The sequence below is a fragment of the Lytechinus pictus genome, chromosome 1 (genome assembly GCF_037042905.1).
Source record: "Lytechinus pictus isolate F3 Inbred chromosome 1, Lp3.0, whole genome shotgun sequence".
Taxonomy (NCBI): Eukaryota; Metazoa; Echinodermata; class Echinoidea; order Temnopleuroida; family Toxopneustidae; genus Lytechinus; species Lytechinus pictus.
This window is the reverse complement of record NC_087245.1, coordinates 5,031,649-5,103,737: the sequence shown is the minus strand read 5'-3', so window position 1 is coordinate 5,103,737 and position 72,089 is coordinate 5,031,649. Positions and strand designations below refer to the sequence as shown.

Sequence of the window (72,089 nt, the reverse complement as noted above, 5' to 3'; positions counted from 1 at the left end):
TTCCCTTCAGCAAACCTCTAGCTCTAGTTCAATCGATTGCTCTTCTCCAGTGACTCCAAGAGCTGAGTACTCGTGTAAGCTGATAATGATTGGTGAAGAAGTGTCGAAGGTGAAATTGGAATCTATTACTGGATGTTCAGAACAAACATGATTACGTACAAAAGAGGCAGCATGTATAAGGGGATGAAAGTTGCAAAAGAATGAGCGGCGGGTTAGAAGAGAGTGTCAGATCTATTACAGCATCATGGAAAACAAGTTGGAGCAACCACTTAAAGCAGAAACAACAGTCTGTGTGACAAAAAAAAATAATTAGTGGCGAATGAGCGATGGCTGAAAGGTGAAATTGAAATCTATCACTAGATGTTGGGAAACCCAAACTAATTGATAGAAAGGACGAGGTTGGTAAGATAATAATTTGATACGATAGTCTACCTGAAACAGTATCTTAAATGAACGTTCTTGGAATTCGTTAATCTGAGAAGGTTGAAGATACATATTGATAACAATGATAGTGATATGTGATGATTCAGGATAAGGATGCATTCAGAGCAGAATAAATACATGCTGAAATCTGTTTACACCGTCAAACGAAAAATACGACACCAATTTACTTGATTTAAAATTTACATATTCTATTATTGAATTAAGCTTAAACATCTTAGTATACTATTTATGTACAAATATGTTTCTCTTGGTTTGTGTTCTTGTTGCTTGGGGGAAGAAAGAAAAGGACCCATGTGTTAGTATTGAAAGTTCATGAAACTGAAAATGATCTATTACACAATACCGTTAAAAGTCCATTCATTATCATTTTAATCAAGTAATTAATACACGTATTTCTTTGAAATGCCAAAATGACGTGACATGGTAATTCCAAGCTCATGAAAATCTTCAATGTTTATAGATTGAGGCTCAATGAGTCTATACAACAACATTAATCATTGTAACATTACACATTATACGTATGTCATAAGAGTAGTTATTCTCTAAAGGAGGTGTATTTAACGAAAACGTGTTGGATAGTAGGGTATGGTCACGTCCATTCCCTCATTCTATCAGGTATGGTACGTAAAGATCATAAGAGTTATAAAATACTTTATACTTTATAATGACATTTTACTTTCCTATACGTTGTTCATGAAAAAAGGGTCTCCTTACAAATTATAGTTTACATTCGAAATTAAATTTTCAAAACCGCGGTTATATCTTGCACAAATATTCAAACCATTAATGCAAAATGTCAACCCACCCACCCATTTAAACATGTATTGTTTGGGTTGTAGATTTGACCGATATACATGTTTATATTGCATCATTCACAACTGCTTTATTACTTGTCTTCTCATATGGAGAAAGTAATTTTCCTTCAAACTCTCTGCCCATGTGCATCCTACATTTTGATGTCTCTTTTAAAAACTTTCCAGAAGAAAAAAAATGGGCGTTCATCTCCTTAAATTACATTCAGCTCGGCTAAGGAGAGTGCAATTCGATTGTTCCGGACTTGTGAGACTTGAATGATATTTTCTCAAGTGTTCCTCCATGACAGAAAAGGATTTAAAACAGATATCACATTTCTTTGTCTTTGTTTAGCTTGAATGTCTCTACGCAAAAATCCAACTGGATCAATGAATAAAGCTCGCATTTTATAAATGGCATTTTATATTTACAAAATTTGAAGAACTGATATTATTGGAGACACATAAGTGATCCCCTATACCAACGATCTGATGATCAGAAGGACTGTGTCGTGATTGAATGCTATAAAAAGTCCTTGAATGTCTACGTCACTTCCCAGAAAAAAGATTCTTCATTTGACATGTTCGAAACGTATACTCTCTGTGAAGAATGATTTAAAGTAGTGAATGGACAATGAAGAAGTTATAGGTTTAAGGAAACAAAGACGGTATACATTGAATTGAATTTTTGAATCTATTTGGTTTATTTCATTTCTATATCATTTTTTTCAACATACAAATCAGAGATACATAAATACAAATTAATTACATGAATCAATAAAAAATCAATCATAAACAAAAAATAAACAAAAATGATGAGCTTAAACTTGCAAATTGAAAATAGCAATACAAATAAATAACAAATATCATAGATGAATCAAACATCTTTAAAAGTATGTGAATAGTTGTATGTATGCTTAGAAGGGAAAAGAAAAAAAAGACCAGTTAAGCAGCGAGGCTTGTATAACGCCCATCTCTCGAACAGAACTCAAATATCAAAGGAATGTAAATAGGAGATTAGGGGAGTGTATTAAGCAGAGAGTGGAATTCAGGGATGATTAATGAATGGTCATCAAAGATCAAAATGACCGAACAAAGATATATGCATTGGGGATGGGGGCACCACGAAGAAAGAATAAGATACAAATAACAAAAAGAGAATAGAAAAAAACCGGGAGAGTGGGGGAAAGGGAACAGTCGGGGGAGGGATATATAATTGTCAAAGAATCAAGGGAGTTTCTGGGAGTATAAGAGGCAAAAAGTGGATTTTTAACTTTAAGTTTAAATGTACTTAAGCTTAAACTCTATCTTATATTCAGAGGAAGGGAATTACAAAATAATGAATATGAAAGTATTCTAAGTAAGTACTGTACGCATGGTACGAGTCCTTGGCAGCTGATATAAATTAATTTGTCTAGTCGGGTAATGGTGAATTTCATTATTTATCCGAAACGATAAAAATGGAGGGTAATTCGTGGTTGTTGAGTATCATAATTACGGTACCAGTCTAAAACAATGCCTCTGATACAATAATGTGACAGTTTATATACAAAAAATTGTGTGGTCTATCGTATCGTCTGCTATAGAGAAATCTAAGAACATTCCTATCGTATGAGAGCAATAGCGCTTGCTATACTTTGTTGATGAGAGACAAGACAGCATATGAAGACTTCGTTATGAGAGCGATTATGATGTGGAACTTTCCGTGAATGGCTGGCTGAGCTCCTGAATATAATAGGTTCACATCTACTTTAGATCATAACATATTTTGCTATGAAGATGGTGGTAATATTAAAGTCCACCCCAACAAAAAGTTGATGTGAATTAGAAGAGAAAGTCCAACAAGCATTTTACAAAACAGTTATATATGTACATTCTGGTCGGTATGCAAATGAGGGGACTGATGTCGTCACTCACTCACTTTTTCTTTTGAATTTTATTATCTGAAATTTGAAATGTTCAATTTTTTCCTCATTGTCACGTGAAACCAAATCTGATTCCTCTCTTACTATGTGGATTTGCATTTTTTTAAAAACTTTATGGTTCAGTCAAGTAGGTCCTTATTGTTAAATCAGTAAAAATGGAAATATTCTATAATTCAAAAAATAAACAAGTGGAGCGCCCCTGGAAGTCTAACCTGCATTACGCGATTCAATACAGCAGCAGTGCTGACTTTGAAAACTATTGTAAAATAATTATTCACAAAAACACTATTCATATATTGATACAATACTACGTTCATTGACCCTAAATGATATTTGACCTTGATCATGTCACCTAAGACTTGTCAGTGATACTTGATTACCCCTATGTCCACATTTCATAAACTATATCCATAAATTTTGAAAGGTATGACAGCAATTTAATGATTACCTCCAACATGGCAAAAGTTCATTGACCCTAAATGACCTTTGACTTTGGTCATGTGACCTGAAACACGCACGAGATGTTCAGTGATACTTGATTACTCTTGTGTCCAAGATTTATGAACAAGATTCATACACTTTCAGAGTTAGGATGGTTATTCAACAAATACCCCCAACTTGGTCAAAGTTCATTGACCATAAATGGCCCAAGTTCATTGACCTTTGACCTTGGTCATGTGACCTGAAACTCGCACAGGATGTTCAGTGATGCTTGATTACTCTTATGTACAAGTTTTATGAATCAGATCCATAAACTTTCAAAGTTAGTGTCAGTGATACTTGATTACCCCTATGTCCACATTTCATAAACTATATCCATAAACTTTGAAAGTTATGACAGCAATTTAGTGATTACCTCCAACATAGCCAAAGTTCATTGAACTAAAATGACCTTTGACCTTGGTCATGTGACCTGAAACTCGTACAGGGTTTTCAGTAATACTTGATTACTCTTCTGTCCAAGTTATATGATTCAGATCCATAAACTTTCAAAGTTATGGTAATTCAACAAATACCCCCAACTTGGTCAAAGTTCATTGACCATAAATGACCTTTGACCTTGGTCATGTGACTTAATACTCAGACAGGTAGTTCAGTAATACCTGATCAACCTTTATGTCTAAGTTTCATGCACTAGGTCCATATACTTTCTAAGTTATGCTGTCATTTCAAAAACTTAACCTTCGGTTAAGATTTGATGTTGACGCCGTCGCCGTCGGAAAAGCGGCGCCTAAAGTCTCACTCTGCTATGAAGGTGAGACAAAAATAAAAGAAATAGTAAGTGGGGGACATAATCGACCCTCTCATTTGCATGTCACTAAATTGTGCATATAACTGTTTACTGAAAAAAAATTAGCAAGACTTTCAAATGTCACAATATTCTTATTTTACATCCGATTTTGATTAAATTTTCAGCCTTTTGCTTGATGGATTTTACTCTATTGATTCAAATAAAAAATGTTCTGGGTGGACTTGACATTTGATAATTTTCATATTCAAATTTCGAGGCCTGTAGAGGAAAAGGTGGCCAAGAGCTCTGTGAACGGCCGGTAAAGGTACAGGCAGAGATTCTCAGATATTTTTTTATTAGGGGGATCCTTTAGCCCAGGAAACTGGGATATTGGGTGGAGCCACTATCCTCCTAGCTGACCACGTGACTCATGGTCCGTTCTCCCAAAGTGGTTTCTTAGCCTTACTCTTCCCTTCCTCTACAGTCATTAAAGTGATACATATGTTATTGTACATTGTTGGTATATTGATATTCGTGTGCTACGGTTCTTGAATATTGAGCACGCAATATTCTAGGACAGAAATTATGAGTTGGAAGAATGGCAACTTCTGTATTATCGTGCCGTATTTTTTCTCACAATATTATGTTACACTCTTAAAAATGTTGGGCAACATACGGTCCACACAACAATTGGTTAAAACTTTATCCAATTCTGGGTAGTTTTACACCAATACTGTGTAGTTTTCACCCAAAGCACACATTATTGGTGTAAAACTACCCAGAATTGGATAAAGTTTTAACCAATTGTTGTGTGGACCGTATGTTGCCCAACATTTTTAAGAGTGTATGGAGATGGTGGTAAAATTGATATAGATTAATGGCTACAAATCTAATCCAGGTAATTATGGTCGGCTGGCGGGGGCGTCTTAGTGATGATTGTGGAGGTAAAGTGGCGGCCTGGAGGCAAAACAAAGTCATTGTATTCGGAATTCAAACATATCAAACTGTGTCGATAACTTTCTGCGCTACTTTTAAGAAGGAAAAAAAATCTCCTCATAGAATTCATATTCTTTGGAAAAATTCTTCCTTCATTTGACTATCGATCTTTACATGATCTCTGATATTGGTACAGAAGGAACAAGTTAAACTTTCAAAGAAGCAAAGGCTTTATTATTCATAATGTTCCTTAATCATGTCATTTTTTTCTGACGTTTCGAACAAAACACCTACAAAGAGGTGGACGATTAACCAGAGCCTTCTTTGGGGGCAAGACAGTCACCGCCTTCTGATTGTGGTCGTCTTAATGAGAACATTCAGGTGTTTCTACAATAGTGACTACCAAGGCGTATATTATCATTCACAAAGGAACAGTTTTCCTTGTCTTGGCCTTTGCTGTCTGATGTCCTGTATGAGAATATGACTTTCAATCCACAAACTTCAGGAGGCCGTTTCATAAAGCTGATCGTAAGTTAAGAGCGACTTTAAGAACGACTGGTTATCCTTTCTTGTGGTAAGTGACGGTTCACCATTATGTTCATTAGTGATTATTTAGCGCGTAAGAAAGGTTCACCAGTCGTTCTTAAAGTCGCTCTTAACTTACGAACAGCTTTATGAAACACCCACCTGATATAGAGCAGCAGAATTGAAAAACAATTTTTGTGACATAAAATGTGTTTTTATTCGATTTGCAATAATGACCTCAATAACATTGAGATATACACGATCTCTACATGCTATGTGTCATGTATCTCTTGAATATTACCAAGAAACTTGGAAATGGGATAATATTAGTGATGAGCAATCAATCTATTGAAATATCCATACATTTTCCAAAATGAACCCACATGGAACTGCAGTCCAGGGGAGTGTTTCATGAAGGACTTGTCAGACGTTTTATCCGACCAGTCCTGTTTTATCCAACAGTTACCATAGTAACAGCGGCTCTCGGCCAATCAGAATCAAAGAAAGATGTCAGATCTGACAACTTGTCGGGCAAAAATGTTGATGAAACGCTCCCCAGAACTGCACATTGGTTTCCTAGGATTGAAGTGTTTTTTACTTTTATTTAATCTTCTGCCCATGCAGCTTGTGCAATATAAATGTCTTATCACGAACTGCTTCTTTCAACCCATGGCCTACTTGACGGCGACCATTATATGATCAAGGTAGACAAATTTAGATGAAACAGACAGTCACAGGGTATAGTCTGATAGTTATGAATATCAAAATCGATCTGGATCGTGATGATAATCACAAATATCTCAACATGAATAAGGATACCGTTTTCTAAAACTTGTAATAAATTGCTTGTTATAATTTGATTTTTACCAATAAAGTGATAAGATATGAAATAATATCAACATGATAACACGAGTTTGAACTGTAGAGCTGGCACGGTAGTTCGGTCGTATGAAGGTTCTATAGGTGTTTGGTAATGGTGCCGATGGTACGAACGATTCCAGGTTTGATATGGCCCAATTGTGATGATGGTGGTGGTACGGAATTGGAGGTTGGTCAATGTTAGTGGTAGTCATGAAGTCATATTATTCACGATGGGGTAAAAAGGGGTATTTGATATTATATTATTTGGTATTATGATGGGATTAATCTTTTATTTCATTTTTCATTCAGTTGAGAACACAAGTTTCGCTTGTTCTATGTACAAAGGTTTACTTATCATATGTCTATCTTTCGGGTAAAATAACCTCGCTAACCTGAACATGAAAAACACAACGACCTACCCATTTACATGTATGTCTCATTTCAAATGAACTGAAAGTTGTGTATCAAACACTAACATGAGCACTATTGATCGCGCTAATCCATCTAATTAATCAGAAATCAAACTGTTCTTTATACGCATCTAACTCTGCTTCACTAATCACTACCATCAAATTTTCAAAAGGGCAAAAAGAAAGTCTACACAGGAAGTATAATGTCAAGGCCAAATGGAACGGTGACCGGAAAGAGTGCAGGTAAAGTTTTTGTCCCGCGACAAATTTGGCATGAATCGCCATGAATATCTGAGAAGACAATTAAATGTGCTATCCTGTCTAAAGCATGGCTGATTACCTCAACACATCCTCCGTGAATAGTCCTCTCGATTGGAAGTTTATTGGAAGGAAACGTAGCGTCAGTAACGGCTGAATACACACGTCACGTGATCAACTGAGTAGAATCATTATGGTATCTTTAGCAGATCAGTTAGAAAGGAGAAGTTGAGATGCTACTGGTATACACCTTTAGTGTTTTGGTCCCTAAAGTACATGATACCATTGGAGATCTGACAGCAATCGGTTTAGAAAAAAAATTCAAGAAAGTACATTATGACCTAAGAGCTATCTCTGCACGCTGTATAATACCATGTCACTAAAGGAATTAATCTCAGACATTGTTATAATCACAGAAATCTATAGTCAGAAAATGATATTGACATTAAATTTACAAGAATTTCCAAAAAATGCCGTAAATGATGTTGAGTTGGGTAAATCAAAATAGTGCAAAATGATTTGAATTGAGCACTTTTAAACTCTAACTTTAAACCATGCATTTTTGAACCATTTAATTACCTCACATTTATTTACAAATTAGCAATTACTATGATACAGGTACTATTAATCATGATACAGACAACCTAACTTGGGGCCATTCATTTATTTTGCTAAATGATTATCTTGACGCCTCCACCTTGCAAGATAGAAGGGACAATTCAGACCTACCACATTTATAATAATACATGTGGAAAATCAAGCCCGAATAAGAGACAACATCGGGATAATCCAAAAGAAAGCAAAAGGACATCCGTCCCATGTGCTTTAAAAAAAAGGTACATGTAAAAGCCTCACTTGCTTATGAAATAACGAACCATTACACAAGTCTTAATTCAGCTATTAAATCTTATTTACCAGTGTAATTAACATGATGATGATACACCACATGTAGCTACATGTAGCCCCAATACATCTGTATCTTGATAAATATACCCTCTATCTAAACTTTACTTGCTATACCATAATCTCATAATACATTGAGGATCGATCATTTTACTGGGCCAGTCCTGTGGTCCAGAATAAACTTCCACAAGTATTCATGGTATTTCTGGTCTTGGAACCCTAAAAAAAAATCACTAAAATAAGACAAGCTCTCCAGCCAATGTAACTCTTTACCTCTCTTCAATTATGACTGTTCCTATTTCCTTTCTTTTCTTGACTGCCCCATGAGCATCTTCTCATGATAGACATGCACGTGGTATTCATGTCCATAATTGATATCAATATCCTTATAATTATGAATGTGTTAAAACATGGATAAATTCTTAGAATGTTACCAATTATGTCCAGTCGCCGATCTTGTCAAAACGATTCCCTATACCGCGCTTACTTTGTTCCAATCACAGAATAAAATACTCTGCAAAATAAATTATGGGATGAACTGGCTTACCTTTCTTATTCGGCGCTTGTTGGCTGACACTGGCACCTAGACAATAATGAGGAAAATACAGAATCGTCACCCTAAGATTCGTTCGAAATATTGCGATTTAAAATGGCAATAGACTAATTTCTTCCCCGGGATGCTACATGTACATAGTTATCATTAATTTTGAGATGTTGTATAACTGAGAAAGGACATTATATTCAATGCCCATATATTTGGGAAAATTGTAAATAATGTAGATTTAACGTTTAACGCACATACAACCGTCGACAATGTCTAATTTCGTTCGACATATTGCGATTTAAAATGGCAATAGACTAATTTCTTCCCCGGGATGCTACATGTACATAGTTATCATTAATTTTGAGATGTTGTATAACTGAGAAAGGACATTATATTCAATGCCCATGTATTTGGGAAAATTGTAAATAATGTAGATTTAACGTTTAACGCACATACAACCGTCGACAATGTCTAATTTCGTTCGACATATTGCGATTTAAAATGGCAATAGACTAATTTCTTCCCCGGGATGCTACATGTACATAGTTATCATTAATTGTGAGATGTTGTATAACTGAGAAAGGACATTATATTCAATGCCCATGTATTTGGGAAAATTGTAAATAATGTAGATTTAACGTTTAACGCACATACAACCGTCGACAATTTCTAAAATGAGTTTCTTTAACATAAATATTAAAAAAATACCCGAATGGAAGTCGACACTTTTATCAACTTCTGTGGTATTCACCCTTTTCCTCATTAAAAAAATGTACACGTAATCATTAAAATATAGAATAGTGTTCTAAATGATAAATCTTTTCGCTCACTCACTATTGTGTGAATGAGTGTATTTGGTACGCACACATAGTGCAATCGTCACATAATATTTTTTTTTATTATCTAAGTGAGATAATTTTCAAAGTAATCTCGTAAATTGAACAAGAAACGGTATCTATTCAAATGTTAAACTCATCAATATGCCCCAATATAACAATTTCTTTACGTCGATACATTAGGAAATGTCACACAAGTCATTGTACATACTGTATTCACAGTGGTGGTACTGCTGGGGGCAAGGGAAATCGCCTCCCCTTATGTCTTTTTTTCCATCAAATAATGGCGAAACGGAAGAAAGAGGAAGAAAAAATATATATCAAAGAGAGAGGGCTTGCTCCGTGTAATTCCACCAATAATTCAAGTGAGATATGATAAGGTTGTCCCCCTTCCCCTATCAAAACATTGGGGCTGTAAATGCATATTCATGCACATTTTTAGAACACAGTGCCTTTTACTAAAAAAATAATAATTTCGATGTGGAAATCAAGAAATTCATATTTTCCTATATTTCAAGCCAATATACGATTGAAACTGTTGTAAAATCAGTCGGATAATATCCTTTATGTAACGAGATACCTGTGTATATATATATTATTCACTTAATATTTCATTTACAAGTGAACCGTACGGTGGCATTTTTAAAGTTGATAATGAAGCCCAATTGCTAATGCAGGCCTTCTATAGAAGAAATAAACCCAGTATTTATCAATAATGCATAAGTTAATAAAGCGCAACTTCAATACGGTAATTGTGCCAGTCAAGGACAATGGTAATATCGACTTCTAAACTCAAAATGTAATTTACCTCATCTGTAATTTGTTTTCATACATATTTTAAATCAATTTCGGTCTAGGCATCAATTATGACTACAAAGCTGTGGTGAATGAAATAATGATTAAAAACAAATATAGTCACTATTTTGATGATATTATTCTTGTTTATATTACAGTATCTTTTCAGAACTGAATATCTCTGCAGGGGGGGGGGTTACTTCTCCCGAAAAATGCATTAAATTGATTTACAAAGAGGCCGGGGAAAACAATGCAATAAGTAAATCAAGTATTTATGAAATCAGTATTAATGATAATAAATTTGGTAGATTAAGCCTACAGACTAAACTCAGCAATTCTTTCGTGCACTGCACTGTTAATTTTCAAAAACTGTGTAGCAATCATATACCGATAAATAAAGCCTGCCAGTATAAATTTTCACATCCAGAGAGACAACGCCAAAAAATGAACTCGAAATACAATAAAACCCGCAAATAAAATAAAAATCTATTTGACACATTCCAAGAGTGGACGTTAAATTTCATACATGAAAATAATGAATGACAAATTATTTTGTGTTTATACTACGAATCATATTTTCTTACAGGAATATCTTGCTTTGATAAAAATGTTTCCTGATTATGATGGCAAGTAATCTTTAAGCTTGGATGTGGAAATTGAGTAAAATTGTAAAGATAATTATGATCTGTGTTTACTGTTATTGTATTGCTTTATCTGACATTAAGCCATACAGTGTAATTTGGTACCTACTCTGCATCTTACTCCTTATCTTTCAGACAGGGGAGCTCCATTAAAGGTGCATCTTTGTATCCTAATTGGGAAAAGCTGCAAAGTTGCACCTTTAATTGGTGCGCCCAGTGTGACATTGATAAAGGTGCAAAGTTGAACCAATTGTTCTAATCGTGTAGATTATACGGAGACGATGTTTAGTGGTAAAGAACATGATAATATTCAGAGGATGCATTTACTTTTATGCATGTTGTGTAAAAGTACATCACTACTTTTCTTTGCTAATTACATTGAAAATTTTGTCAAAAATAATGAGCTGTTGAAGGATTAGTGTGGCGTTCAGGCGACTTAGAGGACATGTCCAAGAAAAGACAACTTTATTCATCAATCAACCTTCAAGTTACGCTTGAACGTATCAAATGAATTTCATGAAATTGTGATGAGAAGTTATTAGCAAATATTGACCTTGTATAAATTATAAACGGAAATTCATTTTTTATATTACAATTTTACCATTTGGAAGGTCACTTCAGCTTTATATTAAATGTTTTCGGGGGCACAGTTTATTTATTGCTAAATTTTAAAACCCATTTTTATTTCATTTTATCCATAGATGCAGGACAATTTAACATTTGAAATCATTCAATCAAGCAAGACAGGAATTGAATCATATGAATGTCATCAAAAGCCGATAAACATAATTCAATGAAATAGTGACAACGTGGCAAATGTCAATTTAGTCGAGCACTGATCACAAAAAAGGACTGATGAGAAAATTCTACCATTTTTGTGGGGGTGTATAATAACATTAGCTCAAAGGTTTAAGGGTATAAATTATTAACCATATACTAATCATCAATCAACTGGACAATTATAATCCTATAGCTTCGCTGGTCTCAAAACTAATTTCATAGATGTCACAGGAAATATGGTTCTTTGCTCTTCATTATTTATTCATGCAATTAGAATTATGAACAGGCAGAAACACAAAGGGAAGGACAAGCTAGGAGTTCTGGAAAGTACATTTTTAGTGCGCATATCCTGATGGCAACGAATAGTAGAAAATTTCATTGATAGGCCGCTGGATTACTGAAGGTCAACATATCAGTACCAATTTTAATGATTGGTTGCTTTTATTAATGAATTATTGCAACATGAATATTTACTTCAATTTGGAAATTGAAAATACATAATCCAAAGAAAAAGAATACAGTGGTAATATAATAATTACAACATGTACATTATTTAGTTACTCTTTAGATCACAAGGCTCAAATTAATTGAACATTTCACTTTCAATTGCTGAATGTAAGCAATTGTCAAGGAGTTTCAAGTATCCTTATCTTTGCCCTCAGAGGCCTGTTGAATGAACTCAATAATCACTTTGAATATTCTTTGGGATAGGTATGCATTTATCAAACTTTACTTCACCTATTTCAATAGTAATAATTATTACACAAATGGTACTGCCAACTTAGGGACTCTTTGCCAATTTAGATTAATCAATCGCAATGGTACTGTAAATTATATACATTTCTTTATATGATTATACCAAGATGCCAAGACAAAGTTTAACTATATTTTCAAAAATATGATATTCATACCACCAATATTTATCTTAGGATAATGGACCATTCCCCTAATTTCTATGTTGAAAGTGTGAGGTTGTCTAATGACTAACTATGTAACAAATATGTATAAGAAATAAGTGACTTTTGTGAAACTTGCCTTTAAAGAAAATAAGGAGCCAGCAGTATACAAAAAGTCCTAAAAGAGATAAAATAAAAAGAAGTTAAACAAAGTGTGCATAATTGAATAGTCAGCCAATTGAACCCTGTCTTGAAACACAATACATATTTCTAGCTGATCTTAAAATCCACCAATAATAAGGTGGTGTAGAAGGGCAAATGAACATTATGTCTAAACTTCTCAAATGGAATTTGCAAACAATGGTTTTCAAACTTGATGGATAGCAAGCAATTATTTGTGATGGTGTATATTAGTTTTCATCTAAAAGATAGTTGAACTTATCCAGCAGTTGCATAACTCACCCCTCCTCCCCCATGTGTTATTATATCAATGGGTAGATATTAAAGGTCAAGTCCACCTCATGAAAATGTTGATTTGAATCTATAGAGAAAAATCAGACAAGCATAATGCTGAAAATTTCATCAAAATCGAATATGAAATAAGAAAGTTATGACATTTTAAAGTTTCACTTATTTTTCACAAAATAGTTATGTGCACAATTAAGTCACATGCAAACGAGAGAATCAATGATGTCTCTCAATCTCTATTTCTTTTGTTTTTTTATTGTTCAAATTATACATTATTTCAATTTTTGCAGAATTGACAATAAGGACCAACTTGACTGAACCATAAAATGTTAAGCAATGGTAATTCAACAAGTTCAGGGTGAAATAAAACTTTGTTTCACAGGACAATGAAGAGAAAATTATAATATTTCATATAATAAAATACAAAAGAAATAGTGAGTGAGTGATGTCATCAGTTCCCTCATTCGCATACCGACCAGGATGTGCATATAACTGTTTTGTGAAATTAAACGAAACTTTAAAATGTCATAACTATCTTCTTTTACATCCGATTTTGAAGAAATTTTCAATGTTAAGCTTGTTGAATTCTTCTCTTTTTATTCAAATCAATTTTTGTTGGGGTGGACTTGTCCTTTAGTAAAATTTCACAGTAGTGCTAAAATTGTATATCTTTTCTCGTTCAATAATTTTGAAAGAAATATTAGTATTTTGAAAAAAAATGCAAGAGGTATTCTGTCTCGTACTATACAATGAGTCTCAATCTAACGGTGGAATCAAAATATTGTAATGTACGCTGACTTTCAAATCTACTAATTTTCTATACTAATCAATTATCTGAACAACATTTCAACTTTGGGACTGTCTTACCTGCCTTATAGTGTACTGGTCTAAACCAAGGCCAGTCATAAATATATCTAAAATAATGATTAGCAGTGGGACTTGTGTCAAAGTTCATACAACAATGGTAAAGAACTGCTAAGCTTGTATAAAGAACTATCAATTTGTACTCACCACAACTTTATGTAGATTTTGTCATAATGTGGAAAAGTTGTGAGCACAAAGATGGCGCTCTTTCTTAGATGCATCGTTGAGCACTTTGATGACATTCAGCATGTGGTAAGGTTCTTTATTATATTTCTCAATCCTAACAAGCCCTTGAGGCTGTTTCTTCAATTTCTTTCTTTGACTTCGTATTTGCATTAAGTTTGTAGGGTAGGTTCCAATCCCACTCCTGACACCATTTGCCATAACTGTAATACATCTCATTTCAATGTCATTGAATTAATATTGAATTAGTTATTGAACTAATCGTAAAATGTTATCAAAAAAGTTTCTGATTGCTGATACTGAATGAGAGATATTTGCTCTCTCAGTCAGAATGAATATCCTTCATTTGATGATTTGATATATGGGTATACATTCTCATAATCATAACACAAAGTCAAAATATAGAGGTCGTGCAGCACAACAAGCAATACTATCATTTCTATTGCCCCATTATCATAATAATCTTCAGTACTATATACCATCATTATCATCATCATCTCAATCATCACATTCTACATCTTCATGATCATTACTATAACCACCGGCATAACTTTATTTTTAATTGCCACAATGATCATCACAATTACAGTCTAGCATTCATGTCTTCATCATCATGTACATGTACAAATACATTTCATAAGTATCACAATTACTTTCATTTTAAATAATCACCCGGATTATAAACATCAGCAATTTTTAAGAAATTAAGAAATTGATCTGTTAGTCAACCTTAACCATCATTAGGTTGACTGACAGTTTGGTAAAGTCAATGATAATCTTTGTACAATTTCTTCAATGCCTGTCCTTTCCAATATATTTCCAATTTCCAATTTCCAATATTCTGAGTTGAGAATTAAGGAAATTGTATTTTGTATTATTTCACCTGCATTTACATTGGAGGTAGATTTTAAAGGTAACGGGGAGTGAATGGTCAATTACCTTTGATATAAATGTCCATATCAGATTGGGGTAATAAACCTTATTCTGCTTGCAAAATATTTTACACAATGAACAATCATGATTGATGGAGAAGTGCAGTTACCAATAGCTGTATGGCAAGCAATTCATAAATGAATAAATAACCTAAATAATTCAACAATAAAATGAAAAATCCATCAAATTATTTATTTTGCAGATCTAGGTGAGCAGATGTTTCAAGTGTTGAATAATGATGAATAAATAGAGACCCGACATAAAATAAATTTGTGTACACAAATGTTAATTGCTCAAGGACATAATATACCTGCAGCTGCAGTGGTATTAATCAGTTTACCCAGTCAGCATAATCATTCACACCTATGCATAAACACCATGCAAACAGCTCTACACATAACACTACATCACTCTCTCAGATGAAAGGAAATGTTTGACTGGTAACCAGTTTTACTCACCACTGCTGCTCGGTTGGGCATGGTGAGGACTAGGAGAGAAGAGGTCACCATCTGTTTCATCTACATCACCTTTGTCAGTCTTAAAAAGTTCATCATCAGAATCTTCATCACCAAAAAGGCTTGAGCTCTGACTTTTTACTGACCTGTTGAAAAAAGGTTAATATAAAAAACTTACTACAGTCTGAACGCAATCAAAACATCATAAAATTTTTTGTTTGTATGAGAAGCAGGTTTAAAACAAGATATGGGCACTCAATGTGTGGTGAACCTGCAGCCTTCTGAATTTGAGAACACATTTTATTTTCATTATCATTTAATGGTTTATTCAATAGATATGTATCGCAGTAAAAAAATGAATTACACATGCTTTACAGGGTATCAATTAAAAATACATGGTAAGTTAAATACAGAGACAATTGAAATTATTCACATACATTTGCACAGTAAATTTTTGATAAAGATGAATAAACAACACGAGAATGCATAAAATTATTCATAATAAAACTTTTAAAAACACAATAAGTCAATGGTTATTAAAAAGAATTCACAATCGCTAAGCATGTATATAATTTAAACATTTAAGAATTTTCAAATTATTTCATTTATGATTCGCAATATATGTTAAGCACACATACAAGATTAGGGAGGGCACTGTTTCTAAATCTGTTTGTCTTGTATTTGAATTCTGTATATGTGTTTGCATTTCAAAGAAAATTATTATTTCTTTGAGGAGGTAACCAAGACTGACATAAGTTATTTTATTCAAAACAAATAGCAAAATCTTGAGTAAGTTTTTCTCTTTGGGACATTATAGTTGGTAATCCTAGCTCTACCAATGCATCATCATATGAACTGTATTTTGATGATCCAAGAATAATAATAATTTTCTGTCTGTGTGGAACGAAATATTTTATTTGTGGATGTTTTTTGGAAAGAAAGCTATGTTTTTATTTAATTTCAATGTTGGTTGATCATTTGTGTAACCTGCTGTATAATGAAGAAGCTTTTAATACCTTATTTTACAAATACTTCCAGATTGTTTTTACTTTCAGATATATCATGACCTAATTCTATCTTTGTATATATTACATCACAACTTCCTCTGTAGATTTTTTATATAACAATACTTCCAAATAATGGCTAATGAGAAACAGCGAATGGTTTCAATGATGTGTGGATTTCTTTGTATTGCTGTATGCTATGTTCAAATTGTATTCAAAAGATTATCCCAGGATCAAATTAGACCTGCCTATTGGCGTAAATCCTGACAGAAATTCCAATTAATTACAACAATTATCCAGGAAAATATATCTGTCTCAAGTATGCAAACTCAGAAGAAATTTTGATAATGAAAATTTTTGGTCATTACTTGGAAACACATGCTAGATCATATAATATCAACTATTAAAAAGTAAACCTCATAATAAAGAAACTAAAGAATAAGTTTGTTCCATCAGTCATTTTCCAGCCTTGAAACTTTTAAAACACAAAAATAACCAGGTTGACAAAAATCTCTGAAAACACTTGCTTTGTGGGAGATTTAAGATCACCCTTTTCATCCTTGGGTGCACCATCTCCATGTCCTCCAGTATCTGATTCTTTTCCCTGTCCCTCAACAGCATCTATTTTAGATTGTGGTACACCTGCAAAGGATGTGTGATTATAAACAGACAGGAAGGAAGTTAAGATGGTTTTGTCTAAAGAGCAGTTCACATGACAAATCATATTAAATGTCCAATTGTGAAATTAAACTGCACACCAATCTCTTAGTTTGAATATGAATATTTTACAGCTCATACTCTAAGCTTCAAATCATGATTGATCATGAAAGAATTGTGGAAACTTTAAACAGCAGAGGGCGATCTTTATATGACTGTAAATAAACAATGAATTTCAAAGTTAGGGTTGAATAAAAACTCTCTCATGGCTTGAAGTTAAATTTAGAGGAAGAGTTTGGTGTAGTTTAAGCACTATCCTTATTTGATTTTTTTTTCTCTATTCATTGGAATCCACTTTTGGTTGAAGTAAACTTCAACTTTAAGTACTCATGCCTCCTGAGCCCATAATTTGATTGTCATTCATGAATGTAATATTATTACACAAATATACAACTATTTAGGTACCATGTGAACATAGCTTTAACACTTGTATGTAAAGAGGTCATACAGGTGCTCCCCTCTTATCAAAGACTAACAGGTCATGATTTTATTGTTTCACGCAAACCCCTTTCAATGTTAAGGACTGTTTAGTCGATAATATTAGCTATATATGGCATATGTACAGCAACTGCACTTTTCATCAAAGGTCAAGTGCATCATAATTCATAATATTAAAATAGGAATGAATGAAAAGGCATCATCAACTATTCCAAACATTGAATATTTCATCAAATTAAGATGTAAAATGGATTACAAGATATGAAAATATGATGCCACATTTTTTTTCAATTTCAATTTCTTCAATTCCATTTTAAAGAAGCTCTTCATTCAATCATCATAAAAAAACCTTTCAATTTTATTTTTGCTTTAATGCTGGGTTTGTTCATTTTTTTCATGTTTATTGATAAGCTTACAGTGTGATTTTATGCAACAAAACAGACATGACTTCTCCCACTTCTATAGAGATAATTTATTTAAATAATTATCTCATCTTATCTTATTGTATATAGAATGTTACATGGAGAGTCTTATGCTTATATTTTGATGGCATAGAAAAAAGAATGTTCTTGCAATTATGTCAATTTTGATTTCCTCTTCTTTCATTTGATATTAATATATGATACATAATTATTCACTTATTATTGGGTGCCTGAACAAAATGAAATGTCTGCATTTTTTCTGTACAAAACTTCTTTTCTTTTCAGGCATGGAATAGGTTTACAATTTTAGGATATAAAACTTGTCTGCAGCTTTTTGATATCCAATCACTAAAGTTTTAATGCACGCCTTAGAGGCCCCTTTTAAGGAAAAACAATGAGAGGGGGTTAGATATTTAAAAAAAATCCTAATTCAGATTTTCATGAAGAATCATCCACTGACAAAAAAAAATGACAGCTACTACACTTTGGAATAATTGGAATGTTGTTTGATAATACACAAGTAAATTTCACATTACTGATCAATGCTTTATCAAAGCTTCTGACAGGATTTAAGCACTTTAATCTGCTTTATCTTGTCCTCTTAAAATTAATAACAATAATAATATGGATATTTGTAATGCACCGGTTCACATTTCTGTACTTCACAGGGGCCGCAAAAGCGGGGGGAGGGGGGCTGGGGGGCTTCAGCCCCCCCCCCCACTTTTTTCCAAAAACCGTGTACAAAAACGTAAAAATGACCATATGATTGTGATTTTTTGCATGGTCAGCCCCCCCCCCCCCCACCTTGGAAACCGTTCCGCAACCCCTGCTTCAAATGTGCTTAAATGCTAATAACAATAACAAACATATGCCCCCCTCCCCCATTCTGGCACATATCTCATCCTCATGACACAGAGGGGATGTTTCCCCTTCCCTGTTAGACCAAAGTAGCCTTGTGCCTCCCCATTTTTTAGAATGAAAGGATGCCCTCCTTTTTTGCTTACCTAAGAAATCCAGTAGAATAGGAGAGCAGCAAACTTTGGGACTTGAAGCAATGAACTGCATCAGTTTTTCAAAGGCAGCCCGCCTTCCCTGCGGAGTGCTGTCTCGGACCATGAGTACTTTCTTTGGCAAATCAGGGAAGATGGTGGCTGGGTAACGATCACTCATGGCCTTGTGTAACGATTCAAAATCATTGTACCATTTGGGCACCTGCATGTATTAAAAGGAATATAATCATGAGCATGAGTCACCTTGGTATGGTGGTGAATCCATCTATGAAGAGAGGCATTGTCTTCTCTCCCTGTCAGCTCTTAACCCCCCCCCCCCCCCCATGAATTATGATTCTGTTTGTGAGTAAATGTCATTACTAATGGAAGATCAAACTCTTTTTCAATGAAACTAATAAAATAAAATATATCCAAATATCCTAAAGAAAGATAGAGGTAAACTAGAACAAGGCCACATATATAAAGGGCATTAATCCCAATGGGAGGGTGTATGTAGGTGTGTATGTTGAAAATTAATAGTGTTCTTCAATCATTACTAGATCCTATTCATTTTAATGTTTTATGAGAAAAATGAAGACACGATAATAATAAAATAAACTGACCATAAACTGGACCACATCCTCTGGCTTATGGTCTGGCGATTTAAAGTACGGCAAGCTGGTGATGATGATGACATGATATTCTTCTTGAGTTGAAAGAAGTTTGGTGATGGAGCGATATTCTGGCACAGTGATATCAATTCCTGTCTCTGTATTCTTCAGAGTTCTAAAGACACATCAAGATGAAAGTTTTATCAATGACTTTAAATTATTTCAATGAGTACAGCAGCTACACTGGATAGTTTGGAAACATGTGCTTGAATGCTCCCCAGAGAGTGGAGAAAGTGAAAATATTGTAAGGAGTCAATCTAGAATCCGATAACTAGGGTAACGTTATATCTGTAATGATTTTAGAGATTATTGTTCTGATGAATATATAATGCAGTGGAAAACTATTATCACTTATATTATTAATATTTTCTTTGTTACATATTAAGATGTCTTTTTTCTCATTTTGGCACATTTCACTCACTCGATATTGGTGTCCGCAGAATGGACAGGTATATGAAGATTTATTCATTAATATGCATTTATTTCATTCATGCATTAAACATACATTTACAAACATGTTAATATAAAGACACACAAAATAGAAATAATTATTGAATGAGGAGTTGGCTTAAAGGCAGAAGAGCCTTTTTGGTGCTGCCAATGACAAAGAGCTAATAGAAATTATATAAAACGCTTATAATACAACACCTAAAACATTATATAAACAACTAAAGGTAAAGCCTAAAGTATAAAAAAAGAACTAAGTATTGTGGTTATTAAAGTAAATTTTTTTTAAATCTCCTTTTGAAAACGTAATGATTTATCCAGTGAAATACAAATTCAATGCTAACCAAAATGACCCAACACTACAGGACATGGTCAAGCCAAGGCTAAAGAGAATTTAGATATGTGATACAGAAGCTTAAACCTGCATTCACAAGCATTTGTAAGTATTCATAAGCACCACACCACAAATTAGTACTGAAAATAAACAACATTAACATTTTCTTTTCTGGTCAGTCATAATAATCAATAGTTACAGTGCCCCCCCCCCCCCCCCCGTGCACACAGTGCCCCCCCCCCCCCCCCCCCCCCCCGTGCATTCATCAGACATCCCCAATCACATTCACACATATCTCAATTTATCATGATCTATTAGAAAAACCACTCTAGGGGGCATTTTCTTTGCCTTTTCTGTCTCCTTCAAAAGCGCATTTAGGGACGTATTTGGCAGTGATATGCGCTATAAGCATGTTGGTATTATTATTATTATTAATAAGGTAAAAAAAGCTGCCAGAGTAGTTGGACTTTCAAGCACCATTGTACAAAATCCTTATAGGGCCTATATCTCATAACAATATTAACCTTAGATATAATTTGTTATACCTAAACTGACAATATCTAATTTCACTAAAAAAAATAATAACTAAAAGAAAAAAATAAAATCATCAGACAATTCATCCCACCGACAAGCCTTGTCTTCATCATTGTGTGCATTTCTGTGTTACCGCGGGAAGGCTTTCTACAAATTCCCCCGTTTATTGTTGCCTTTGAGGTCATATCTGCCCTATTGTCGGGGGCTATTGACTATATGAGGTCAATACTGTAATATTGACCTCATTATTGGTACTAGGAATGTCTAAAACTTGGACATATAATTAAGCACAAACTGTTACCAGATATAGCCCGGGGGGGCACTCGACCAAAAAAGTAGTAGGTCTGTGCCGCGGGCGAGACAAAAAACGGGGGCCTTGGAGCGGGCTTATTGTAAAAAGGAGGGTCCTCGGAACGGGCTTCGGAACTACAAATGTGTGTGAAAACGGGGGTCCTTGGAACGGGTCGCCTGCTTGTGAGTGCGTATTCATCCCTATGGAATGGGCATACGTGCATGCAGCTATAGCCCGGCGGCACGGGCGCCGGGTGCGCTAGCGCAGAGGCGATGGTCGGACAGCGCTTTGCGACCGCTTTTCACCAAAATTGCGGCTCATTGTAGCAGATCAATACGGCCGGAACGGCGTAACGGAAAATATGCGAAGCTTTGGAGCGGATTTCTTTCTTCTTTTTCCTCGATAAGAAGAAAATGCTATGCTTTGGAGCGGCTTTCTGTGTTCTTTTTCTCAATAAGACAAAAATGCTATGCCTTGGAACGGAAATTTGAGTGTAAAAATGGGGGTCCCCTCCGCGGCACATACCCACTATGCATTATATACTGAGTGCCCCCCCCCCCCCCGACCGAAATTTTCCATCTGTAAGTTAGTATTATACACTTATGGATGCTTCTGAATGCAGGCTTAAGTATTCAGTTCCATATTCTGTCTCCTCTTGAATTTACACCTTAGTCTAAACTAGGTTGGTTGGATCATAACCTGGATGGGTCAGCATCAAACTTGAAGTTGAATTTTACTGGTTCACATCTCAAATACGTATCCAGTCCATTCTCAAAGCAGACAGAAATGATTGTATGCAATTGCTAAGCCTAGATGCATACAAACCTCGTATTAGTGTGAATGACTGATGCGCAGATAGCATACATTTGTTCACTGCAACCACCCTGCCTGTGGGGAATCTACATGTATATGTAGATCTATGCAGCACAAAATACACTTTAAAAAAATTCAAATTGGATATGAAGCCAATTTCATTTCCTCTCTGTCTTTCTGGTACTTTATATCAATGATTTTTCTTGATGTCGAAGCAGGCATGCAGCTTATTTGCTGGTTTTCTCTATACGCACAGAGAGGGCGCGCGATATTATTTAATAAACTTGCTTGTTTACGTCAGATCAGCTGTACTGCTGGTTGCGTTCTAGGCGCTCCGCATTTTTTTTCGCTGTTCAGTGTTATTTTATGATGTAGCGCCATCAGCGATTATACGTGAGATGCAACCTGTTGATTTTTTTGGTACAATTTCATATTATGCGCCGACGATTTGAATCTAAACTGTTCGATAGGAAAAATTCGCATTTCGATTGTTGTTTGCGTAATTTCCACCGCAGTATTAAGGATCGGACGGAGTGTCTTGGCTGAGATTTGGAGGTAAGCGTTTAAAATCCCTTTTTATAAATACGTTCGAGCACATTTTTAAAATTAAATTAAATGATAAGATGTAGATGAATAAATTTAGTATATTGTGAAGATTTTGGCGTGTTTCATTCTCTCACATTCGTGTGATGAATGAAAACGTCAAAATTCACTATGAAATGACATGCGTTGTGCGAGGTTAGTACGACTAACCTCGCATGCTTGTGTGAGTACGCCACTGACTATCGTAATAAATAAAAGAGAATGTGCAGCTGTCTACCGCGACATGGTTTGTCGCAAGTTACCTTGAACATGTTGAACTTGAACTTGAAGTTGAAGTTACCTTAAAAGCTTGATGGCCACATCTCACTGTCTTTATGACAAGGGTGTACAGATGAGTGTGGCAGGGTTAAGGAGGCTCTTACTAGTCTTAGAGCCCATTTAAAAACCCAATTTAGATAATTGTGTCTTAAATTGCAGGAGTGGCTAGAGAGTGTGTCATGACACTAAATTATAGTCATGATAGTAAATAATGACTAATTCAGTAATTGACAGTGAGTGTGACAAAAAATCAAGCATGCCATTTGTACCCAAGAACAAGAGAAAATAAGCCAAAAAGTGATAACCTTATTTCCAACACAGGGAGTTGTAACACTAAAGAGAGAACAAGGTCATGTCATAACCTTGTTTATGATTGAATGAGCATGAGTGGCACACTAGCTACTAGAAGAGGAGCGCCATTTGTATTAGTTACTACAAAATATTCAACGTATGGGACTAAATACATTTTCAGGTGGGCGTAGATCTATTCAATAATTCATACAAAATTATGTTCAAACTACTCCCGTAAATCGCTCATAGCTGATCTACAATTAAGGAAATAAAAAAAATCAACGAACCTCGGTGTTACGATCGCTTTATTCATTTTCCTGTTATTCAGAGGTCGCGAATGATAATCTTATGTTTATTTGCACTTGTTGACTTGAATTGAACAGAGCGGAGCAGCCGACATTCCGGAAATAGACTCTCGATTATTTCCCATAAATCATTGCGCGCCATTGGATCTCGAAAGCTGAAAAATGTCTGTTGCAAGTGAGTAATTATTGCCCTATTTTTTCTATTATGCAGCTTCTTTATTCAAAAAATATATTTTGTTATTGTGTAAGAGATTTTGTTTTGTTTTTCATACATTTTCAATGATTTCTATTAATTGTGTGAATGGCTTAAAACTCTTTAAAATATTAGTGGTGATGTAATTTGTAGATTTCTTCAGACCCACCAGTGTATTTCCATGTATTGATTCGTGGGAGAATGTAACGCGGGAGCTTCGCTTCGGCTTCGCTGGCCATGGCATGCATGCCTTTGAGGCTTTGGTTGCGGATAGCCTTGAGGACTCCGTGATATTTTTGAATATACGTTTTCATCATGGAGCCTTCAAGTTAAAACCCTTCCCATTCTCGAGGTCGGCATGACATCTTTTTCACAGTCGTCACGCATCACGTGATAGATACGCGATCGACCAATTTGGCAAAGCAAAGGTGCAAACAAGTCAAAGGGTAGCGAGTTCGATGAAACGGCAGTTTCGTAATTTATATCTGTTTGTACACGAAAACTGATGTTGCGAGCTCACCGATAAAACTTTTTCTAATTGTAGGTATGTGACAAAAAAAATGAAAATCATCAAATATGAATAAATTTGGTATCACTTGAAAGCTCTTAAAAAGACCTTTAAAATGATACCAAGAACTTTAATTTTCATCAAGAAATTATAAAGTTATTCCAGTTTAAGTCGCACATATTGATCCAAATTTGTGGTCATTGTCTGTATGTAAAGTCAATGGAGTACAGAACCGATTTTTGTGACCATTTTGTGACCATTTTGAACCCAAGTCTTCAACAGGCTCTAACTTCTTTGTTTTTGAACCCTATGAAGTAATTTAGGTATCAATGGAAAGGTGAGAGAAGGCTCAATTGATGTGCATCAATTCATCTTGTAATCTTTCTTATTCTGTTTAAAATAATTTCTTCTAATTAATTCTAATTAATTATGCAAACAGAAAATCACAATTACTCGCCTCTTTATTTTGCCAAATGAAGGTGATTATGATAGATAATTCATATAATTTAGTTGGCATCAAAACAGCATCATGTAGATAATTTCCTAATAAATTTGTCTAAAGTATTGTTTTTGTAATTTCTAATGTATTTCTTTGTTTTTCTGATATAAATTACAAGCTCTTTTTCAACTTAGTATTGTAATTTTGTATGTACGGGGGTCCTTTTTTACATATAAAAAAATTATTTTGTACTTTGTATGACCAAATAAAAATATGTGTGTTTTTTTCTGATGTATTTGATTGTTTCACCAATTCCTTATGTATTCTATTGTTTCAACAATTTGTTATAATATGTAGCTTTTGATTTGAGAGACAATGGACATGTGATTACATTTTTTTAGAAGGAATGAGCAGCTGAGTGTAAAATATGTATGTAGAATTGTATGCAATTTATTTCAAGTATCAAGAAGGACGAAAATGAAGTTTTAATATATTCTATCAGTTGTCAATTTCTTAGATTTGTATACATACATTGTATTACAAAGGCCCTGTTTGAGCTCTCTTTTTAAAGAAAAATAAATTCAAATTATTAGTCGAAGCCAAAAGAAAAGGAAAAGAGTGGTCTATTTCTTTCAAAACAAAACAAAAAGCAACCAGTAAAAATATATAACAAAGCTTTAAACAACAAAACAGACATCAAAGCTCCAAACAAGCACTAAAAACAAGAGAAACAAAAGTGACACAAAAACTTGTACCAATCCCATCCCCATTTTCCAATTCAAAACACAACCCCCACCTGCACCCCTAAAAAAAGAAAAGTGAATAAAAAAATAAATAGTACAATTAATAATAAAGAAAACATAAATACAGGAGTTAGACCCATCTGGAAATGAAATATCCTTTCCTCTGAGTTTTCATGTATTTTCTCATAAGAGTGAAAAAATTACAACAAACAAAAATAAACAACATCTAGTTTGTGCATTTTAATAAAAAAATCACATTTAAGATATTCTCCTTTCAAAAGCAAATCCAGTCTCCAAATATTGAAATATGACCCCCCCAAAAAATGAAAAAATAAACAATACAATAATTTAAAAATGAAACTTTAAAAAAATATATAAAAAAAGAAACTAAATAATAAACATAATTTTTGCATTTTAATTAAAAAGTCAACATTTATGATATTCCCCTTTCAAAAGCAAATCCAGTCCCAAAATAATGAAACATGATTGAAAAGTTTCAAAAATTTTTTTTTTTTCTACAAAAGAAAAAAAAAACACTATAGATTTTGCATTTTAATTTAATAAGTCAACATTAATATTCCACTTCCAAAAGAATCCAGTTTCCAAATGATAAAACATGATTGAACAATCAAAGTAAAACATGTTCATGTTGACTCTATAACCTTAGGAGGAAAGAATGTTTTTGTGACAAAATGTATATATTTAAATCAATATCAGAATAACAATCTACAGTATAATGACAGACATTTTCAGAAAAAGGCACAATATTATCAAGTGAACAATTTAGATCCAGTTCAATCCAGCATGAACGACTCACTATCGACCACTCCCGTCACCAAGCCCTCCGCATCGGGTACCGGTAGCTCGACTGCCGAAAGACCGTCGGGAGCCCACCGCATCGGGCAGCTCGACTGCCGAGAGACCGGCTGTGACAAGGGTAGCTCGCTTCGCTTATATCTGGACTGCGTCACGATAGAATCATTTGATTTGACATTTTTTATATATTTGAATATATTCTAAAACAATTTAGATACATAATTGGATCGTAGTTCTACTTACCATAAAAAAATTTCCATCATTTGCGCATCCAAAAATTTGATGAACTTTCAAGCTCCGATATCCACACTTCACAGGTGAGTATCCACATTGAAACTTATATGTACAGAAAGAGCACATTTTCAACTGTCTGTATCAAGGCACGAGATTGCATCAACTATGTGCGCATGCGCATGAAACCCCATTTTCGATGAGCCGCCCAGACAGAGGCGATGCCACTTGCAGCAAAACCCGCGCGAAAACCGTGCAGCCAAAACCAGCGCTCGCGATGCGCCCGTATTCGCACATACCTACTAATTGATCTTTTAGTCTAAAGACATCTATGTATAGAGGAGAAGTTTCTTGTTCTTTCACACTCACACAACATGCGAGGTTAGTATTATTAGTATAATAACTAACCTCGCACAACGCATGTGATTTCATAGTGCATTTTGACGTTTTCATTCATCCCACGAATGTGAGGGACTATGAAACGCCAAATCTTTCAATATTTTTCCACTATGTTAATCTTGATCGTATGATTTTGTTCATTTTAAAAATGAATAAAAATGATTGATAAAGGTGTTTTTATCGCTTACCTCCAAATCTCAACCAGGATACTTCGCTCGGTCCGTCCTTAGTCATCCTTCATACTGCGGTGGAAATTACGCAAACAAAAATCGAAATGCGAATTTTTCCTATCGAACATTCTCGATTCAAGTCGTCGGCGCATAATAGGAAATTGTACCAAAAATCAACAGGTTGCATCTCATGTATATACTTAAAGAGGGTCCTATTTGGTCAAAGTCGTGAGAATTGAAATATTGTATAATTCGAACAATAAAAGAGAAATAGTGAGTGACATTATTGACTCTCTCATTTAGATATCAATGAATTGTGCATGTAACTGTTTTGTGATAAATAAGCGAAACTTTAATATGTCATAACTTTCTTATTTTACATCCGATTTTAATGAAGTTTTCAGCGTTAGTCTTGTTTCATAATTCTCTATTTATTCAAACATTTTTTTTCTGGGGTGCACTTGACCTTTAAGAGATTTTCCAATGAAAATACTACATGGAACTTGGAAATACAAATCATAATTTGGTTGAACAAAATGTTTTATGTTAAAGATAAATTCCAGTAGTTGCAGTAAACACTGATTTCATGAGAAAGTCTGTAAAACCAGGCTTAATTGTCAGTATATCATCGAGGATCTAGATCTGGTACAGTTACATAAACTGAACTTTGTGAAATCTTGAAATCTACGCTGAAAAATGTTCAGACTGAACTTCCCCAACACAGATAAGCGCACGTGGGACAGTGTATAATTATTGCTTTGAGCGTCGGGCCCGACGCCCTACCCGAATCCTGTGCTTATTTGCTGATTTCTCAGCAATTACACAATTTCTTCCAGAATTCTTTGGCACATGCGTTTTATTTATACAAACAGACACTTTGGTGGTCATTTCATTGGATTCTGTACGAACTCATTTTGATATCGTTACCAAAACTAGCATTTACCTTTAAAGTATAAAACAGAAGAGGAACATTTCCTTCACGTATTTTTATATCCAAAATATGTTGCCTTAGTATGGAATAATCACAATGACATAAAATGAAAATGGGTAAAGTACCTTCCTAATGATCATTGAGATTTCGCCTATGGAATCGTTGTTTATTAATTTTCAAAGCTTTAAATAGATGAAAATGTTCATTGAGAAAATATACATATATATATATATATATATATATATATAGGTCTCCTCATGGTTATAAAAAGTGCTCAGAATGTTTTATTTTCAAGTCCTTGTATCAGAATTTTCAGCTCGGGCAGCTCTATCGCATTTTGATTACTATCCTGTTGATTTATTTATTTGAACAAAATATTCAAAATGTCCAGCTGTTAGAACAGATATCAAAAAAAGGTATTCACCTTTGATCATAGATGAGAAAGAAGAAAAAGAGCAAAAAAATAGGAAACAAACTAACGAATTAATGTGACACAATTTTTCTTCATTTCAAGGCGACTCTTTACATTTCATCATTGCTGATGGCGTTACAATAGAAAATACCGCTTGACAGCAAAAAAAACAAAAAAACAAAACAGAAAGAGGAAAATAATGCTAAGCGTCTAAAATGCAGCTAGCAGTACAAGCTGCAGAACCGTAAACAAACGTCTTGTGAATAATATCGCGCGCCCTCTTTAGGAAAAAGTTGATATCCACGATGATCCGGCGGCATCTACGTGAAGATCACGAGAAAATTCTTTTTTTTTCTTAAAAAAACAGCAAAGAGAAGTCAACAAACGATCCATATGGTTCGGTAAGTGTCATAGCACAATTAGAAACTTTAGGTAAACTGTAATGGCATAGTTATTTTAGTTATTTTAGTAAAAAGGGTGTGAAAGATTCGCGTGCACCATGTGCACATAGCACAATTAGAAACTTTAGGTAAACTGTAATGGCATAGTTATTTTAGTTATTTTAGTAAAAAGGGTGTGAAAGATTCGCGTGCACCATGTGCATATGAATCCTTCGCACCCGAGATGCATTGAACCCATGAGTGGTTCTTTCATGTCTTTTGATACCGTTTATTTGACTACAATCTCTGGAAAAGTGGAAAATTCAGAGTTTTGAAATCCGTTGACTTCGGAACACTATGCGATCGCGTATTCACTGGAGGCCGCCATTTTGTTAAAATTTCTGACTGACCTCTGCACTCTGATACTACTTCCAGGCATCAAACTTGCATAAGGCCGTTGTCGACAGTGATTTTCCGCTACGGGAGATTCTAAGCTTTTATTTGATACCAAGATTGTCGAGGTTTTGAACATTTTTCCTGATGTTCAAAGTCAGAGAACAATAAGTCTTATTTTTTGCCTATATTTTCAGGTATTTTCTTGATGAAAAACATGTAGAAAGAGCATGAAGGAGGGGGAGAAACCTAGTAGAAACCCATATTTTCTGAAAGTTTGAAGTTTTCTGAATGTAATGGTATACAACGTTAATGCATTCATACAATCGCATACGCTTGGAAAAAAAAGGCACACATGGAAAATAAGGAATTTCGTCGACCTTGTATTTACTCATTAAAGCATTATGTACTGTAATTATATGGCATAGATTAGATTTTTTTAGTTTGTCTTTTAATTAGGAAATATGTTGCCTTGTGATATTTCTATTGTTGAAATTCATTGTAAATTTGTGTTGTGAATGTGATATTTGTCTGGGGAGTGAGGGCAATTGTTACCAAAATTATATATATATACCATGTATAGATTTCTATAGATATTATGTCATTCACTTCAATGTTATTCAAGTTGATATGTGTCAATTTTTTTTATTTTCTTTGTTCCTTTATTATAGAACTAATGTAGTCTATTATTATTATGATTGATTAGGCCCTATTATAATGTTATCATTATCCTTAATATTTATATTATCATTATTATGATAATTTTTTTTTTATTGTCATTGGTAGTATATGAAAAAAAAATTACTACTGACTGTTATAACATTTGAAAGGGGTCGTCGCATCTTTAGTTCGTATGCCTTATTTAGTAAGAGTAAACCAGCTCTTGTTTACAAATAATCTTTATTATACAATTATTTCATTAATATAATGTGCCCTGTTCAATTAAATCTATTGCTTTGATAATTGTTTACATCAATTGGAGAAGATTGGAAAATTAAATATGGTTTTTGCTCATATGGTATGACATCACATGTTTTGTTGATCTCTAGATTGCCAAAATGCATTAAGGATTGCATCAATGTTTTAGTTTACCACACAGTACCATATTTGGTAGCAATTAACTAGCAGTCATGAAGAATTTAGCTGCAATTGATGAAAGATTGAAGACCATATGTGTGTCTAACTGCTAATATGTTTCCCCTACAATTTGGAATGACTAGAGGCTAGAGTCATAACTTGCAAACAAGATTTTATTTTTTGTATATATATTTCAGGTGCCTGGGTTTCCAGAATGGTTGCTGGAGGACTTCAAGGATGGGGACATGGAAATTGTAGTCTAATGGTGCATATTTACGTACATAGCATTGGTCATAATAACCCACATCCACCACACCCCCTCCCTCCCACACACATACCCACACTTTAAAAAGAAGTTGAATACATACAGTTCATTTCCTCTAATCTAGTTTTTATTTTAACAGCATTTTAATTTCAGCTGCCTTGATTTCATTCCAGCACCATTGGCCTGGATGAGGATCCTGCCACCAGTTTCTGCAAGAAAACCAGACAAACGTGTTAGAACAGAAGGATCGCACAAGCACATGTATTGTCATCTGACATTGTTTAAAGATACCTATCATTCCTTGTTGTTTTTTGTCTCATAATAACTTAGAATGTTTTAAAGCGTAATGCAATCAAGTTTGTTTTTTTTCGGGTAAGTAAAGTAAACTCTATTTCATGATATTTGTTACCGGGGGAATGAAAGGCGACAGACATGAAATGGAGATTCGCAAAAAAAAAATTGCCTTTAACTTTTCTAATATTCAAGGTATGGAGCTGATTTTACTACCATTCTTTTTCTCTTTGAATTATCTTTCCAATGATACCAAATTTATGGGGGTGCTGTACAAAAATCAAAAACTCGCGGAACTCCCTACAAAGGGTGCGAGCGTACGTGTTGGCTGTGCAGTTTCCTTGACTTTTTTGGAACTCGTTGATTTGAACTGTTTCTCCATTACATTTTCATCGCGTTTTTTACTTCATTTTGATTTTTAATTGCTGGACAATGCAATGGAGAAAATATGTTGTGTGTACGGGTGTTCCAAGAACAACAAGGCAAGATGGCCAGCTTTATCCTTTTAACGTCCATGCGCAGTGAGTCGCCATGTGCAATTTTTTTACTGTTGCACCACTCACCTGTCACTGCCTGACCACAATGGTTCTAGAAATAATTTGCAATGTTGAAAAGTGTCTTGTGGCATCTGATATTAATCCTCAGTAATTCCCTGAAATGTTGCAATGTTTGGTTAAAAGATCCAGCAAAAGAAAAAGGAGTTTACATGTAGCACAGTCAAAGTCAGACAAGTTTGCAAACTTGGTCTGTACGGTGCGAATTTTAGCTGCCATTTTTCTCGGGCGACAATTTGAGACGCCCACACTTAGCAATCGATGTTTCCAAAGCTGCCCGCTCAAGTTACCAATATTTGGTATCAAAATATAGATTATGAAAAAATGCTCACGATCATTTCATTTTGAAAGTGGGGGTGACAATTGTTATCAAAATAAGAGGGGTGGCGTCTCAACGTATATCTCAACACACGGAGAGATTTCTGAGTCAATGCACTTTTGTGTGTGCGCCTGGCTTGTACGGCTAGTCTTCCGGCTTTGTTTGCACCTTCGTGATCGGTTGCTATGCGGAAAATACTTTCGCGAGTGAAAATCCCAGGACGTCCAACCTCGTGAATACATGCATAAGCGAGAAGATACATCCAGATGGATTTCCCTAGGAAATTCATATTCAGGGTGAAAAAGTTAAAAACTGATATCGGTTTGTATTGTATCCATTTATTTTATTTATAAAAAAGACTATGAACCTTCATATGCCTACTCTGCATATGAAGGTGTAAAAAGAAATTAAGAGGTTTCTTACCAAATTGATCTTGTCTAGATCCCTCGATCCATTTATAAACAACGCAAATACAATACGCTTAACCCTTGAACCACTTCGTTATGACGTAGCTTTGATAAGCGATGTTACAACAACATGCCGTTTTGAAGAACAATTTATAGATAAAAATTATTATTTAACAAATAATAAAATTTGAAACTTGATTATAAATAAATATTATAATAATAATTATTTATGATCACGTTGACTTATTTTTTGTGCAAATACAATATCGTGGGTTTTTTTATTTGTCATTTCAAATTTGTGAGAAAGTTTGCGAACTCAGATCAAAACCACAGATTCTTCATTTTCAGCACCTTTTCGGGGGGGCTACTCTGCTTCTCAAAGTTGAGCTAAGCCACCATGTGCCCTGGAAATATGCGGATTTCACTTTTTGAGATCGTTACCACAACTGGCATATATCTTTGATTGGGATTTTGGAGTTGAAATCGGGACCTACATAGTGCCTGTGTATGTGGGTGTTTTAACAGGGTTTTTTATATTCCTAAATAAGGGACTCACCAGCAAAATACCATGTTCAACAAACTATAAAGGAAGTACATACCTGATAGAGTCCACTTCAGTTTAAGTTATTACTATCCCAGTAAACTTACAATGATGGAAGTACATGTAAAGTGTAATTTTCCACTGCAAAGGAACAAATACAATTTGATGGGAAAAAGTAAAGCTATCACTTTTAAGGCAAACATGTTTTAATTCATTGTTAATATACTAGACTACAGCCTTAAATTGGAGTAAAATAGCATGTACAGTCTCATAAATGGAAGAGAACAACCTGATTTTGAAAATAAAAATCTGAAATCATTCAAGAAATTATATGTAGTTGGTAGGCATTAGTGAAGCTCTAAAAATGTGTTCATTGTGTAAGCTTTGGTGTCCCCAAATTTAGTTACATTTAGTTAGTTCCATAGGAAACACTGAATTTTGAATGTAGAGTCCAAATTACCCTTCCAAAGAGATTTTAGTGTTTTGTTGTTTGTTTGTGTTTTTTGATAGCCATTACAGTTTTTAATATTCCAAAAGAATAATTAGCAAAAAAAAAAGACAATGATGAAAATATGGTCCTCATTATATTTTGCAGATGACTTTGCCATCCCCCAAAAAGTTTAACTGTGAGTCTGTGACACTTTCTAATCATATGTGTTATTAGTAAAAAAAAATTCGACTGAATTTATAGTGTATTTGTGGTTTCTACGGGTTTCTACACATACATTAATAAAGAGTGACAATTTCAAAGCACTCTGAAAAAATGGAGAATAGTATTGTTATTTGGGGGTTAAAGGGATGCTCCGGGCTGGAAATAATATGATTTAAACAGATAAAAAAAAAAATCAGACAAACAAAACACTGAAAATTTGATCAAAATCGGACAAGGAATAACAAAGCTATGGCATTTTAAAGATTTGCATTATTCTGGTGAAACAGTTCCAGGCATGTCTTCATGAATATTCAATGAGCAAATTGATGATGTCTTATCTCCACTTGTTCTTTTGTATTTTGAAATTAGGTTTATTAAAAAAATTTCTACCAAGAACTGAAAAATTTTAATTGGCAACTGATTTTGTGCATGAGTTATTCATTGCTGCAACTTATTTCATAAAAGAGGAGACACATTTTTCACACATGTATGAAAAAATGAAACAATTATGATTTCATGTTATAAGATTTTTATAAGAAAAAGGAAAGTGGGGCTGTGACATCAGTCCACCCAATTAATATTCATGATGATGTGCATATATATCTATTTTCACAACTTTGCTATTTGTTATCATATTTTGATAAAATTTTCAGCATTTTGCTCTATGAATTTTACTCTATTTATTTAGATATGAATATTTTCAGCCCGGAGTACCCCTTTTACATAGGTTGGTTTACAAATGTGGCCTGTAGACCCCTAAGTGTAACTTTTGTAAGCAATTCCGACTTCTTCACCTCCTCCAGCTTCTTCCCCTTCTCCTCCTCATCCTCTCCTTTCAACCCCCTCCTCCCCCTCTGCTCCCTCCCTCCTCCTCCTTTTCCTACCTCCTGTTCCTTTTCCTCCTTTATTGTACAATTTGTCATCAGTCTATTCACAGTAGACTACCCTGGCCTGACTGCTGTTATTCAGTGCTTGACTACTTCTCCAAGATACATCAGACCGAAAGAGATTATAAAGCTTGATAATGCTATAGGCCCCTTACTGGCTTACATGTAGGTAAATAAACGCCATCATATGATTAACACTTGCTATATCTTCATTTTTTTTCAGGGAATAGCTCGCCTCTCTTCAGCAGCTTCCGTAAATGGTATTACGGTCTGTGTGGATTTAATCAGCTTGGTAAGTACTGTAGTAAATTACTTGATAGCAAATCTCTACATGAATAACTTGAAGAGATGGGTGGAGGAGGGATGATCATATAAACATTCATAAATTTTATTGATTATACTTTTGTAAGCGATTATTTGTTTTATTGGGGATGTTGTTTTTGTTTATCCTTAATACATGTAGGAGCTGGTGGGCTTATGAATTTGAAAAATTTGTGTTAGCTTTCATGTCAGCAAATGACTTTACATTGATCAGGGGAGGTGTCACTATGGATGGTTGCTGGTAATTGTTTAAAAGTTAGGTTCTTTTTTTTTCTGATACACCCAATATTATGTATAGCTAAATGAATTGTATACTTTCAAAACAAAGCTACGTCTTTTCAAAAGTTTTTCTTCTCTTCTTCATTTTCTATCTTTTTATCTGTCACTTAAACAAATAAAAGAAATTGATTGATGAATTGTTTGTGGATTGGGCAATTATCAGTATCTCCTGCAATAAGGTGAATGAAACCTAACAAACAATGTTATGTTATCTGGACAGGACTAAGGAGAGATGACACACTGAGGAGTAATCCCATGGTTGAAGAGGCAATCAGACGGCTACCTGAAGAGGAGTACAATGCTAGAGTCTTCAGGATAAAGCGTGCTCTTGATCTTTCCCTCAAGCACTCCATCCTTCCCAAAGAACATTGGACAAAGTTTGAAGAGGTGGGTGTGCTCAAAGATTTCTTAGACTTTGTAAAGAACTCTCCATTTCCAGAACTGTTTTACTTGCAATTATTTGAGGTGAAATAAATTATTTGTAAATATTTTGTATGAAATAAACAATAATTTAGTGGCTGAAATGGCTTTAAGAACTTCTGTTATTCGATTATAAACAAAATGTATGACATAGTAGATTAGGGTGCAGCATGCATACATGAATTATGAATTTTAAGGGGTATAAAGTGATTGCAGAAAGTTTATTAATTTTTTTTATGTAAATAGTTTTTATTGAACATTATGATACATTGTATTTTCAATTCTCGCTACCCCAAATAGGAACTAAAATCTCATAATGCGCGAGACGAGATAATTTTCACTCCGTCGGGTCGTCATCACCACTTTCGGTTCAGAGTCATGCTCGCGCGAGGTTCGCGATACTGAGCTTTCCACCACGCTGAAATCAATGCCAATCAGCGTAATATGTACAGATTATAATACTTTTTATTCAATTTAGTCAGTTTTGATTCCATGTGAATTATGAATAAAAATAAAGAATATATTTCACGTGAAAATAATTTTTATTTATGTTTTTATTTGGTTATAAAAAATTAAACAAACAATGAAAATCTTAAAATTTTGCATTTAGCAACCAGCCTGACATCACGATCGTATTCGCCTAGATGCTAAATATATACAGCATTCATTCCGTTCAATTTTTCATCGACCACAAAATGGATAAAAAATCAGTTTCGGAACTTAAAAAAATCTTAACTGACAGAGGAATACCGTGCAATGGAAAGCGTCAGGCAGAATTAGTGACTTTAGCAGAAAAGGCCGTTAAACTGTATCTTGAAAGAGAGGGATGTGATCACGAACTTTCGGAGCGAAAGCGACATTGTGTTGTTGTGCATGACGGCACTGTTGATCTGAATGGCAAAACAGTGCATTGGACTTCCGAACAGGAAGTTGTAATACCGAAAAGCTACCCCATAATGCAATGCGCGTTACAGGGATTTTCCCGGATCTCGGCGAAATCGCTATTTGGGGTAGCGAGAATTGTTTGTGTACATACATGTAAAGCCATTGGAAGCTGAATAATAGATTTTAAAGATTTTTCATGAAATAATGCCTGCATTCATGGACCAATAAAAATATTTAAATAATCATGAATTTGAAAAAAATTGAGAATGTTCTATATTGTTTTCATTAAGGAAAACTACTGACAAAAGTTGAAACAGCTTTGAAAATCAATGATTAGTTTGTTAGAGTTGATAAAGTCTGGATTTTGGTTCATCTCAGGACCCTGTTAGTATAGTGATCAAATTTAAGTTGAATATTTTATAATCCAAATCAAACAAACGTAACAAATAAGCCATTATTGTACTGTAAAGTTTTCTCATACTTTGTGTGCATGACTTATACAGGATATTCTAACCAAACAGTTCCCTCATATTTCTATTATCTTCACTCGGAAAGAAAATTATTCATTTATTGGCTTTTTCTTTCCCCCCCCCCCCCTTTTGCTTAATAGGATGAGAGGTATCTCAAACCCTATCTGGATGAAGTCGAAAGGGAATTCTCTGAGAGGGCGGAATGGAACAAACGTTAACACCACACCGATATCTCCTGTTGTACAAAGCTTTATCATAATAAATGATAATATTAAAGAATGAATATTACTTTTTGTAAATGATGCTGATGGTAATATATGGCATTGAAATGTATCTCAGCATTGTTTTTCTTACAAAATAATGCAATATTTGAATGTATTGATATGTATGTTGTGAAAGAAGAACTCCTAACTTTGACACATTTATGATTTCAAACCATCAATCCATTGATTCATTTTTGGCATTACGATCTAATACAGTATCTGTCCGTATACACAATTACATGGGACATTTTGCAGCTCTGAAGAATCTTGTAGAAATGTCTAAATGTGACTGCCATGGAAACTGTCCAACAATATTTTGAATCATCTGAAGACAAGTCTAGCTGAACTTTTACAGAATTACAAACTCACATAAAAATTGATTTCTTTGAAATTATATCATGTACATTTTCCCCAAAAATTTTTAGGCTTTCAAATGTTATAATAGTTAGGGCAACTTTGGCATTATCATATGATGATGTTTATATAGTGCTACATGCCTTGTTCAATTTATAAATCTTAATTCTTGCACCACTTACTAACTTGTATTGTACCACAACCTTACCTTGTCTTGGCTCAGTGGTCTGTGTGAAATATGAATTTTGAAAATGTAAGATACTTTGGAAGTGAGATAAAATAAAGTTGTTTCTTCTACTCTTCCCATTACATCATTTGGTTTCTTTGTTTCTTATTGGAATGTGAATCCCTGACATAGTAGATCCAAGATTACTTCTGATATATCTTAATCATCTAAAGCCTGCCTAAAGATCACAATATAATTTCCATTGATTGGTGCTGTTATGAAATAAATCTGATTTAGTACCCTCTCTTTGTGATATTTCTTTGTAAAAGCCCTCTGAAAATGTTATGTTATATGTTTGGTTGTACATTATCATATTGAAAAGCTGTATACACAGGTGCTATCTTGGAGAGAGGGTTGTATAATACCGAAAATAAAAAAGTGTGTCAAAAATTACCTGGCAGACAACCTAGTGGGGTTTTTTTTAACATTATATTTCAGTTGTACATTTTAACCTATCAACAGTCTTTGTTTTCTTATTTACTTTAATTTTTTTTTCTGACATTGAATTCAGTTTTGAAACTGAATTATTTCTAGAATTACAAAATCTTTATACAGGCTGTAAACTGTAGTATTGACCATATCGTGGGAAGATACAGTGCTGGTGGATTTTTTTCTTTTTAAGTTATTGGCTTGTTTAGACATCCTATTCATGAGAAAAATATCAGTCATTTCATGTGGGTCAATGAGGGATATGATACTGTCTTGACAAAAAAATTGCCAATGATAGTAACTTACTATTGATAGTTTCATGGGAACTTATATTTTGATCTGCAGCTTGACAATGGCACCATAGTAGAACAATTGAAAGGAAAAGTTATATAATTATGCTAGAAACCCTGTACTATAATACTGCAGAATAACTATCATATAGTAACTTGAAAACATTCTCAGTATCACTGCTCTGTCATTCACCCATCACTAATTGACTTCAGCTGTAGTGTGATAGTAGCCCTTTTGACAAGAGAAAGAATGGGCAAGGTTAAGATGGTTGGATGAGCATGGGAATATAATTTGAGGTGAAGAAATGAGTTGAAATAGGCAGTGATTGACAGAAGTGTGAGAAGGAGAAAGGATCTGATTTCAAGAACTAAAGCATTTATGAGAGTAAATAGGGTAATATTAAACAAGTTTAATGAAATTGAATGAAATCATGGATCAAAATTAGATGAAGCAGGATTTCTTTTAAGGGTGTTATGTTTCAATGTCGCATGTTAAATTTCAATATCTCATGGTAAATTACTGTGATGATTTTATTGCATAGTCTGACCTATTATAAAGCACATAAATCATTAGCCCTAATGTAGTCACCTTTGACTCATAACACTCTGCGGGGAGGGGGGTATGATAAAGATCATACAAGAATAGCACTGAAAATTTCATCAAAGTCAGATATAAAATCTTTGCAATTGAGGGAGCCTATGATGTACTGCACTCACCATAATGTCCATTGTATCTTATACGGTACTATTAACACAAAACATCAAACATTTCATCAGGAGCACCTCCATTGATTTACAATATCGTAATTGTGATTTTACATTTTCTCTAAAGAATTAACCAAGTTCTACAATAAAAAGAAATTATGAGTGCATCAATGGTGCCCTCTCATTATGCTTAGCACTGTTTTGTTCTACTATTGATTTTTTTAGTGTAATAGAATTGTTTTGAAGAGGAAATGAATTATCGATGTCATGCTTGTATGGTAGATTGGACCTTTGAACCAACTTATTTCGATACAAAGGAGCAATCTTTTTTTATTATCTCCTCTGAATTAATACAAAATGGAAATGTAAGCTTATTAGTTTTCTCTCAGTATTGTCTATTTTTCTCTTGGGCACAGTTTGCTGTTTCAATGACTAAAATCATCCCCATCTTTTTCGTCTTGCCCACTGGTGGTTAAAGCGAGACTTTGGGATCCAAATAGCATCTATCATCCATCTCTCTATTTTTCTTTCTCTCTCTCTTTATCCTCTCCCTTTCCTGTCTTTTGTCTCACATAATCTGTCACTTTCTCCTTCCTCTATATAAGCCATCGCTGATTATATTCAGTATGTACCTGAACTCCCCATCCACCTTCCTCTTTGTCTTAAGAAAGGTCCTTCGGGTTGAAATTTAAGAGTAAAATTAGTATAAAAAAACACTGAAAATTTCATAATAAGTGGAACGCCTCTGGCAGTCTCGCCTGCATTACGCGATTTAATATAGTAGCAGTGCTAACTTTGAAAACTACTATAAAATAATCATTCACAAAAACACCATTCATATGACATAATACCACGTTCATTGACCATAGATGTCATTTGAACGGTGACTTAAGACTTGTCAACTACACCCATGTCCACATTTCATTCACTCTATCCATAAACTTTCAAAGTTATGATGGCAATTCAACAATTACCCCAACATGGCCTAAGTTTATTGACCTTAACTGACTTTTTGACCTTGGTCTTGTGACCTGAAACTCACAGGGGATGTTCAGTGATACTTGATTACTCTTATATCCCAAGTTTTATGGAATAGATCCATAAACTTTCAGAGTTAGGATGGTAATTTAACAAATACCCCCAACACGGCCAAAGTTCATTGACCTTAAATGACCATTGACCATGGTCATGTGACCTGAAACTTGCACAGGATATTCAGTGGTACTTGATTAACCTAATGTCCAACTTTCATGAACTAGATCCATAAATTTTCAAAGTTATGAAGGTAATTAAACAAATACCCCCAACTTGGCCAAAGTTCATTGACCCTAAATGACCTTTGACCTTGGTCATGTGACCTGAAACTCAGGCAGGATGTTCACTAATACTTGATTAACCTTATGTCCAAGTTTCATGAACTAGATCCATAAATTTTCAAAGTTATGATAGTAATTCAACAAATACCCCAAACTTGACCAAAGTTCATTGACCCTAAATGACCTTTGACCTTGGTCATGTGACCTGAAACTCAGGCAGGGTGTTCAGTAATACTTGATTAACCTTATGTCCAAGTTTCATGAACTAGGTTCATATACTTTTCTAAGTTATGATGTCATTTCAAAAACTTAACCTTAGGTTAAGATGTTGACGCCGTCGGAAAAGCGGCGCCTATAGTCTCGCTCTGCTATGCAGGCGAGACAAAAATTAGATGAGAAAAAAGAAATCGTGACATGTCCTTGTGAATATGCAATGAGCAAGCTGATGATGTCATCTTCCAACTTATTCTTTTGTATCTTGTCATATGAAATTATGTTTATTCGATTTCTGTTCTCCAATAATGTAAAAATAGGGCCGACTACCGATTTAATGTGCAATCATTACTGAAACTTAGTTTGATACAAGGGAGACATGTATTACACTCATGTATGATGGTATGAAATAATCATAATTTCATGTACCCATAATTGATTAAGAAAAAGAAAGTGGAGACATGACATCATTAGCTTATATATTGCATATATGATGGCATGCATATAACTCTTTTCATAAAGTATTGCTTATCTTTAATATTCAATAACTTCACTATTTCTATTAGATTTTGATAAAAATTTTCAGTGTCTTGCTCTTTAAATTTTAATCTTTTCATTAAGATATTATTTTCAGCCTGGAGTACCCCTTTCAAAGTCTTCAAAATAGATCTTATGCATATCAGGGGCTGCGGAAGCAGGGGCCCCCCCCCCCCACTTTTTTCCAAAACCGTGTACAAAAACGTATAAATTACCATATGATTGTGATTTTTTGCATGGTCAGCCCCCTCACTTTTGGCTCAGCCCCCCCCCCCCCACTTTGAAAACCGTTCCGCGGCCCCTGCATATGACATAATCTCATACTGCCCTTTCTCAGAGGATATAGGAACTAGCACAAACTGAGTTGTCAGAAATGCGCCGGCTGCAGATGCCCAAAGCATGCAAGGCAATGGCTACAGCCTCGAAAAAAAGATGGCTGCACGATGATGTCAATGCATAGGGTCTGTACCATTATTTGTCCGTTTTTTTCACAAGAGTAATATACAGAAATGTACAGTCAATCAAACATGCATTCTTATATTGTAAATGTGCATACATGTATGTTTAATTGGAAATATTTTTTTCCAGCAAAACAAATATACATAAAAGTAGTGTGGTCTGCCATATTAACATTGCAATAACAATGCTTCTTCATAATTTGTGCAACTGCTACATAAAAACAAATGAATACATAAGTTCAGTCTTGCATTGGTTGAGTCATTCAAACACTACTACATCAAGAATGAGCATGAATATATATTTCATGTTTGAAAAGATGGTGAACAGTTTCCTTTCCAAAACAATGTTCATACCGATGTCAAATACATCAGTCACATTGCCATTGTTGACTCATTGCTATTCCACCCATATAAATTCAACTTTCTACTCAGCTGCTTACAAAACTTAAAGGGATGGTCCAGGCTGGAAATATTTATTTCTCAATAAACGAGAGTAAAATTCACAGAGCAAAATGCTGAAAATTTGATCAAAATTGGATAACAAATAACAAAGTTATTGAATTTTAACAGTTCAAGGCATGTCTTTATGAATATTCATTAGATGGGCTGATGATGTCATATCCCCACTTGTTCTTTTGTATTTTATTATAGGAAATTAGGTTTATTCTAAATTTTTCTACCAAGAACTAAACAATTGGATTGACAACTGATTAAGTGCATTAGTTTTTTATTGCCGCAACTTATTTCCTCATAATGGAGACACATCATTTACACATGTATGAAAAAATGAAACATTTCTGATTTGATTTCATAACATAAGAAAAAAGGAAAGAGGAGATGCGCCATCATCATCCCACCTAATGAATATTCATGACGATGTGCATATAACTGCTTTAAAAAAAATATTGATAAACTTTAAAATTCAATAATTTTGTTAGTTGTTATCCGACTTTGATGAAATTGTCAGCATTTTGCTCTGTGAATTTTACTCTATTTATTTAGATATAAATATTTTCAGCCCGAACCATCCCTTTCACTGCAGCATGAAGCATAATCCCTCTTTAAAACTACATGAAAATATATGTTTCAGCTACCATTTAGTCAGCTTATCTAAGAGGTTACACTTACCTGTATCTACCCTTGCTTTGGTATCCCCAAAAGTGCCAATCCAAAATTTGGTGCTTAATCCTAAAACCAATGTATGATTGATAATTGAGAACTAACTAAACAATATATTTAGCATGTAAGATATATCAATCTTGATGAATACAGAAAATATTTGTTTATGGCATCGATAAAGTTAGTGTACATGCTTCATTATACACTTGGTAACTGTATTACAATGATGGACCACCATAAAATTGCCACCTTCACAAATTTTCAGTTTCTTCACAGAGTGTAAAGAACATACAGTAAATGATATGAGAACATAAAATCCTTTTAAATATTCTCTAAAATACATAACCTCATACATTGACATGCCGTCATGAAAATTTGTGCATACATTAAAGCAGAAAATACAATTTTTATATTCCTTATCAATATCAAGTGCGCTTCACATTTCTGCAAAATAAATCAGATTCATAGCGTTTTTGTTACTGTAGAACAAAACTCATTTCCTTTTCATTTCATATCGGAATGCTGAATTCAAAATGAAAAATAATATATAGGTCATCTAAAACTTGTACAAGTCAATTGTGATCAATTTTTATAAGCCTCTTCTTTGTGCTCTTTTCACCCCCCCCCAAAAAAAAAACAATAATGAATAAATCTTCCCCCTCCTTATACTTTTTTTCTTTGTGTCCTCTCTCTTTTTATATTCAATGATTTTCTATCTAAGGTACATTTACATATTTACATATCCCATGATCTGACCATATAAATATTTTATATATTATGGGCTGATAGCTATACAGGCACATAAAAATCCAACAAAAAGTGTCTGGCATAAAACAAATCCTGTCTATCTAGAAAATATAAAACTGAATGATATAGGACCATAACTGCATAAAGAATCACTGATAAAGTATGACAATGACAATGTACAGATTTGTTAATGCCTTTGTGATACTGGCTGACTTGACCAACAAAGGGTGTGTTTATGCTTCTATTGCGTAGAGAGAACCCTTGTTTTCAAACGTCATTTCAGAACGCCGATCGCAAACATGCTTCTGGGAGTGCTGTTTATGCTTGATTTTTCAGATGCGAAATCACGATCTGGGCGTGCCCTGTTTCAAAAGTTTTTTCCGAGTGTTGTGATGGTCGACTATTATTTAAACTTTGAACAATTTCTGATCTTTTAGTAATTGCATGAAGCTACTTGACATTGCCATAGAATTTCCACCATGGTGAGGATAATAGTAAGACAAAATAAAGAATATTAAAGTAAGGTTATACATAAGAAAATAATATTTGTTTATGCAACTCGGGCTTCTGGCTCAGAGATGTCTCCTCATCAAAACTTGTATTCCGGGTTTTTTTAAATCCCTCAACATCCATCGTGATGACAAATTAGAGGAGTAGTAACAGTGATACTTAAATCACACATGCAAATACCAGGGAAATGAGAGGTAATTCCGTGGAGGTAAGTCCCTGTTAGAACCATGCGAATGTATTCGGCGAATGTATTCGCATGCGGATTTTCATCTCACCGGAAGCTTGTACCACATGACGTCATTTAAACACGTTTACGATTGTGGTTCTGTTTATACTTCCCAAGAAACCCTGATTCTGGTCTAACGATGTTAAGAAACACACCTTTTAGTAAGTTTACGATCGGCATTCTGAAACGTCGTTTAAATGAAAGTAAGCATGGACGCAACCGTGTTTTGGACTAATCACGTATGAAAACGCTGATTCTGGCCTGAAAAGTGGAAGCATAAACACGCCCAAAGAAATATCTTGAAGGATATCATAGTCATACATATTATTAAGTCTTCAATTGCCCTTCATTAATCATACTCCAAGCAATGTAGCATTAATAGATTGCACAAGTCTTTTTTTTTCCATTCTTACGGGTAATCTGCACCTCAGACTCGGTTCAAGATAAGTGTACAATAATGAACAGACGCAAGAGTATCAAATGGCCTCATTGATTACATTTTCATATCGTGATCTCCAGAGACCTCATTTCATATAATAGGCACCTACATGTAAAGTATGTCCAGTCCAATGGTGTTTGCCAAAACTAAACAAGTGCATTTGACACATACTGTATAGAAAACTCAATATAAATAATGTGTATCCCAATGAGTAGCTATGCATCTTTATGAAATACTTCCTCATACAGCACTTGTAACTTATATCAGAAGTGCCTAAATTAATGCAGCATGATTAATGTGGCTTCAGCAGGTAATATCTTTGTCAAACTGGGAAATTACTCTCATTCAAAGGGAAAGATTCCTACCAGGTCCCCACGTGTGTGAAGTTCACCTTGATCTAACACAATGTGATGTGGATGACTTTAGATATAAACATGCTGATGTTTTCAGGTTAGAATGGGATAACTTTGATAAATCATCATGTTCTAATTCTTTTTTTTTTTACTCTCTCTCTCTTTTATGATAGGACTGCAATTGTAACCCATATTGTTCATTCACCAATAAGCCTATTAATATTGTCAGGTAATCATTTAATACTGCTGTTGCACCTCATCTGAAACAGACACATAAAGTTTGTAAGACAAACTCCTAGTGAGGTTGATGGATTCATGACTCAAAAAACAATTCTCTTGTTCTGAATTGAAGTCTTCTGATTTCAAATTGTTCCATCCATGGCTATTGCCAATGCAATGTTGGTCTCAAACTCTCCATAGTTGAATGTGAGTCCATTACTCAGATTAACTCATCGGCACGTAGAATTAATGTACTCCAGTAGTTATATATGATAAGGGCAAGCATGATAGCCACTGAGACATAGAGAGGTGGGAAGAGATTATACCCTGTGATGGTATCTTCTCCAAGTGAGGTAATAGTGCTGACAATCTTCTGTGTCTTCAAAGCTGATGGATCACCAGGTGGAATGGCTTTACCAACCTGCATGCAGAGAAAAGTGGTGGAAGAACTATTTAATAGTTATCTTAACACTTACTGGGAGTATCTAATTAGTGATATTTATCAATAAAACCATTATTGTACTAATAACTTTTATCTTTAGACCATCTGGTCTATTTAAATTCATGTGAAGTAAGGCCAAAGCAGGTATCACAAGAAACTAGCACATCAATGATGTGGAGCTCATCCGGCATCTCGCAAATAAATTTAACACAATTCTTAATTTCAGCCCAGTTGACACTAGTGAATTATATTGGTGACATAAATTGAGGAAACAGAATTGAAATTGATGAAGAAATGACAGAAAAGCATCATTTTTGTGATTTATGAATAAATTTGGTATGAATAAGCATAAATAATTTTCTAGTCAAAATTTCTTAATTCTGTGTAGAACCTTGGTGAACCTCATGTAGCTCTCAGATGGAACAAAACAATTCAAAATCGGTCAACAAATAAATAAGCATTTTTTGTGAGTTTTGAAGGTAGATGAGGAGAAAGAGGCAGAGGTGACACAAGAGGAACAGGAGGAAGAGGGTGAAGAATAGAAGCGGTGCAGAAGAGGGGAATGGAGGAGCAAGGAAGAAGAGAGAAGGGGATGGTGGTGGTGGTAAGACACTAGCTTTGGTGCTAATATCTCGAGTCAGACATGTCATGACATTAATCAAAGAAATTAATCCCACAAAGGTAATGATGATGAGGATGACAATGATCATGTTGTTGATAACAGTGATGATGGTAACAAAAACAGTAACATGCTAGGCATAACTTTATTACAGTGCAAGCTCTTGTTCATTCCTAAAAAAAAAATATATGCCTACATCCCAACTCATCCATTTAAATATATCCTACTCTCTTTGTCTGAAAATCTGATGCTGATCCACAGTTCTCTGTCTGCCTTCACAAGCATTGCTGTACTTTGACATTGCAATCTCTCAAAATGTTCCAACACTGGTGACAATAACCAATGATAATAATTATGATGCTGATGCATATGAAATAAGGGTTGATAAATAAGGAAAATAACTGGGTATGATGAAAATAAAAACATTGACAGAATTCACTCACCTCCTGAGCATATTTATATAGAATCCTTCTCAAACTCTGAAAGCATGTAGCCTCCATCATGAGGCTGACTGCTTGACCCTTGCGAATCTTGACCACTCCAGAGAATACTTTACGGTTGTTATAACACTTAGCAAGTGTAGCTATGGCCATCACCTGTAAAATAAAACCAATATAAAATGAACATGAATCTTCAGATGTTAACGATGACAATGGCCCTTTCCAAATTACTACCGTAGACCATGTAGAAATATCTTTGTTGTATTCTTAGCTGATAAAGAACAATCGATGCGATTGATCAGTTTATGAACAATTGGCAACAGAATACTACTTTTCACACTAATCAAATGTTCACAAGATGTTTGATTACTGATTTCAAACATTTAATCATCAACATTACTTGGCTATAAAAATTTGATATTTTACAACAAAGTGCAAGATAACAAATTGAATTAATGCTAAATTTTAATTAATTCTTAACATTGTAACTCTTTCAAGAAACTAAAATGACAGACATGCCGGCAACCATGCAGACGTGCATCATTCAGTAGTTTTAATGTGCATGTCAAACCCTTAGCTGCTGTACTGGGACACTCTTCGGAGTCAGCCCGCTCATAATGTGTGACCACCAAAGGTCATGACAATTGGTCATATTTTTTGTGATTTCCGATGATCTGGGAATATTCAAACGATTTGATTGTTTACCATGGTGAACTTTGAATGGCTAAAAGGGTATTCATCCCAGGCAGGTTCAATAGACAAGAAATTGATATGAGATTTCCACAAATGAAATAATGCTTGCATGAAATGGGCAAATGAATCACTGTCCATCTTACCTGAGGAATTGCACAAAAGTTGAAGATAGATTGGTTTTTGATGCGTGACATGTATTTGATGACATCAGGAACATGTTCAAGGGCGTTTGTGATAAGTTCATTCAGGCAATGCACTGCTGATTCTATATTTTCCTTGTCTTGGAAGTCACTCAGTTTTTTCCCATATTTGCTCCATACCTAGTTCAGGGGCAGAAAAAGGAGAAAGTGAGACATGCACTACTATATTAGCAACGAACTTGACACAGAGAGGGTATAATGGAAGATATACCCTGTATAAATAAGTGACTTCATTTCAAACTGATTTCACCATACAGGCTAGAATGTGTACATCTTTTTAATTATCACTGTAATTTGGGCTGCAGAGGCTTCTTGATTAATAACTGAAATTAAAATCAATATCAAAGATATTCAATTTACCATGCTTAGTACCTAGGTCAGGGGAGATAGATCTTAACTTCTGATGAATTCTTCAATAAATCAACCTTAAAAATAAATTTCCTTTCATCATGGCAGCTTTTAAATTTGACACATTCAATGTACATGTATGTGAAAATAAAATTTCCTTATTTTATATTCAATATGTGGATAAGAATAGATGAATCTGAAACTGAATCTGAATCAAAGATAAATCAATTTCATTTAAATCTAAACCAACTAGAAACTACATAAAATTTGTAATTAATATTTTCTCCATCCTGCACATCTTTTAGTATCAAGTTTATGAAAAAACAGAGTTTGGGTCACAGCACATCTTGGAATAGCATTTTGGCTAAAAAAATAAACAATTTTCAGGAATTTGTGAACAAATAAATGGAAAAACTCAATTACATAATTTACTACAAAGCACTGCCACTTGAATCATATTTTCTCTTGTCAAATTGCGAAAAAAAAATACAATCCAGAACACAGGCAATCCAGGAACTTACATCTCTTGGCCAGAATTCCCTCTTATCAATGTTATCCTCGAGGTAGTCACGAATGATATTAGTTTTCTGTAAGAACAGTCCCATGGAGTTTGATAGATGTGTATCTTTGCCAACGATAGGGTCTTCCAGCTTAGATGCACTGAAGAGTCTTGAGAGTCCTATTCCCACCAGTCCAGCTACATAATGACAATACTACAAAAGAAAATAGAGAAGGTTTGAAACATATGTTTTTTTTTTTTTTTTCTGAGGGGTGAAAAAGAAAGTAAATCATTTCAAATAAACAGGGTCCCTATTACATCTTGACAGTGGAAGGGGTCTAGTGAGGAGGTGAGGTATATCATTTGATTGCCGTTATAGCTAAACCTGGATGTTTCAGGTTATAGTAGTGATGTGAAATGATTCCAAAATTCAAAATACAATGATAATTGCATTGTAAATGGGGGAAATTTCGAGAAAGAGTAAGAATATTTGTAAATCAGATAGACTAAGAATATTGGTAAAAAAAATCAAACATTTTGGTTTTGTTACATTTCAAATCTCATACTAATTTTGTGTCATATTCACATCCATTCCCACAAAGTAAGATAAATGGACTGATGATGATGATGACGATGAAGATGATGATAATGTTGATGACAACAAAAATGATGATGATGACGATGGCGACCAAAGATGATAATGATGATGATGACGATGACAATGATGATGACTGAATCGTGACAGAAACTCTTTCAAAGTGATTTGAAATATTGATTATAATGTTAATTATATAACACCTACAAGAATGAGCGTATGTAAGAATTCAGGATCACTAAAATGGTTGTAAATCAAATCTCTTTGCTGTGATTCACATGCACTGTATATGTACATAGAAATGTTTGTATGGGACTACAAACAAATGTTCTACTGGAACATTTTAGCTGGGGGCTTTTTCTTTATTTTTTAAATGTTAGAGCTACTAAAGAGCAATCCTTTGCAGTGGACTTTTCCTACAAATGGACGGGGAGTTTTCCTTTAAAGTTACTACTACAAAAACTAAACTTTCACCTTTTTCTACAAGAAATATACTTATGTGTTTATGTTTACAGGAAATGTAAATGCTTACCATATTCCAATCCTGTAATGTGATGACTTCTGTTTGTAAGACCTTACTCATTCCATCTCCCATTTTATGGCAGATATCCGAGATCACTTCCCTGTAATGCTCATCCAAATCCCTGTATTCCATTGAAATCTACCAATGAGAAAATGTTGCATGGATTATTTTAACAAACACATTATAATTATAATAACAATAACAGCAATATGCAATATTATTATTAATATAATGTTCAATACAATGTTTCTAGGCAATGCGTCACAATTTCAAATCTATTCTTTCCACATTTGAAATGGAATAAAGATTGCCACAACATAAATTTTGGAGTGTCGCAACTTCACAAGGTAAAAAGTGACAGCAGATGATACAATATGCTTCAATTCTTAATTTTTAATTTCACACTTAAATATTAATCAATCAACACTTTCAGTAAAGTTACAGTGAGAGACATACATAATTCTTGGCATTGTTTCATGAAGCTTATTACCACTGATACGCTGTGATTCTGAGTGTAAGCAAAGTAAGAGTAAAAAATCAGTGCCTCACCACCAATCATAACCAAGGGTTTCATTTAACTAAGAGAACTGACACTTAGCAAGTATTAACAGCATGTATGAAATGGTGCACATTATTCCTTTCACTGCATGAAAGAGAATTTATAAAGCCAAGTAGATTTCCATTTTTTTTTTTAATAATGAAAGAAAGTTTGCTTACTGCTGGAAAATCTTCAAGCACGATTCTATCCTTATCTTTGCTTTCCATATACTTCCAATCAGGATCCTCAAGATTTTTGTAGAAATTCTGTAGCATTTGAACTTTATCTTTCAAGGGAATGGTCATGTCATCTTCAACAGTATCCAATGCCCTCAGAACTAGGTAGAATATACATACTGCATGTCTAAAATAAAAGGGATAAAACAATTTACAGAATAAAATACAGAATGAGAAGTCAGACTGTGACATCACCACCCCACTCGTTTGGAAGAAGCTGCAATCAATATTTTTTTTGGAAAGGAAAGAAACATTAAAAAGCTGTAAATTTTATTACGGTATTTCAATTTTTTTTAAATTGATTTTTCTATTCACTTACAAGTACTTCAATTCAACATCTACTCCCTGAAATGAGAGTAGATTCAGATTACCGGTAACACTTGTTTTTTTGCGCAAATTGTTTCTTATAGGCCTCAATATTCATTGTTTTTAATCTGCCATGCATGAATGGTTTGCTAAGCTGTTGGTCTCCAATAAAAGATAAGATTCCACTTTTACGATAAGTATCAAATTCAAATCAAAATCATATATTATAATTAACAAATATGTCTCTGAAAATGGCTTTCCTTTTTGGTGGGAAACACTGTGTATATTTTATTATTTTGCAACATACACTGTAGAACGATCAGACCAGACTTCATGATTATTTTCTTTTTCTTTTGTTTCACTTTTTCATAATGTATTTTCTTCTGGGTTGTCACCCTTCACCCCACCCCCCTCTCACAAGAATGTTGCTCTCACCTGAGATCTCCTTCCAATGCCTGAATGACTGCAGCAAAGCTCCTACTTGTCTGATTTAGATACATGTAACATTTCTTAGCAGTTGTTGACATCTCATCCTATCAAACAAGGACACAAGTACCAGTATATATTCAAAATCTTTTGTATGAATTCTTCGAATGACTGAGGTCAAAGTAAGCTCCTTTGAAATTTTGTGTTCAATTCATTTGCTCATATGAAGGAATATTTTTAATTTCCTTTCAAATAATTTGAGCACGAATTCTACCTTTAGCACCGCGCCCACAAAAAGGCATTCATCCATTAGCCGAAAAGTACTGAACAAGCAACAAAAATTGTAAAAGTTTGCCTATAATAAAGAAATTACACAAAAGAGAGAAGAGGAAATTGGCAATTTATTACGCAAGTTTAAATTTTCTTGAATTTCTGGTAATGACAAGATTGAAAGTAAATTCAGTAAATGTAGATTATTTAAAATGGACAGGAAATGTGTTTAATAGAATAAGTTTATTAGAAAACTAACTGAAATTGATAGCAATAGTAATGAATGACCTCAGATAACATATGACCTCAAACCTCCTACAGCGCTATGATATAAAAAAATTTACTTTGTGGGTCCATCTCAGTTTTGGTTGCATCTTTTTATCTTGCACAGTGCCAAAACAAATAATTATTATTATCAAAGCATGAAGATTCATGAAAGGTTACTTTGATTCATTGGACTCAAACAAAGTTAATCCTTCATTGACTTGAAGCAAATACATGCTTCACTTTAAGTGTATACCTGTAGGCATTCCTTGCATGCAAAGTGATGATCTTTATCTTGGAACAATGACAAAGTAAACAAATATTAACAATTCTTTATCAGAGAAGGAGTTTATAATCTTCTCCTTGACTTAGGGTGACAGGAACTAGAGAAGTAAATCATATTTCTCTGTTGAAATGAATTTAGGAAGGAACTACTGTATACAGTGAAGGTGGCATGCAAACATGGAATAATTTTGAAAGGAATAAAAAAGGACCTGCATGAAAATATCTTCTGGAATAGAGTGCACATTGACAGCATATCATTAAAAGTTCATCAACTTTCATGTGTTTTCATTCTAAATATTATTCAATATATCATTAATTATATGATGTCGATAACAATAATCTAAGACTCCTTTACTTTATTTTGTAGCATGTTCCTCTCTCTAAAATCATTTATTTGTATTTGATGTTGAACCTCAATAAAGACACAGGTCAGCAAGAACAAGCTCTTATAGTTTTCTCAGTCAAAATTTCTTCCACCCCCCAAAAAAAAAACACATAAGAAAAACTTCATACAGGCGTGATTCTACATTAAGTCTTCCAGGATATGTAGGCCTACTAATAAAAATTGAAATCTAATAATTGTAATCTATGCAAGTGATTTAGTTAATTGTGCTTCCTAAAACCAGGTAATAGCTACAGGTACAGAGTCTTGAGAATAACACGATTCAGCAGTCAACTGGTCATCAACAAATTGTACTATATACCCATTATTCCAACAGCTGGCAAAAAAAAAGTTTTATGATCTTGAATGACATAAATATTTCATTTCAAACCAATAAAAACTGTATGAGTGCTGCTTCTAGCTGCTGAAGGAAAATTACACTGGATGTGTTGGTGGAGATTTTCTTACCAGTTTTTGTTTTGGAATGATGTGCTGACCTCCTCCCAGCTTAAATTTGAGGAGAGCCATGACCTCGTCTGGGTGACCTATCGACTTCAAAAACTCCATGATTGAGAATATCAGATCCCAACCTGCAATGGAGAAAATTTGTGTTTCCGTTGATCATCAAAACATGAAATGTTGCAAATATTAATTTCACAGCCGATTTGAAATTGCTTTCGCAAGTATCGCCATGGAAATGCATTCTTGCATTTCCTGTGTTTTCAGATCGGCGGTGAAAATAACACATGATGTAATACAGGTACCGGTTATAAATCATTGATTTTGAGTGTGGTAGAACCACAGAAAAAGGACTGAACTTGTTGTTGCCTAATATCGAAACTTTAGTCGAGAAAAACCCAAAGAGCTGTGGGCCAGAGCTCTTTGGGTTTTACTACTATGCACGAATTTGGCCGAGTCTATTTTGCACATGCTCCCTCAGTAAATCAATCAGTATATAATATTGATCGGCCAGTTTTCTTTGCAAATTTGTGTGAATTTCAGTGAACGAACGTAGCCTTTCCCCCCCTTTTTTGAGGGTCTGGCTACTGCCTTGATATCAGGATTCATGCTGTCCGTTGGACCTACATCCATAGAAATAAGGTGGGTGAATGATTTTTTTTCTTTTCTTTAATTTTGAATGTTTTTGGTACGTACCCCAACCTCGGAGGTAACCATGTAAGTATTTGTTAACTGTGGCAGCCTATGCTATGGCTACCTTCTGGGTTCCACCGAAGCTCTCTGGGTTAGTTGAGTACGAGTTAAAATGCAAGAGGCAAACAGCCAACATGGGAGACAATCTCCCATATTGGAAAGTTGCTTGGCAAAATGATAAAAGAAACAAACGAACAAAAACATGTATGCCATGATGTATACTAGGATTGTATACCAACACCATTAACCGAAATAGACTGAGTTATCGGTCTAAACCTAGGCCTAACATGTTTAAGGCCACTCACAGTTAGTGCGAGGTTTAGTAGTATACTATTTACCAACCTCACACACAGAATGGCGTTTGGCAGTGGATTTCTAACTAGTGCAGTGGGTCACGCGTGCTGCGATGCCACTTCTGGCATCCACAACACACGACTTCTATGGCTTGATATACGTGCGTGGCGGCATGTAATGAACCCTCAAGGCCTAGGCAGTTTCTAAATTGGAACTTATTAGATCTAACTTCCTAGATCTAATAAGCTCCAACTTAAAAACTGCCTAGCCTAGGCTAGGGCAAGGCCTCAGTACCTTAACGGTCAAGTCCACCCCAGAAAACAGTTGAATTAAATAGAGAAAAATCAAGCATGAATAATGCTGAAAACTTCATCAAAATCGGATGTAAAATAAGAAAATTTTGACATTTTAAAGTTTCGCTTATTTTTCACAAAACAGTTCTATGCTCAACTCAGTGATATGCAAATGAGAGAGTTGATGATGTCACTCACTCACTATTTCTTTTGTATTTGAATTATACAATATTTCAATTTTTCAATTAGGACCTCCTTGCCTGAACCACAAAATGTTAAAATAATGGAATTCCACGTGTTCAGGGAGGAATGAAACTTTGTTTCACATGAGTGACGAAAAAATCAAAATATTTGAAATATTTCATATAATAAAATACAAAAGAAATAGTGAGTGGGTGATGTCATCGGTCCCCTCATTTGCATACCGAACAGGATGTGCATAGTCTATAACTGTTTTGTGAAATTAAGCGAAACTTTAAAATATTATAACTTTTTTATTTTACATCCGATTTTGATCAAATTTTCAGTGTTATGCTTGTTTGAATTTTCTCTTTCTATTCAAAATCAGCTTTTTATTGGGGTGGACCTGTCCTTTAATCTAAACACCATCAATTCTAACCCAGTAACAGGCAGCTGGAGTCCCTCTAAAAAATAAGGAATTCTTGCCCTGTCCTAGGCAATGGCTAATAATTAAAAATAATCTAAACTGGTTTGATTTTGCTTTAATTCATGAACATCCAACCTATCCCCGAGAACTATCCTTACTATAACTTGGCTAATCTTGTGTGTCCTTCAGTTTGTTTGACGGCGCTTTTCTCTGTGGTTTTCCACTCAATCGAGCTGGAATTTTTTCTAAACATAGTTAAATTGTTTGCAGATTGTCATGAGGGGGGTTGTTTGTGGTATTTTGGTCGCATTACTTAAAGTTTTTTTACAATTCGTAACTTTTTTGAGTTAGTATAGCTTCGAAGTTCCCAGTCTCTTTTACTTCTCTCGGGTCAGCGAAATACAAAGCATGCATATGCCATCATGCCGACCGTCGACCGGGAATGGTACGGTATACAGTACGTACGTACTCATGTGCTGGCTGCATGTATGTGTGCTACTGAAACGTAATACGTAAACAACATACCATAATCGGCCGATGTCCTCAGTGGTTACCGGTGAGTACGACTTTCTGACAAACCTACTTATCTATTTTATTGTGAATGATTCTGCAGTGAAGCCCCATTCTGTAATTCTAACGTATAATAAATTTGTTTGGCTGATGTAGTACATAGTACTGTATAAAACTTTTTTTCAATGAATTTGTATGGGGAGGGGTTCAAATTCAGAATAGTTCTAACACCTACAGTTATTGTTAGATCTAACTTAGATTGCAGATCTAGCCTAGAGTAGACTCTAGGCCGAGAGAACTTAACGTTACTTAAAAGACTCTAGATCTAGAAATCTAGTATAGCCTAGCCCTAACTGTTAGGCCTAGGCTACTATCAAATGCTGGTCATAAGTGGTAAGAAATTTTGTTATGTTATAGGCAGTGTATACAGCCACATCTCGCTCTTTTGTATTATTTATAATTTCTCTATCTCTCTTCATCTCTCTCTGATTTTTCCACTGTCTCTCACATTCATTTTCCCCACTGTCACTCTCTCTCATTCATTTTTCCCACTGTCTATCTGTCTCTCATTCATTTTCCGTGTAGGTCTCTTTCACTTTTCCCTGTCTCTCATTTTCCTCAAGTGCTGTCCGTCTGACCATGGACCTACTACTCTAAGTAGTAGGTCCATGGTCAGACTAATTTTTTCCCACCACTGTTTCTGTCTCACTCATTTTATCACCCCCCCCCCCTTTCTCTCACTATCACTTCTTTTCGACATCCCGCTGTACTATGATTGAGCAACTTTTAATTTAATCATCATCATCATCATGTTATGAGGTGAGGTAATCCTGTTGACCTCGATCCCTTCATCTGGAATTAGTCCTCCATCTCCATACAATGTGTTATTATACAAGAACAAAAACTTGCAAACGTGGAGGGTAGAGACGGTTTTGATCATTGAAGATTGAAACGCTCAGACCACCAAAACTTATCGAGTCTTAATTTGAATACATCGATAGAGCCTGAGTCAATAACTTCTTGGGGGAGGCTATTCCAGTCATTCACTACCCTGTTACTAAAAACGCATTTGCATATGTCGAGTCTAGATCGTTCTTTGAATATCTTTTATATGACCTCGAAGATGTGAACTTGTCGATGGCAAGAAAAGTGACTTGAGTCCATCTTGACTATTCCTTTCCGTATTTTAAATACCATAATGGCATCTCCTCTCCTTTTTCTATATAGTACAGGGAGTGTAAGTCCAATACTTTTAATCTATCTGTGTAGGGGAGTTCTTTTATCTCCTGCACCATCTTAGTTGCTCTTCTCTGGACTTTCTCAATTTTATCCGCATCTTCTTTCCATCGAGTGGAAAGTACAAACAACCGCAGTCTACATTTGCACATTGTAAGGTACATGTGCAATGTACTTATGTTATTTGACCCAGGCAATACATGTAATGATAACATTTCTATATCCAAGGAGATATCTCCTTGCTATCTCACAATAATTGCCTCTTGACTGCTTACGAGTTTACTGAATACACCGTGTTCTAATACATTTTTCCATTTTATAGTTAGATTTGGATTTCACTCTGTAATGATTATTGAACTTCTTACTCCAGTTCAATCCAAGAAGCTAGATGCCTTAATTGAACCTCCCATCTAAAGTCTAGTAAAGACAAAGTCTGCTGTGAATCAGTTGTTGAAATATATTTCAAGACAATAAAGTTTAAAATCCCGGAATAAACTGCTTGGCTTACATTACAGTTACAGAGTGAATACGGTAGGCAGTCTAGCTGTATATACAAGAATGTCACCCCCCCCCCCACACATACACACACACCTTGATAAAGAAAAATGACTCCTACTCCCTGTGCCTGTGGCTGTGCTGCCACGGGTAATTCCCGGGGGGGGCACTCGACCAAAAAAGTGGTAGGGGTGTGCCGCGGGCGAGGCAAAAAACGGGGGCCTTGGAGCGGGCTTATTGTAAAAAGGAGGGTCCTCGGAACGGGCTTCGGAACTACAAATGTTTGTGAAAACGGGGGTCCTCGGAACGGATCTCCGTATCTCTGTGAATGCGTATATGCATCCCTATGGAACGGGCAATCGTGCATGACGCAGCTAGCGCGGCCTCCGCTGGGTGCGCTCGCGATTAGGCGATGGTCGAAAAGCGCTCTACGGCCGCTTTTCACCAAAATTGTAGCAGATCAATGCGACCGGAACGGCGTAACGAAAAATATGCAAAGCTTTGGAGCGGATTTCTTTCTTCTTTTTTCTCGATAAGAAGGAAATGCTATGCCTTGGAGCGGCTTTCTTTGTTTTTTTTCTCAATAGGACAAAAATGCTATGCCTTGGAACGGAAATTTGAGTGTAAAAATGGGGGTCCCCTCCGCGGCACATACCCACTATGCATTATATACTGAGTGCCCCCCCCGGGGGGTAATTGCTGTGCAATTAATACAGCCTCAGCTCCATCCACCGCGGTGTCAACGCGCCGCTTCGCCGCGAAGCACCTGAGCCAGCTTGGACATCAAATCAACCTACAGCGGGCTCATGGAGCGGCACTTATCGAAACGAAATGTGATTCATCATCGCAAAATAACCAACTGAATACGTAGTTTTGACTTCAAACTACACAATGTGCAACCTGTAACTTATAACATGTAACACCAAGTTTACTTTAGAACTAATATTCAACATCAAGTAATAAACTTTAGACTTAACGTTAGAGAATTACCTTTATATTGTCGGTTTCTACCCCTCGTATATCCCGGCAGTCACATCACCTAGGCCTAGCAGACATCACACTACCATGACCAGCTCTGAATTTTGATTGGTTGAAAAGCCATGGTCTGATGTGGAACGTACGTATATATAGAGTTCAATCATGGTCATCCACGCTCCAGGCCAGCCAGTTGATGCATCATCGCCAAATGCAGCTAGCGCATGAAAGTGACCGGAAAAATGACCAAAGTGAAAAAGTGTTTTCAGAAAATGAATGCGAATTTAACCTTTCAATTACTCTTTCGATACTTTAACGTATTAAGTGAACCAATGTGAACATAATCTAACTAGATCTTGAAAAAAGAAATATATAGAAGAATTACATGACTGAAAGTCATTTTCACATCATAGCCAGGTAGCAGACGACAAGTCCCTCTATTGACAGACTATAGGGACTGCCTCCCGCATTTTTTTTTTTTTTTTTTTTTTTTAAGGACAAGCAACTTCCGAGGTACTCTGGGTTGAGTATACCGGTAAATAATAGAGTAAAATTCATCGAGAAAAAAATCCGACATCAATAACGAAGTTATTATGCAGGTCAGATGACCATAATTATTTCACATTTTAATCATGTCCCCTTGATATGTCTCCCTTGGGCTTGCAAAGTTGCAGCAGTGATTATCATCTTAAAATTAAATCAGTTGCCAATCATATACTTTTCATTTAAAGTGAACAAAATTTTATACTATTAAAAAAAAATATAATTCGTTTGTTAATAAAAAACGTGCATAAAATTTTTCAGATAGGAATGTCAAAAATGTTTACCTCGCGCTTTGCGCTTGTATTCACAAGTTGAATTACTACTAAAGTGCAGATCCGGATTCTCTCTCCCTTGTGAATCAAAAATAAGGAGAGAGAGTGAGAATAGAAAGGAGCAAAAGGGAAATTCAATTTATTTTTCATTTGTCGTTCGAAATGAAATCTGAAATAGAAATATATATACTTCGAAAATTCATTTTTTTGCCCAATCGATATCCCTTAAATTTATTGTTGAACGCCGGTACCCAGGGTGGATCCAAGATTTTTTCTAAAATGGAAGCATTTCTGTCTGACAGAAAAAAATAACTAGCCCCCCCCCCCCCCTAGAAAAAAAAGTGGGGTATTCACTCAAAATTATAATGGCGATTTATGTCAGGAACATTTTGAAAAGCAAAAATAATTCAAAACAAAACATGAATCCTCACTCCCAACTTCCGACCTCCCGGATGTGAGACGGACGCACTACCAACGATAAAGCTAATTAACAAACCGGTTATAGAGAAGAGGAAATAAAAACGAAAATTTTAAGGAAAAGAGAGGGGGAAAATTAGAGGGGAGGAAAAAGGGTCATGTGGGAACGATCCAACAGGTGAAAAAAAATAAAACAAATCGAAGGAGTAGGGGCCGAAACGGCCTCGCCCCCAATACAGGCATACATGGGGAGAGGGGGCTTGGGGCCATGTCCCAAATTTGCATGACCAAGAAAAAAAACAAAAGGAGGAGAATAAGAATATAGATAGAAGCAAAGGGGAAAGGCTAAGATATGAAAATTATTTTCTGAATATTATGTCAAAATCTATTACAGGTCACGGTTTGTTCGCTCGCTTGGAACTTCAGTTGTCATTTTTTTTTCACTCACACAATGATGTGCTTCTCAATTTTAGTAGGGGCATGCAGGCTCATGATGTCACTGGGTATACGACGTGACTTGCGTTCCTGCATGCATGACGCCACCATTAAACCTGCGTCCACGATTTCAAATTGCCCCCCCCCCCCGTATTGCCCTGCAAGCGAGGGTGCTGTCGCACCCCCAAGCAGAGGCGTCGATCCTGGGGGGCAGGGGGGCGATCGCCCCACCAATGAAAATACTGGGGGGGGGGGGCAAACATATCGTTTTGCCCCCCAATAATTCCGCATGTGTAAAAAATAAAATAAGATTGTAATGTTACACAGAAATCAGCAAGCGAGATCGAAATACACAATTCGTTCTTTATTTAAAATCATGCTCAAAATGTCCGCTTTTCAGATTGGAATATAAAAATTTTCAGCTCGCGCTTCGCGCTCGCATCATTTCTGTAGCAAAAACCCATACTTTTCATGATTAATAGGTGAATAGAATGTCCCGTTTTCAGTTCTAAGCCTCAAAATAGCTCGCGGTTCGATTTGCAATAATCTTTTGTTGGATATATATCTTGTTCTTAATTAAAAACGTCCATTAAACTCAATTTTTTTCTGATCAAAATATCAAAATTTTCAGCTCGCGCTTCGCGCTCGCATCTATTGTTTTTTAGATACCCATCTTAATCATTGGTACCAAAAATGCATAATATCAAGCTTACAGGTCAGAATATAAAGAAATTTCACATCCGGCTCTCGCATTATCTGTGTAGTGAGATATGTATCCTCATGACAAACAGTCCTAAACAGGCACCTTTTTCCTGTTATCAGATCAGTAAATAAAAAAAATTCAGCTCGCGCTTCGCGCTCGCATTAATTTGTTGGTGAGATATGTGCCTCTATCTCATGAGTCATATACATATTTATATATATATATATGTGTGTGTGTGTGTATAGATATATATATAGGCATATAAGGGTGTGTGTGGGTGAGTTTGTTTGTTTTGTGTGATCGAGCGCCTTTGGAAAGTTGATTCATGATTTTGCCCCCCCAATCTGAAAAATGGATCGACGCCCCTGCCCCCAAGATTTACCCTGGGGGTGCTGCGTGTATTATTTTCCATAGGCAGCATCCCCATGAATACTCTGGTAGGTGTTAAAAAATTGAGAAATGTAAGCAAAATTACCTATATTTTTTTAGTGAAAACCCTTTTTTTTTGCTTGTCAAATTTACTTCAGCATCCCTAGTTTAAAGGTCAAGTCCACCCCAGAAAATGTTGATTTGCATAAATAAAGAAAAATAAAACTAGCATAACGCTGAAAATTTCATCAAAATCGGATGTAAAAATAAGAAAATTATGACATTTTAAAGTTTCGCTTATTTTTCACGAGATAGTTATATGCACAACTCAGTGACATGCAAGTGAGACAGACGATGATGTCTTTCACTCACCATTTCTTTTGTTTTTTATTGTTTGAATTATATAATATTTCATTTTTTACAGATTTGACAATAAGGACCAACTTGACTGAACCATATGGTATTAAACAATGGCAATTCCACATGTTGAGGGAGGAATTAATTGTTGTTTCACTTCACAATGAGGAGAAATTAGAATATTTCATATTTCATATAATAAAATACAAAAGAAATATAGTGATTGGATGACATTATCAGTCTCCTCATTTGCATACTGACCAGGATGTATATTTATAACTGTTTTGTGAAATTAAGCGAAACTTTAAAATGTCATAACTTTCTTATTTTACATCCGCGACGTTTTTATGAAATTTTCAGTGTTATGCTTATTGGATTTTTCTTTTTTTATTCAAATCAACTTTTTGTTGGGGGTGGACTTGTCCTTTAAAAATCGTTCCCAGCCCTGCCCCCCCCCCGGACCCTATATCCACCCCTGGGCAGTCGATCATAAAAATCCTGTCTTTGAATCCGTTCATAGTCAGTGTGACCGCAGTTGATGCACCTATATGGATGAAAAAAAATAAGAAGAAGAACAGATGGAGTATACATAACGCATCATCTTCAAAGCCCGGTTGATGCCGAATGCATGAAATAATGGATTTTTCTTGCAGATTGCATATCCTCACTGCCTTACAAACTGACTTGCTAGTTCAGGGGCGGATCCAGCTTTCGCCAGTGGGGGGTAATTCCATCCACATGCATTTTCCCCGATCGGCCACTAAAATCTGATAATATTGCTTTGTGTGTTTGTTGAAAAAAAGTCAGGATTTGTTTTCCCTTATTTTGGAGGGGCGGGCGGGTATAGTCCTAGCTAAAAACTGATGTTATCACCATAACTTTAACCATGGACCCTACCACAAACATTTTGCCTAAATACAAATCATTATAGTTAATTTAGTAATGCAAGCGCTAAGGGCAAGCTCATTTTTTTACATTCAGACCTAAAACGTGTAAAAAGTAAATGACATTCTGAGCAACTTTTGTCATCATGGCTATATATAAGAACGTTTATCTAACCAAACAAATTATTAATACCAGCGTGCATTTTTTTTAATTTTGTAAACACATTGAAAATTTTTGATATTCTGACCTGAAAATTTTGACATTTTAAGCATTTTTTGATAAAATGATCAGGATACGTGCGCGAAGCGCAAGGTTATTATTTTTTTTACAAAGCACGTTTATAAAGGGTTCCATAACCTTTGCTCTGGCGACAATATTGCTCCGCTCTAAATTCCATACACTAATTGAAATACTAACTTCAACCCTGTGTTTGACACTATACTCTAACCTATAAAACCTAAACCTAACATTAAAAAAAAAACCTGTTGCAACCCTAACGGTCGAAATAAAGCCCGGAGCAATTGTCGCAGGAGCAAATGTCGTGTGACCTTATCATTGTAGCCTCGGCCAATGAGCTAATGAGCAAAACAATTTGATTTGACCAGGAATGTCGTAAAGAGTAAAATCTTAAAATTTCGCTCACTCTCATTTTCCCCTACCCCCGACTTTGAATTAAAAGATATACTCGGGGGGCCAGAGTATACCTTTTAATACAAAACTATATAGACTTTAACATAATATTCAGAAGTTGTTTCACACTTTTCGTTTCCTTTCCGGATATCTGCAGACACATCTGCTCACTTTTACAAGCAAACTTGAAAAAATAATGTTACAATGTTTTGTTTCTTCTTTTTTTTTTTTGCAATATGATTTGAAATTACTTGATTGACACATAACATCACAAAATATATACAAACCAATCTAATGTTTGCATTGTCACGGAGTTTGTGGAAATATGTTGAGTTGAAAAATTGTCAAATCTTGAGGTGTTTCACATTTCGAAACTATTATCAACAGGGACCTGGGAAGCGGGGGTGCTGGGGGTGTATTATTTTCCATAGGAAGCACCCCCACGAAATCAGGTTCCCTTTGTATTTTTTTATATATGTTATAATGTACATAATTATCGCATCCGACAATCACAAATCATTTACATAGTCTTTCACATATTCCAATAACATCCCTCCTATAACGCGATACAGACGTGGTCGCGCGCGATACGTGATAACCATAGTTTACACACTACTCGATAGCAGGGAGGGACATGGGTGTGGTTGGACGGACTTGAAACTTCCAGGTTTTATGTCGAATCAAGAGTGCGCGCGCCCGACCGCCCGTGTTTTGTATTAACAATTACAAGTCGGACAATAGAAATCAAATTTCACAGTCTTTTTCGCCCTGCACCATGGCCCTGGGAAGCGGGGGTGCTGGGGGTGAAGCACCACCAAAATCTGGGGGTGCTGCATGTGTTATTTTCCATAGGCAGCACCTCCTGGAAATCTAGTGGTAAGTTGATAAATGACAGAAATGTAATGAAAATGAACGACGTTTTGTAGACCCCCCTTCAGAATTTTCCGACACAGTACTTAAAATAGTGTTTTAATTCACCCTTTTTCAGATCGGAATATTTTCAGATCAAATATTTTCTGCTCACGCTTCGCGCTCGCATTATTGATTTTTATAAAAAAAAAAAAAATGTATTAACAAAGCCCAGATACTAGGTCTAACTCTAAACACGCGCTCGCATGTTTATTCAGGTACGCAGCTTGTTTTGGGGCTACTCCGGGCTGAAAATATTTATATCAAATACAATTTTATGAAAATCTGATAACAAATAGTTAAGTTATTTAATTCTAAAGTTTAGCAATATTTTATGAAAATGGTGATATGCATGTCGTCATGAATATTTATTAGGTGGGTTGACTTGTGCGGAAATCTGTCCCCAAAGGTAGGGGAACCAGGGCCTGGAAAATTTGACAAGCAAAAAAAAAGAAGAAAAAGTTTTTCACCCAAAATGTTAGGTCATTTAGTCCAAAAGGTATTATTTCGATTGTAAAGTGATGTATTTTTCTCCATGAAAGACCAAAAACAGTAGGGGGACATTTTATATTGTGTCCCCCTACTATTTTTGGTAGGGGGGACACGTCCCCCTGTCCCCTCTGGGATTTCCGCCCATGTGGGTTGAAAATGTCACATCCCCGCTATCCTGTTTCTTGTGTTATTACATGGAATCAAAATTGTTTCATTTTTTCATACCAGTGTGAATGATATGTCTCCCTTGTAATGAAATAAGTTGCAGCAAAGAATATCTAATAGACTAAACCAGTTGTCAATTCAACTGTTTTTGGTTCTTGAAGGGAAAATATTAAATAAACCTAATTTTATATAATAAAATACAAAAGAACAAGTGGGGATATGACATCATCAGTTTGCTCATTGAATATTAATGAAGACATACTTAAAACTGTTTCACCGGAATAATGCTAAACTTTAAATGCAATAACTTTGATATTCCTTGTCGGATTTTGATCAAATCTTTATTCTCATGTTCGTCTGATTTCTCTTTATCTGTTCAAACCATAATACATTCAGTGTGGAGTTTCAGATCAGAATATCAAAAATTATCTGCTCGCACTTCGCGCTCACATTATTAATATAAGAATAAATATCAAATTTCCCATCATTTTCTTGATTTACAAAACATGAATAGAATGTCCCAATTATAGGTCTGAAATCTCAATTTCGTTTCCGCTCGCGCTTTGCGCTCGCATCAATTGTACAGTATAGTTATATACCTATCCTGTTCATGATTAGAAAAGTGCTTAAGATGTCCTGTTTTTAGTTCTGAAAACTCATTTTTTATTTCTGCTCGCGCTTCGCGCTCGCATCGATTGTATAGTTATATATATACATATCCTGTTCATGATAAGAAAAGTGCTTAAGATGTCCTGTTTTTAGGTCTGAAATCTCATTTTTTTTTATTTCTGCTCGCGCTCGCATCGATTGTATAGTTATGTACCTATCCTCTTCATTATTAGAAAAGTGCTTAGAATGTCTCGGTTTTTTGGTCTGAAATCTCAATTTTGTTTCTGCTCGCGCTTCGCGCTCGCATCAATTGTATAGTTATATACCTATCCTGTTCATGATAAGAAAAGTGCTTAGAATGTCCAGTATTTAGGTCGGAATGTCAAATTTTTCAGCTCGCGCTCGCATTATTTGATTGTTGATATATGTATAGTCTTAATTAGTAACTGCAAACAGTCCTTATAACACTTCCCTTTCGATCAGACCAGAGCGTATATAAAAAATATCTGCTCGCACTGATCACTTTCGCAGTTATTATTTGTTACATATGCATCTTGTTCAGGACCACAAACATTGCTCAAAATGTTCAATTTTTCAGGACAAAATACATGAAATTCCCCCCCCCCAAAAAAATAAATAAATAAAGCTCGCGCTTCGCGCTCGAGTTATCTAGTTATATATCTATGTTCTTTGATAAGAAAGAAGTGACTGTCATATAATTTTATGTGTATATATATGTAACACGCGGAAACTGATGTAGAAAGATGACACACGACACCATTCTTTGTGTTTCGGTTCGTTTAATAATCGATGGATCGTTATATACAAAAGATAGAAAAAACCCTGCAAAAACCAATAAGAACAAAACAATGAAATAGAATTATGATATGTTTGAAAAAATGCACAAAATAGAAATATACACATATTTGCTTGTGACTCTAAGATAAACATTCATCAATATGACGTCAAGTAGACTCGTAAGAATAAATTATAAACATGTTGTCTATATCCATTCATTAAACCTAATCAATATTGCCTGAATTCAACTCATCTAATCACAAATTCAGTTCCTCCATCGTTATGGATAACTCTTCCAACAAATAAATGAAATACATCCATCAAGTGAAATTTACCAAACAACAATTAGAATATGCCAACAAATTAACATTGAAATACAGTGGTTAATAAATGATAACCACTCACCCTGGCAATCTGGCCTAGAGGACCATATTTCCTCTGGTGAGAGCCTCACCCGCTACACGAATGTCATGTCAAATACCTTAAAAAGGAAAGTAACAATTATTACACATTCGCCATCGCCATAAGCAATCATCGTGACCCTTAACTCTGAAGACACAAAACTGAAACATTGAATTAACAATTCAATAACCAAAATCAATTTAACCAAAATCTTTTACTCTAAAGATCATTTTACTATAAGATTAGAACCGAACACATTTTATGTTTATAACTACATACTTACAATCAAGTATACAAGTACAAGTGATTAATACAAAATATAACAAAAGTACATAAAAATCATCTGAAGTAACAAACACAGATGCATAACTAATAAACTATTTAATTAACAAAACCCCTTTAAATTAAGACAAATAACATGCTATGCTAGCAAAGCAACACTTCAATATAACCTGAACTCTTATTCAAAACAATAGAAAATACATTGCGAATCAACGCTATAAACTATTATTCAAAACTAACAGAATTGACAAAATAAATAATTCTGACCCGAAAATGAAGAAGCCTCTCTGCCTGCCCCATGAATGGGGTGCAGTGCAGGAGTGAATTGGAGCAGAATTCTTTCTCCCTTTTATGCAGTTATCACTCTCCATTCACAGATGCTAAGCCTTGACCATAATTATCTACGTCATACAAGCTCATAGCTCTGGAATGTGGTGTTTTGACCCAAAGACCATCCAGCATCACTCTTACCCAGAAAGAGTGTGAATCATACTTCTTAAAAAGCATGAAGATTGTTAAAAATTTCTACTTTCTACTACTTCCTGTGCAGGCATCTATTACTTACAGACAAATAATTAAGAGTAATGAAAATATATGAATTTCCATTTAACAGTTCATTTTGACCTGTTACATATATATATATATATATATATGTGTGTGTGTGTGTATGTGGTGCCCTTAGAGGTGCGTGTGTGTGTAATTATGGAAAATTCTAATGTCCCCCCCCCCACCTTTGAGGAGAGATATCAGCACCCCCACTGAAAAAAATCGTTCCCAGGTCCCTGATTATCAAAGTACATATTTATTAAGACAGTGTTTGATGTATATATCGCCATGTGTTTAAAATCTATGTTTTGTGATCAAATAAAAGAGGAATTTTTCCCCAATCTAATTTCACAATGTTTAGCTTCCCCATGAAACTGGCGACATAACACGTATAGCCATGCTTGAACTTGGCCTGAGGCTAGAGTAATAAGTAAACAGATGACTGTAGATGTTTACGGTGTCTGGGGCTGCATGAGCCGAAAGTGGGGAGGGGGCCGGCTACGTGACCATGCAAAAAAAAAAAACACAATCAGATGGTAATTTGTACGTCTGGTTTTGGACAAAAAAGTGGGGGCTATAAATGAAGACCCCCCCCCCCCCCCGGTTCCGCGACTCCAGTCTTACACTTATCATGGATACCGATTATGGACATCAACTTTTTTCGAGCTTTTTCCGTATTGGGTCCAAAAGACCTTGCGCGCTTGCCCAATCCAATTAAACCCGGGGTCCAAAGTTCGGGCAGAGGCCGCGCCCATCGACCACACCCCTAGCCTATAATCTAGGCGGAGGCTGCAGTTATTGTCTTTGCTGTTATGCTGAACGCAAGAGATACGTCTGATCTGGCGAGACTACGCATTTGTGGCTGCAGCCTCCGCCTAGATTATAGGCTAACCCACACCCACACCCCCAAAACACAGTTCGCGAACTCGCCCTTATACCGTATCACTATGGGCAGCCAAAAGGGCCAAAATTAATAATCTCAAAAATAAAGAAACACTCAGAAATAAATGTAGTATCTCAGAAATACATGTGGTTTTCAGAAATAAATGCAGTCTCTCAGAAAAAATTGCTGTTTCTCAGAAATAAATTAACTTCCTCAGAAATATTAACATTCAGGAATGTCAGTACTTCGACCGAATAAGACATTCAGAAATAAAAGTATTTAACCAGAAATGGATATAATTGAGAAATAAAAAACAAATCAGAAATAACCTTGTCAATCATAGATAAAAGCTTTTAGAAATATAAGACTCATTCAGAAAAAAAAAATCGTAATTGAAATAGCAGTATATTTTACAAATCATATGCATAATGGTTAGTCGCGTGCCTTTGAGTGTCCGAAAGTCCACACACACAGCTTCAACACAGGGAACAGTGGTTTTCATGAACAAAATATTGCAGAAATCCGGGTATATCTTTATAACTATTAATATAATCTCACACCAGATTGATAAAAGTGTGAAAATTTTATCCAATTCCATTAATTTGATGTAATTATTATTACAATTAATTCACTATTTACGTCTCGCTGTTCATTTGAAAGTGTCCATGTTCACAACTCTTGCTATGGCAAACTTGGGTCTGAAATATCACCCATATTTTCGAGACACTGAAATCTTTTTTACCCCTCAGGAATATCTCTAAGGGTAAAAAAGGCCGAGATTGATTGTCAGTCTAAATGCCAAATAGATTACCTACAGACATAATGGTTAGTTTCGGTCATGTTCGCTCGTTTTGGTTTACGTAGCAGACGATGCTAGCCTGCTGGTATATAGTATACCTACGCAGACCCTATTGCAAATCAAAATCAATTCCGGACTCGATATTTGCTTCTTCAAACTGTAGCTATATTATAAATATCAGTAAGCAAAGCTTCATAGTACAAGAACATTGTTACTTTCAACATTAAATGCGTTAATTAAGTTTATTTGGACTCTATTAATTGTTTCAAATGAAAAGGGTCTAGGGACAGAAACTATCATACGTTAGTCACGTGACGTTGTATACAGAAATATGCCATGTTCTGCCTGCTCGATCTCAAAGTTTGGGGGAAAATGAGATGTAACCATTATACCAGTCATAAAGTATTATACATCAAACTGTAGGTAATCTATTTAGCATTGAGATGACAATCAATCTCGATCTTTTTTACCCTTAGGGATATTCCAGTGGGAAAACAAAGGTGCCAGTGTCTCCAAAATATGGGTGATTTCAGACCGTTTGCCATAGCAAGAGTTGTGAACATGGAGACTTTCAAATGAACAGCGAGACGTAAATAGTGAATTAATTGTAATGATATTTACATCAAATTAATGGAATTGGATACAATAAATTTTCACACTATTATCAATCTGGTGTGAGATTATTAATAGTTATAAAGATATACCCGGATTTCTGCAATATTACGTTCATGAAAACCACTGTTCCCTGTGTTGAAGCTGTGTGTGTGGACTTTCGGACACTCAAATGTGTATAATACTTTATGACTGGTATAATGGTTACATCTCATTTTCCCCCAAAAATTTGAGATCGAGCAGGCAGAACATGGCATATTTCTGTGTACAACGTCACGTGACTAACGTATGATAGTTTCCGTTCCAAGACCCTTTTCATTTGAAACAATTAATACAGTCCAAAAAACTTACTTAACGCATTTAATGTTGAAAGTATAAATGCTCTTGTACTATGAAGTTTTGCTTACTGATATTTATAATAGCTACAGTTTAAGGAAGCAAATATCGAGTCCGGAATTGATTTGCAATAGGGTCTGCGTAGGTATACTATATACTTGCAGGCTAGCATCGTCTGCTACGTAAACCAAATGAGCGAACATGACCGAAACTAACCATTATGATTTCATGGTTCAGTTAAGCGATCACCAGTCACCGCCGCCCAAACTCACAATTATCATAACGTTACGCCTATGGGAAAAATCGTGAATTAGTCGCTTACTATTGCGATAACATAATATCATGTATGAAAATCGCTTTGGCAGAACCAGATCTAAAATCCCCAACATTTTCTCATCCCCATGATATATTTTAAAATTAAATTTGAAATAACTGAATTTCGTCAATTTCCACATTTCTATAATAACATTTTGCTCTATATTCCCCTTTTTGTGCGCGATATGATTGTGTGAAATTCGCTTGTTTTTCTCACTTAGGGGTTTTTCATCTCAGTGATACTTGAAAACGGTAGCAGACGAACCTTTGGTAGCACCGCCAAAATAAAGAGTCTTACTTCAGTTTTTTCTGATTAAGGGTAATTTGGATTGGATAAAAGTTCATCCTGTCATTTTTCACGTCGAATCAGATGTTCCCTTAGAAGATTAGCCAAAACGGGAAGAAACCGCGGTCGCGATTACACACAAAACCAAAACCTATAGCGTGTGCGCAACTAGTGCAGTGGCCTGGAAATAACTGTCATTTTAATGGCAAGCAAACGCCACTTTTTCTCTTCATTTTTCAATTTGAATATTACAGACATGAAAAATAACATCTGTAGAACGAACAGTATGAAATAATATCGCATTTAAATAACGTGCACTTCGTTTATTTGGAAGTATTCACACGTATTAATTTTGTTCTTGTGCCGTGGCCTGTGCAGCTGAACGGTCAGTAGACTGTACCAACGGCAAATGGGGTGTACAGTATGGTTGGAACTACCCCTTATCGACCACCTAATATTCTAAGCATCGTATTTGCTAAAATATTCATCAATTTTACCCAGTTTTCGTCTCATTTGTGCAGAAAATTGAGCAGATCAGATTCCCATGTTTCGCTCGGCGACTCCGATTCAATCCGCGTATATATCGACGAACAACGAGTGCGACGATTTTCCATTTGCTCATGTGCACCTGTCATGAAACCGACCACCCGCGGTACACTAAGTTTACGGCCGATTCTTGTCGCGTTGGCGAAATATTTTGACTCTTTCAAATCAGTTCTATGACGTCAACATGCTAATTTATAAACGATCGCCTCACTTCTTCTTCCACTGCGAGCTCCGGCGCATGATTCGACGATTGACGACGGATATTTGTTCTAAAGCCGTTTCATATCGGATTTCTTGGTTTTTCAGCGGGGTTTGGGTTTGGTCAATACAACTTTGATTAATTTTACTAAATTTTTACATTTTGTTGTTTCATTTTTTCTCGTAAAATCGATTCTTACCGTTTCTATGGACACTGCGACTACTCTCCCGCGCGTATCGTTTGTAATACGCAATAATTTTAACGCGCGCAAGACGCAAGGTGATCGGTTTCAAAAGAGGTGGTCGATATGTGGTAGTCTCACCATACCCGTCTAGTCTGGGCCGGGAGCACTTACGAAGTTACTGTGCGTGTGAAAGAATGTGAGGAATGCATGTGAAAGATTGTGTCTGTACTGTGACACTCCATGCACTGGATTGTCCCGTCCACAATCAGTATTGTTTAAACGGTTACAGCCCGATAGACCGCGGGTCCGATAGACCGCGGGTCCGATAGTCCGCGGGTCCGATAGACCGCGGGTCCGATAGACCGCGGGTCCGATAGACCGCGGGTCCGATAGTCCGCGGGTCCGATAGACCGCGGGTCCGATAGTCCGCGGGTCCGATAGTCCGCGATGTGTGTAAAATTATGATCAGGATATAGTGAGATCCAATGTCATCAAGAGGTCAAAAGGTCAATGATACGAGTCCATGGGGTTCTATAACGATGCCGACACAAAGGACAATCGCCCCCTGAAAGCTACTTCAAGGAAAATATTATCCCCATATTTTTACCGTCGGGGACTGTTACCCCCCCCCCCGGAAATTTACCCTCTAGACGCCAATTACCCCTAGTACGGAGCCTTTCAAATGCCATTGACTTGACGACAAGGCGAGATTGTTATCTTGCCATGTCGACTAAACAAGCTTATGTCCGCATGGCGAGATACGTTATCCTGCCAAGTCCACATATAAAAGGTTATACGTCAACATGGTGAGATATTTTATCTTGCCAAGTCGACTTGTAACAAGTTATATGTCAACACGGCGATATATCGGGATTCTCGCCGGGACTTGTACACTTCATATCTCGCCATGTCGACATATCGACTTGACAAGATAGAATATATCGCCATGTCGAAATAATAAGCTTATTAATCTTACATGGCAAGATAAAGTATCACGCCATGTCGTCACGTCGATGGCATTTTAAAGGCTCCGTACTAAGGGTAATTATCCGGGGTAATTGTCTGGAGGGTAAATTTCCGGGGGTAACAGTCCCCGGTGGTAAAAATATGGGGATCATATTTTCCTTGAAGTAGTTGTCAGGGGATGATTGCCCTAATTGGGTTATTGTTATCGAACCCAGGCGCGGATCCAGGATTTCGTGAGAAGGGGGGCCCAAATTTGATCTGATTCTTGGCGCCCATGTGTACTTTTCGAAAAATGGCGCCCACTCCCTCCCAGTCAGGCTAACTTAAGTGCCTAAAA

At 35.3% G+C, this 72,089-nt stretch overlaps 3 protein-coding genes across 4 annotated transcripts; 1 reads left to right on the top strand and 2 right to left on the bottom strand.

Moving 5' to 3' along the window:
• Nucleotides 1–6,464: 6,464 nt before the first annotated feature.
• LOC129256377 (HCLS1-binding protein 3-like) lies at nucleotides 6,465–23,901 on the bottom strand. Its single transcript, XM_054894603.2, has 7 exons — nucleotides 23,780–23,901; nucleotides 19,873–20,035; nucleotides 19,265–19,472; nucleotides 17,211–17,325; nucleotides 13,295–15,825; nucleotides 12,916–13,240; nucleotides 6,465–8,867 (listed from the first exon to the last, which is right to left on the bottom strand). The coding sequence occupies exons 1-5, from the start codon at nucleotides 23,803–23,805 to the stop codon at nucleotides 15,675–15,677; spliced, it is 663 nt and encodes a 220-aa protein (XP_054750578.2). The 5' UTR covers nucleotides 23,806–23,901; the 3' UTR covers nucleotides 6,465–8,867; nucleotides 12,916–13,240; nucleotides 13,295–15,674.
• A 10,705-nt stretch (nucleotides 23,902–34,606) lies between these two features.
• Nucleotides 34,607–37,706, top strand: LOC129254362 (cytochrome b-c1 complex subunit 7-like; the record flags this gene model as incomplete). Its single annotated transcript, XM_054892826.2, has 3 exons — nucleotides 34,607–34,697; nucleotides 35,226–35,392; nucleotides 36,921–37,706. Coding segments are annotated over 3 exons (336 nt in total), but the record flags the coding sequence as incomplete, so codon positions are not given.
• A 3,939-nt stretch (nucleotides 37,707–41,645) lies between these two features.
• On the bottom strand, nucleotides 41,646–58,271 carry LOC129256364 (squalene synthase-like). 2 transcript variants are annotated; one of them, XR_010295823.1, is made up of 10 exons: nucleotides 57,828–58,271; nucleotides 52,719–52,840; nucleotides 51,059–51,156; nucleotides 50,261–50,444; nucleotides 49,553–49,681; nucleotides 48,448–48,639; nucleotides 47,522–47,698; nucleotides 46,689–46,841; nucleotides 42,678–45,605; nucleotides 41,646–42,034 (listed from the first exon to the last, which is right to left on the bottom strand). XR_010295823.1 is itself a non-coding variant. In XM_054894599.2 (9 exons), the coding sequence occupies exons 2-9, from the start codon at nucleotides 52,815–52,817 to the stop codon at nucleotides 45,405–45,407; spliced, it is 1,233 nt and encodes a 410-aa protein (XP_054750574.2). In that variant the 5' UTR covers nucleotides 52,818–52,840; nucleotides 57,828–58,271; the 3' UTR covers nucleotides 41,646–45,404. The 2 variants fall into 2 exon arrangements, 1 of the variants encoding a protein (XP_054750574.2); XM_054894599.2 differs by having other exon boundaries at nucleotides 41,646–45,605.
• Nucleotides 58,272–72,089: the final 13,818 nt, after the last annotated feature.

Coding starts and splice junctions, on each gene's coding strand:
- LOC129256377 (XM_054894603.2), bottom strand. CDS start 23,805: ATGAATAAAGCGATCGTAACACCGAG. Junction 20,036..23,779: donor AAAGCGATCGTAACACCGAG/GTTCGTTGATTT, acceptor ATGTGTCTTTAG/AACTCTGAAGAATACAGAGA. Junction 19,473..19,872: donor AGGATGTGGTCCAGTTTATG/GTCAGTTTATTT, acceptor TAATACATGCAG/GTGCCCAAATGGTACAATGA.
- LOC129256364 (XM_054894599.2), bottom strand. CDS start 52,817: ATGGAGTTTTTGAAGTCGATAGGTCACCCAGACGAGGTCATGGCTCTC. Junction 49,682..50,260: donor TGCTTGAAGATTTTCCAGCA/GTAAGCAAACTT, acceptor TCTCATTGGTAG/ATTTCAATGGAATACAGGGA. Junction 45,606..46,688: donor TATATAAATATGCTCAGGAG/GTGAGTGAATTC, acceptor CTCTGCATGCAG/GTTGGTAAAGCCATTCCACC.